Source organism: Muntiacus reevesi, chromosome 1 (genome assembly GCF_963930625.1).
Source record: "Muntiacus reevesi chromosome 1, mMunRee1.1, whole genome shotgun sequence".
NCBI classification, from domain to species: domain Eukaryota; kingdom Metazoa; phylum Chordata; class Mammalia; order Artiodactyla; family Cervidae; genus Muntiacus; species Muntiacus reevesi.
In genome coordinates, this window is record NC_089249.1 from 271508047 (window position 1) to 271580135 (window position 72089).

A 72089-nucleotide genomic window follows, 5' to 3' on the forward strand; every position below is an offset into this window, starting at 1 on the left:
ATTTTCTTGTTGATGTTGTTGAATTTAATATTAAAGGGATACTTAACAGTAAATTTAGTGTTACAGTGCTAAATGTCTTACTGTAATAGAAAAATTAGCCAGGAATACATCTAGAATACATTCAGATTAATTTGGTACAGTATGACTTCAATTCTATAATATCTTATCTGTTATTAAGATATATTATATGTTATTAAGATATACCAACTCAGTATACATGTCTTTTCTTTTACTTTTTCCATCAAATTACCTTTTTATTTACCCACCACACCTCATTTTTTAATGATATAAACATAATCAATGTTTTATTTCATCACTATAGCAAAGTCTACAATGTCCAATATATAATCATTTCATTAAAATATATTTTATATATATGGAAGTTTTGTTTGTCAAGAAATTCATGTTGATCAGCAGGTAGGGCTTTGAGGCAATCACTAGATCAAGTGTTGTAAGAGCAACTTTGAAGACTGAAGGAGCAGATATACCTGCTTTTTTAAAGGGTCTCTGTCATTTGCTTGCTCTTTTCAGATTTCATTTGGCCAGGGCATCAGCAGCTTCTGTTCTTCATGCCATGAAATTTATCATTTTTAAACAATAGTGGCAAGCAGACATGTATGGTTCTTAATGCTTTGTTTTTGGCCTTTAATGTTTGTGTTATGAGTGCCTCAAGAAACAGAAATGTATGTTTCTGCATTTCTGAGACAATAGTATGTGTGCCACCTAGCATTTGCCTGGAAAATCCCATGGACGGAGGAGCCTGGTAGGCTGCAGTCCACGGGGTTGTGAAGAGTCGGACACGACTGAGTGACTTCACTTTCACTTTTCACTTTTATGCATTGGAGAAAGAAATGGCAACCCACTCCAGTGTTCTTGCCTGGAGAATCCCAGGGATGGGGTCGCACAGAGTGGGAAACGACTGAAGTGACTTAGCGGTAGCAGTAGCATTTAAATGACAACATATTCTGTCCTCAGTGAGGACAGAAGGAAAGATTGTTACTGTCTTCTTCTCCTTAGGTGTATGAACTTGATATTTATCTATACTGTTGGCTGGTAATCAGGACATGCATTTTCATAAGGGATGCCTCAGATCTGTGAAGTAGACCAACATCAGATGAATCCAAATGACTTAGGAAGAATAAAAAAGTCATTAGTAACCCAGTGAAGAAATGAAAAATCAAGTTTCAGATCTATTTGAATTATATTCTTTCATCCATTGTAATACAGAATGTAAAAGGTGAATTTTCTTTCACACATTCAAGTAATTAATACTGGTAATAGTCTTATATTTTAAAATAATTATTTTAAAAAAATTGAAAGGGAGGATAAAGGGATGTAACAATACAAGTAATAAAATTACATGCCACTTATACTGTAAAACACACAAGGAACCTACTAAATAGTAAAGAGTTAATGGGAGTCCAAAAATAAAGGGTGGAAGAAGCTCATTCATGTTGCTGTAGAAGAGGGGAGATTATTGAGTTTACTTAAAGCAGTGAAAGTAAAACTATAAATATGTTGGAAGTTTTCTGGAAAAATGTTGCTTACAAACTATTACTACCTCCTTAAGAATGTAGATAGCTATTTATCTCTCTTGGGTGTTTTTTTGTTGTGATTTTTTAATATTTGTAGATCTAACAGAAAGAGTAATAAAGACAAATTATTGCTTAAAGATAAGTGAAGTGAAAGTTAGTTGCAATCATGTCTGACTTGTTGTGATCCCATGGACTATATAACCTTCCCGGCTCCTCTGTTTCTTCCTCCATGGAATTCTCCAAGCAAGAGTACTGGACTGGGTGCCATGTCCTTCTCCAGGGGATCTTCCTGACCCAAGGATCAAAGCTGGGTCTCCTTCATTGCAGGCAGATTCTTCACCAACTGAGCCACTATGAGTGATAAATATTATTAATGGAAGTAAGTTGGCTAAATCAGGAACTTTATACTTAGAACTGTTCTATAACATGAATCTATTGAGGAAGAAAAACCAATTTACTTATTAATAACTCTCCTTCATCCTCCCATCTCTTCCCCTTTCTATGTTTTTGAATGTCTACAGCTCTTCAATTACTAAACTACCTAACTTAGCATCCCTCTGAGTAAGGTCAAGCTCCTAATATGGCATTAACTATAACTATAGTTATACCATGACTATGTCATTTCCTGAACAGCCTCTATCTTTACCTGTCTTCACCTTGTACTTCTCAGATAGGGCGAGAATAAGAACTAGTACAAGCATGGGCCTTTCTGAACCTGCAGAAATTCTTACCAAAAGACCTCAACTTCCCATTGGCTGTAGCAGCTGGGAAATAAGGACAAGAAGGACTCATTTCTCGTCTCTGTACAAACTGGATGTCTTTCTTTAGTCATTCATCAACCAGGCAATTGATCCAAAGGTGACGGCAGATTTTATAACCATTTGGGACAAAGAGCAGTAGGGACTCTTAAAGCATAAACAACCTTCTGGGTGATGACAATTAGAGGGAAACAAAATCAACTTTATTTTGGATTATAAGAATTATTTTATTGCAAAAAGTAGGTAGTGTTTTCACCTTTTCCAGTTTCTTGTTGTCTAAGTTTAACTCCCCCTGCCCCCCACGCCCCCGATTCTGCTCAACAGCCATCTTGGCAACTACGCCAGGAATCATTTCCTGTCATGACATTTTTAGAAACCAAAATAACAGCATTTACAATGTAACAGCTAAATATTCTCATAGGGTACCTGGGTAAAACAAGCATTTTTGCACGGTAGTTTTGAGTACACCATTGGGTGTGTATTTAGGCGGAATCTCTCTGGGTGCCCACAGTTTCTAACTAACCAACAGGCTGATTGGAGCGTTGCTTGCTGTCACTTTAAATCATACACAGCTGGCGATATTCTAGCTTCCAAGGTTTTCCCATTTAGTTCCTTGTTTTAATTTTAGTGTGAACATATATTTGGTATTGGGATGCTTTTAATAAGAAAAGGCCGATGTGTAATTTTCAGTTAAAAAAAAAAAAAATGAAGTAGTGGTACATTGTAATATTTCATGGGTGTATGAGATACCATAAATGGAATGTCAGTTGGACAAATTCAATACATTTTGAATTCTTCGGATTTTTTTTAAAGAAAAAGATTACTTGTGTTTTTCCAATAGAATTATTTACTCAACCTTTTACATCATCAATTTTCCATTTCAAATTTAGTGCAGGGTAAACTCAGAGAGGTGCTGGGAAAATCATCTGAAGTATCTGTAGACAGTCAGTGCTCTTAAACCATGATGGCAAGACCTCAAAAATAGATGTAGCCCCATCAAAGTTAAATTGAATGACTCAGTGTCTGGACCACTCAGAAGCTTTTTTTTTTTTTTTTTTTTCCCCTGGTTAGGAAAGGGGAAACACTTTTCGCTTTGGAACCTCAGATTCATGGATGGAGGAAGTTTGTTTGGTTTTGTTTTTAGATGGAGGAAAAGTTCCATCACAGGAAGCTTGAAATAAAAACTGAAGTCTCTTAAAAACATATAGAGTAAAAGTCAGATCACTTGTTTTTCATTCATTAGTCTAGAGCTATGCTTGAGAGATCAGTTGATCCAACTCCCACATTTTTCAGACAGAGCCATGAGGCCCCCCTCTTCCTCGTCTGTCACCTTCTTTAAGAGACTGGATAAGCCAGATCCTCACTTTGCCAGACTCTCTTGTATATAGAGGTGGCCATGTGACCAATTTTTGGCTAACAGTATAAAAGGAACAATCTGCTGGATTGTTTCGGGGAAAAAACAATCTTTTCATTGTTAAGAGGAAGTAGCTAGATGGAAGATAAAAATCTTTCTCAGCCTCCCTGGCTTTATGTTTTCGAATAGGAGTGTAATACTCAGAGGTCGGCAGCCATCTGGGGACTGTGAGGTGGCAAGACTAGGGCGGGGTGACCACGGAGCAGAAGGGTGGAAAGCTTGCATCTTTGGTGACTGGAGCAAGCCCCTGCATCACATCTGGAACGTCTTATCTCTGGGTCTTCTTTGTGAGACGATTAAATGTCTTTCCTTCTTAAGCCACTTTTCATCAGTTTTTCTATTACTCATATGTCTGCACATTTCTAGTGAATACATCTTCAGAAATTAATCTGCTCAAGTTCATAAGAGAACATGGTAACATAGTCTTGATTGGACTATTTGATTAGCCTTCTAATTTCTTGTTTCATATGCTTTCCTCACTTCTTCTACCCTGTTACGTTACTAGATTATTCTTTGCATGAATAAATGGATTGTTGTCTTGATTAAACCTGTTTTTAAGTGTGGGACTCCAGCCTTCTAATTTCTTATTTCATATGTTTTCCTCAGTTCTTCTACCCTGTTCCATCACTGGATTATTCTTTGCATGAATGAATGAATTGTTGTCTTGATTAAACCAGTTTTTAAGTGTGGGACTCCAGTAAATTTTATTTGTCCTGTAGATTAGTGTCTGCATTTGCAATCCATTTATCCAAAGAAACTTCTGTAAAGTTTATAATCTATCTCTGTGCAGAAAGCCTTGACAAAGTAAGCTCTGGATTATTGCATGATTCATTTACATATTGAAAGCCTTGATTTGAAAAGAAGATATAACTATTCTGAGTCACAGTAATACTCTGAGAGAATTTAATGTGTCAGCATGCTTGCAAAGTTGATTGTATTTCAAAACCTTGAATTTCTATCCTGGAGATTGTTTTAAGGAACAAGTAGATGACATTATACAAAAATAGAAAACTATGAGCAAATAGTTTATGAAAAATTTGAAAGTAAGAATAAAATATGTAAGAGACAACATCTCAAAATATAGGGAATTTTAGATGAAAATTACCTGAATATTAAGTTCTGTTCCTGTAGCTATCCTTTTTGTGTAAATACAAAAAAAAAAAAAAAAAAAAAAAAACCAAAAAAACCCCTGCCTGGTTGGTTTGCTCTCTCTTTAAAACAACCATTTTGTGACTCCACAGAATCCTAGGGTTGGCAAGACTGAAAAATTCAGGTTATCCACTATGCAACTTTAAGAGAAAACCCATCAAACCATTCCACTTAGGTGAGGATAGATTCTCTTCTAAATGCTATTTCTCTACAGAATAGAAAGTGATCCTGTGTTATGAAGATGTATCAAATCATGTGTTGAGTAGTTCTATATTATTACATGAAGGATGCCAGACAGATGACACTTTGCTCTTTTCCCTGCCAGGTCCTTAGAAGACATTTTGTTTTCCACCAGGCTGGCAAATGACCTTCCACATTTCACCATTGTGTTGTGATTGGGTTTGTTTTCATAAATGATGCCTAGAATGCCTTCAGGGTATAGTGACTTAGTTGTATCAAATAGTTCACAGTGAACCTTATGTTTCTTTTGTGTTTTGAAGGGAAGGAATAAGGTTTCAACACAGTGTGTGCTGTTTTTTACTCCTGTGATCGGTTCACTGAATTAGGAGACATTTACTCTTCACATAGTACTGGGAACGTGAAGGGGAAGCTAGATTCAAAATGCCCATGATACTCATTTCTTTGATGAAGTTATTTTGACAGGCCATCAGTAAATTCTTCTCTTATCCTCACCTGTGTTCCTTCTGTTATAAAATAATAGTATCTTCCTGGTTCTTCTTCCCATATGGACCAAGGAGAACAGTTGACCAGTGACTCATGGTAGTTGGCTGTTAGACCTAAAAGGTATCACCTATGGACAGATGGTGACCCTGGTGTGATCCACAATGACATCCTTGGTGTCACCATCCAGGGATGGTGACAAAGCTGATACTTTCTTGTGCTCATATATACCTTTTAACCAGTTGAAGAAAGAAACCTCTCATTCTCATGGTGACAAATGACTGACCAAGCCTGTATGGTATCAAGCCTGAACTTGGTTGAATAGCCTGGAAGTGAGTCCATTCCCTCTAGCTGATATCCTACAGTGTGAGGGCAGGAGTTAGGGTTCCTGACTTCTTTATGATTGGCAGCCATCAGAACTGCTTTGGAGTGTCCCCCAGAGGTGCCCTGGGCATAGAGACAAGCTCCTCTGATTTCTCACCAATCCAGGTTCCTACCTATTCCTTAAGTGTTTTTAGGTTCACTATGACTTCACAGTTCTCTATTGATACTTCTTCTATCAACTTATCTGTAGTTGGAGTTAATGCCCAGGAACTATCCCATAATCCTAGTAATTATTATCTGTAAAATTAAGTAATTGAAATATTCTCTCTGGATAGTTCTTTGATTATACCACTTTAGATTTCACTTCCCATTCATTCACATCTATAAAAGTAGTCATGGTAATAAAAATCGTGGAAGAAAACACAGAAGTAACTCTTCATCTTGAATTAGGCAATGATTTCTTAAACACAACAGCAAAAGCATAAGCAATAGAAGAGAAGGCTGTTAACTTGGACTTCATTAAATTAAAAACTTTTGTGCTTTAAAGGACATCATCAGGAAGAAAAAAGACAGTCTATAGACCGAGGGATAATATTTGCAAATCATATATTTAAACATATATCCATACTAGATAAAGAACTTTTACAACTCCATAAGAAAATGGCAATATATTTTTTAAATATGTGAAGGATAAGAATAGACATTTCTCCAAAAAATATATATACAAATTACCAACAAGCATATGAAAAGATGCTCAATATCATTAGCCATTAGGGAAATGCAAATCATGGTCACAATGAAATACTACTTCACATTCACTAGCATAGTTTAATAAAAAAAGACAGTGTATAATAGCAAGTACTGTCAAGGATGTGGAGAAATTGCAACTCTCATACCTTGCTGATGAGAATGTAAAATGATACAATCACTCTGCAAAACAGTTTGGCAGCTCATCAAAATATTAAAAACAGAGTTACTGTGATACAGAAATTCTACTACTAGGTGTATACCTATGAGAATTGAAAACAGTGCGTAACAATAACTTGTAACTGAACACATATAACAGTATTATTCATAATAGCCAAGCAGTGGAAACATTCTAAACATCCATCAACAGATGAATGGATAGACAAAATATTATATTGTCATACAATGGAATATTATTTGACCATGAAAAGAAATGAAATAATGATATGTGCTACAACATGGATAAACCACAAAAACATTACTCCAAGTGAAAGAAGCCAGTCATAAAAGACCACATATTGTGTGATTCCGTTTGTATGAAGAACACAGAAGAAGCAAATCTGTAGCAACACAAAGTAGATTAATGGTTGACCGCAGTTAGTGGGAAAGAGAAGGGAAAGGATAAGAAGTGACTGCTAATGTGCATGGGGCTTTTTGGAACAATGACAGTGTTTTAAAATTAGAATATAATAACAGTTTCACAATTCTGTAAATATTTTAAATACCATTGAATTACATACTTACGTGTACTTAAACTGGTGAAATTTATGGTATAAGTTATATCCTAATAAAGCTGTTAAAAATAATTATGGTAAATAACATGAAAACAATGACAATACTTTATGATTTATTATTTTCATTGTGGGGCAAAATGATTGGATTGTAAATAAAAACATTAAAAAAGAAAGGCAAAAACATGCATATTGAATTTTGGCAGTGACCTAGGTATTTCGATGCTATTCGGTAAAGCACTGCATGTCAGAGCAGAAGAGATAGCCAGAAGGTTATGTAAAATAAGAACTTGGTGGTGGTTTAGTCGCTAAGTCATGTCTGACTCTTGGGATCCCATGGTCTGTAGCCCTCCAGGCTCCTCTGTCCGTGGGGTTTTCCAGGCAGGAATACTGGAGTGGTTTGCCATTTCCTTCTCCAGGGGATCTTCTCGGCCCAGGGACTGAAGCCGGGTCTCCTGCACCGCAGGCAGCTTCTTTACTGACTGAGCCACTAGGGAAGCCCCAAGACCTTAGTGCAGGTGCGGACCTCAACTAAGAGATGCTTAACCTATTGTTTTACTAATCGGGATTGAATGGGGAGAGTTGAGATGCCAGTAAGGCCATTGTGCTTTAGAGAATATGGTATATGTTGATGGTAAAAGGACTAGAAATCAGAGATTTGGTATAGACCACAGCTGTGGGTATATACTTTATCTACAGAAGTGTTTCTCTCTGTTTGGGGTCAATTCCCATCAGTATTTTAACAGAGAATACTTATCAAAAATGAAAATGTATCAATCCCACCCTAGACCTATGAGTCAATATCTTTGCAGGGTAGGGTGATAAAAAAATTGAAAGAATTTTAATAATGTTGCTAGTTGATTCTTTTTTACTTCCATCTTTATTGAGTTATTATAACTCAATGGACAAATAAACAGTGTACATATTTAAAGAGAATGACCTGGACTTGATATTTTGGTATACATATACACCGTGGAATAATTGCCACAGCAAGCCAATTAACATATCCATCACCTCACATAGTTAACTAGGTAATTCTTATGCAACTAAGTTTGAGAACACTGATATGAAGCAGGAAGGTCTCGTTGATTGGATTTATGATTTCTGTTCCGTAAAGTCCCAGAATGTAACAAAGCTTGATTTGAAGCATCTGTGGTGGCTCAGATGGTAAAGAATCCATCTGCAATGCAGGAGATCTAGGTTCAATCCCTGTGTCAGAAAGATCCCCTGGAGAAGGGAACGGTAACCCACTCCAGTATTCTTGCCTGGAGAATCCCATGGACAGAGGTACAGTTCATGAGGTTGAAAAGGGTTGGATGCAATTGAGCAAGTAACACTGGGCTAGGTAAGTCTGAGAATCTTAGAGTCTTGAATCAAGGTTTTTATTGTAATTCTAAATGAAAATAGATAGTTTAACAGTTTAAGTTAAAAGATCTGTTTTGAAAGAACAGCATGTATATTATCTATGGTGAAACAGACCACCAGCCCAGGTGGGATGTATGAGTCAAGTGCTCGGGCCTGGTGCACTGGGAGGACCCTGAGGAGTCGGGTGGAGAGGGAGGTGGGAGGGGGGATCGGGATGGGGAATACGTGTAACTCTATGGCTGATTCATGTCAGTGTATGACAAAACCCACTGAAATGTTGTGAAGTGATTGGCCTCCAACTAATAAAATAATATTTAAAAAAAAAAAAAAAAAGATCTGATTTAAGGAAGACAAACTGTTGTCACTCAAGGTCATTCACCTTTCCTTCCCAACAAATGCATAACTCCTTACCCCCATGATGAAGATCTTAAAAGTGACCTTCTTATAAATTGCCATTATAGAAGTATAAGTGATGGCTTGGTGTAGTTGAAAGAGCATAGTTTGTACTTGTTTCTGGTATATCATGGAATAAATAGATTTTTATGAGTCAGTGTGAGAATTTAACTATTTTTAATGTTTCCATTAGAAAATACTTTGCATGTGCATGATAATCTGTTTAACAAATTAATTTTAAGATTATTTGCTCCTCACAAGTAGATTATCTTTTGGGGGAAGAGCAGTCAAGAAGATGCCCCCATTTTTAGCAAAAACAGCCCCAAACAGATTAGACAAGCCAGTAATAACAGTAAAGTAGGATATTACCATGTTTTGCATTTTTATCCTCTATTTTTTTAAAATTGACGTATAGTTGATTTACAATATTGTGCTATACAGAAATTACACACATATTTATATTCTTTTCCATTGTGGTTTATCCTAGGAGATTGAATATAGCTCCTGGTGATATAGAGTAGGACCTTGTTGTTTATTCATTCTAGATGTAATGGTTTGCAGTTGCTAACCCGAAACATCCAGTCCATCCCTCTCCATCCCTTCCGCCCTCCCCATCCTATCGCCCCCTTGTCAGCCACAAGTCTGATCTCCATATCTGTGAGTCTGTTCCTGCTTTCATTTGTGACATATTTTACACTCCACATGTAAGTGATATCATGTGGTATTTACCTTTTTCTTTCTGTCTTTCTTCACTTTTAATATGATAATCTCTAGTTGCATCCATGTTGCTGCAAATGGCATTATTTCATTCTTGTTTATGGCCGAGTGGTATCCCATTGTATACATGCACTACATCTTCATTTTCCATTCATCTGTCAAGAGATGTTTAGGTTGTTTCCGTGTCTTGGCTGTTGTGAACAGTGCTGCTATGAACATAAGGGTGCATGTATCTTTTTGAATTATACTTTTGTCCTGGTATTCCTAAGAGTGGGATTGCTGGATCATATGGTAGTTCTAATTTTAGTTTTCTGAGGAACCTTCATACTGTTTTCCATAGTGGCTTCACCAACTTAATCTTCCTACCAACCTGGACTTTTAAAAAGTTGCTTTAAGTATTTAGAGTTAATTTTGATTATTTGCCTGTGTCCTATCAAAAGAGTTAATTGTATCAGTAGATGGAAGGTATTAATTATGTGTTTCATCAAGTGAGATGACTTTAAAAATTCCTGTTAATATTTGAAATTCATTTTTAAACTATTTAGTTCTCAAAGTTCCCCAGAATTTTTGAAGAAATTTTGGACTGGGGCTTCAAGATATGACCTGATGTATAGAAAAATTATTACCCATGTTTATTTAGAATAATCAGATTTAAAGAAATTTTTCATTATGGTCATCTGTTATCTGTTTATCTAAACACCCTATTTCTCGACATTGATATTGAAACTTGGAAACTGTTATAAAATGACCCACTGATTAATGATAGTAACTGATAACAAACTAGGATCATTAGACCTAGTATCATTAGATGTATTTTTTAAAGGCAAAAAGAAGACAGAGAAAAAAAAAAAGAAGACAAAGATGCATTTTTTTCAAACTTTTATTCTATATGATACTGTAAGTTCTAGCTAACAAATTAAGATAAGAAAGATAATGTGCGATGATTGAAAAGAAGTGACAGCATTCAGTTCAGTTCAATTCAGTCGCTCAGTCGTGTCCCACTCTCTGCATCCACAAATAATGTGTTTCTGAAAGAAAACCCATGGGAATCTGCAGACAAAGCTTTTGGAAAATCCAGAAACATCCCGAGGTAGATAAAAGAATCTTTAGAATTTATAGTGTTCACCAAGTTTGCTGAATACAGAATTAACAACAGAAATTCAATGTAGAAAAAAAAAAGCAACTCAGTAGAGTATGTGTATAACAGCACAACCTTGTAAGAATGCAATATGAAAAATGGTAAAGTGTAACTCAAAAATGCAATAAATTAAAAAAGCATGGGGAACAGTGTGGAAAGAGAAAATATACATTATCTAGGGGAAAAAATCTCACAGAAACTTTTCCTTTCTTTATGCATGAAATTATGAAACTTTATTTACAGACATAAAGTAGATGATCTTAGAATTTTCAGAGACATACCATATTCACAGATAAGTATATTCCTAAAAATATTAAGTATCCTTAAATTTATCTAAAAATTGAATGCCATTCCAATAAAAATTCCTATAGGGCTTTTGGTAAAAATGCACAGAAGTGCACAGCAATTCTACTTTAAAATACAGTCACATATTTTAGTGAAACACTTACATATATGTACACAAATATTCTTTTTTAAAGCATTGCTGGGTATAGTAAAAAATGAGGAACAGCCTAACTCTCCACTAATCAGGGAATGGATTAGCTAACTGTAGATTATTACTAGTTAACAGTTAAAGTACTTGCATCAATCTTCCTATATCAGTATGAATAGATTTACAGAACAAAATACATGCAAGTTAAATTTAAAAACAAAAATAATAATATATATTCCTGCATATGCATGTGGTAAAATTATACATTCTTGCATGGAATTGATTCCCCCTAAATTTAGGATACCTCTGGAGAAAGAAGATAGAGAAAGCCTGGGGTGGGATTAGCGCTTTAGCTATATCTGGAATATTTTATTTAAAGAGCAAATAAATAAAATCAATATACAAAAATTGATTTCTGGAGTTTTCAGTACTGATCAAGTCTTTGAAATGAGCTGACACAAAGCCCTATACTTAGTTAAAATCCTCTCATCAATATTTGCCATACCTGAAGGCTGCACAGATGGCAAATATAATAATATTTCTCTTTGACAGATGGGTGAACTGGGAGGTTTAATTAGTTTCTCCTAGTTACATAATAAGTAGCTCTGGAAACGAAATATTTTGGTCAATAATTTGTGGGTTTGGCCACCACACAGAATGTTAGATCACAGTGCTAAGCCTTTATAGTTTCTACTATGAGACAACATAACATATTTACTTATATGTTCTGTTACATATATAAAACTTTATATCTTTGTGTATAATCAGATATGATAGAATAGGAAAAATATTCTTAAAAGTTTGATTTTTCTCATAACCACTGTTGTAAATGAGCTTTTCCATTCTAACATTCCAAATACATAACTTATTAATCATTTTTTAAAGGTGATAGTCTTTCATATTAAAAAAAAAGCCAAGAGTAAATCAGGTCCCTTACCAGAGCATTAGATTTTCCTACTCTAGAAATGGGTATTTAAGGCAAAAGCATCTGGCTTATATTTAGAAGACAAATTTTCTTCTCATCTTCCACTGGCCACTGTGATCGACATAAATTCTTTGAATCTTCCAAGGCCTGTAAATGATTATGGAAGAAAGACATATCAGGTTAGGAAAACAGCATTAATCTTAAAATATGTTGTTTATTTGGAATAAGGGAAAGAGTCTGCTGGGGTTGGAAGGACGTGTTTATGAAAGGCCATAGGAGGAGATAAGACTAGGGAGGCTTGGGTCTTAAAACTGAAGATTTTTTGAGGAATGTGCAGTGTTCTCTTCTTTATGCTTTGCTTGAATACTGTCACTCAGCAATTGCAAGCAGCATCCGAAGAAACCATGCAATGTCAGGTCAACCAAATAGAGGTTTATTTTTCTCCCAAAGCAAGAAATCAGAAAGTAGACAGGCCAAGGCAGGGGCAGCCTCCCCAGATAGTTGCCAGGGACTAGTGATCAGGTTCCTTGTGGCTTCCTGCTTCACTAGCCTCAGCTTGAGGCTTCTGTCCTTATTCTCTCAGGACAGCTGTTTCACCTCTAGACAGGAAGAAAAGGCATACTCAAAGGCAAAAGTTCATCCGTCTGAGCCATCAGGGAGGCAATATGTAGACAGCAGAAGTTCTGCTGTTGTCAGGGGCTGTGGTCAATTCATGATTCCACTTAGTTTTGCAGACACATTTTCTAATCCACACTGAGGATCGCACTGTAGAGCAGAGGAAGGCCCTGTTATTAAAATGATTGAGTGGAGTTTTGTGTTATTAATATTCAAACTGAACAGTATCACGATAGCTTTAATGGAAGCCCCACCTAGTAGACTTATGTACACTGAGGAAATCTTCATGATAGTTAAGCTACCAAACATTTCTCATAGGGGAATGAATAGATCAAAGTTCTTTTAGCAAGGGAAGAATAAGATACTTGAGAGGTCATGAGCAGTATCTGCCACAATGTTTTGCTTCATAGATTCTCCTCAGGGTGCCCTGCCAAGTGGTTTTCCCAGTTGGTAGAAAACCTTGGTGGACCCGAGGAGAGCTTGGGGGCAGACAGCCAGGGCAAAAGCTTGCTTTGCGATAGCTTCTGGCCTGTGTGCCCTGCCTGGCAGTATGGCACAGGGGCGAGTGTGGTTCTGAGCGTCAGACTAGGGTTCAAATCCCAGCTCCTTCCACTAACTTGCTGTGTGGCTTTGAATGATTCAGTTCAATGAATATTTATTAAGTACCAGCTATGTGCCAGGCACGCTGCCATTCCTTGGGCACATGCAGTGAAAAGGGCAGACACAGTCCGTCCCTTCATAGAACGTACTTTCGGGTGGCGACTGAGCCTTTTCTATAAACGGGAGTTGTGGTAAGGGTAAATTTAGTTCTTATAGCATGGAAATGCTAGTTAAAATGGTAATTGTTCAGAAGCTGTCCTAGATTTGGTTTCATCCTACCGAAACTAGTACTTACAATTTGGGAGCTTGGATCTCTCCAGTAGACGTTCTGCTTACTTTTGGATTAATCCCAGGAGTCCTGGGCTTTTTTGGGAGCTAATTAAGGTCAACTATCTTCTCTCTCTCTCTTCACTGTGACCCTAAACCTCATTGGGTTAAGAGCACATGACCTAGTTTCTTCCCTCTGGGGGAAGAACGTTCTCAAATATCTTCTTGGAATCTCAGAAATTCCCTGCTTCTGAAAATTCTTCTATTTTGAAGTCGCTCAGGGACTGGAACGTATTTCCCCACCCCTCCCTGCTCTGTGGGTAACTCTGGTTTCCTCTCCTAACAGCAGGAACCTGAGAACACTCCAAGCACTCTAGAGACAATGGATGCCTAGGGATGCTGGAATGGGTCCTAGATGATGGCCCTTTGACTCTGGACCACATGATTCCTGAGTTCTCTCAGTGGTCTAAGGAAATACCGAGAAGAGCAACAGTGCTCACTTTGTCATTTCTTTTGCCTTTGGTTACATTTAGAACATACTGGAATATTATCGTGATTACCTCTTACTAAGTAACTTCTATGAGCTAGGTGTGTGTGTATGTGTGTGTGTGCTGAATCACTTCAGTCGTGTCTCTTTGCGACCCCATGGACTGTAGCCCACCAGGCTCCTCTGTCCATGGGATTCTCCAGGCAAGAGTGCTGGAATGGGTAGCCAGTCCCTTCTCCAAGGGATCTTCCTGGCCCAGGGATTGAACCCACAAACTTCTGTGTTGCAGGTGGATTCTTTACCCACTGAGCCACTTGGGAAGCCCATGATCTAGGTACCTTTTAAAATATTATCTCATTTAATAACCTTGTGATTTTTCCCATTTTACAGAAAGGAAACTGAGCCTGCAGAGATGACTTACACTCTGTCCAAGGTCACTTGACTCACAGTGGGTGGGGTTGGGATTAACACCCAGCTCTGACTTCAGATCCCATTTTTTAAACCACTATGCTGTAATGTGGTTGTTTTTGGAATTACCTATTCTTGTGAAATATTTATCACAGCCGTCTTTGGACACAATTTTGTGGAAATCCCAAATACCATAATGGTTAGCTCTCTTTCCCTTTTAAAACTCACAATTCAGTGATATGTCCAGGAAAAGCGACTGTCGTTGCCAAGCTCCGGGGTTCTCTGCCTTCAGCCTGGCTCTTTGCTCACTGGCCCGGCCCAGTGGGCAGTTGCCAGTTCTGAGAGCTTGGTGCACAGTGTCCTGGTGGTGACCGGAGCTGGACTCACTACATACGTGCTTCTCCAGGACTGCCTTCTGAAGGTACTCTGGACTCCTTCCCTTTTCTTAGCCCAGAGTTATGTGTTTGGATGATACTTCCAGTGTCTCTCTCCGAATTGTTGTGAGTTGAGGGCTAAGGAATGGAGGAAAGGCAAAACAAAATCATGCTCTGAATGTCCAAAGAGCAAGTCAAAGGCATTCCTGCTGAACTTTCTGGTATTCCATTCCTAGCTCTGTGGTGGTTTCTACCCAAGGTTGCATGTGTTGGACATACTTATACTAAAAACTGGGCTTCCCCAGTGGCTCAGCAGTAAAGAAGCCACCTGTAATGCCAGAGCAGCAAGAGATGTGGGTTTCATCCCTGGGTGCGGAAGACCCCCTGGAGGAGGGCATGGTACCCCACTCCATTATTCTTGCCTAGAGAATCCCATGGACAGAGGAGCCTGGCAGACTACAGTCCATAGGGTCTCAAAGAGTCAGACACAACTGAAACGACTTACCGTGCACATGCTAAAAATTATCCGCTTATCTGAAATTCAAATTTAACTGAGTGGCATCTCATCTGGCGGTCCTACGTTGGATAGTATCTTGTGATTGGCAGGACCTGGGTTCTTGTTCTTCCTTGACTGTTACGTTCCTCCCCATGTGTGATGATGCAAACATGTCCAAACTCTATCTTTGAAATACCAACTCAGATGCCACCATCTCTTTCCTGATTCCTCATCCTTCCAATCAGAAGTAAATCTTCTTCCACTGAATCCTTTAGCCCACCTCTAGTTTTCTTTGTGTGTTTAACATATACTGATGGAAGCATTTCTCAGAGAGAAGCTGAGACCCAGGTGCTTCTGGTCATTAAATTCAGTCCTCTGGCCTTCTAGCAATTCAAATTCATTGATACTCAACAGGAACTAAAACTGTGTGAGGTGTGTCCACACTGAATCCGCACCATGGCCTGTGGTGACTCCTCAAGAGGTTCGTTCTGCAGGGAGGAAAAAATACAGTCCTGAGAAGAGGGCTGGCATAATGAGCCACCTCAGAACCTTCCTACAAGGGGTGAGTATCCTTGATTTGTCTCTGCTAGAATTTTATTGATATGAATCTTTTTCAAATATGTGTTTAAAAATTTTTTGGTATATCTGTTTTCTAATTTTGCATAATGTGGGAGTTAGGGGCAAATTGGTTTCTTAAAATGTTGTCCAGATGTTTTATATTCTTTTTCAGCCTGTGGAAGCAATCACTGGTAGTTTGAAAAATCATCAATTCCTTGGACATTTTCTATAATTTGTACATAAAAATAAAAGGGACCAGGAACCACATTCTGGAAATGATCTTTGACAAAGTCTTAAATTCCTTTCATAATCATTGATCTGTTGAGGTTGCCTCTATCTTCTTGACTGAATTTTGGAAGTTGGTATGCTTTTCTTTAAGCATATCATTTTTATTCACACTTCAAGTTTATTTTTCATAAAATTGCATGTACATATTTTAGCAATGGGAAAAAAAAATCTCCCTGGATCTGTTGATTTGTCTCCTTACTCATTCTTAACTTTTCCAAAAGCTTATTTTTATCCAAAGGATTTGTTCATGGATTTGTTTTTTATTTTATTTTTCCATTTTTGAATTTATTAAGATATATTTTCACCTTTATACTTCTTTTTTGTTCTTTTCAAAAAATATTCTATTTATTTTGGCTGCACTGGATCTTAATGAGACATTCAGGATCGTTAGTTGCAGCATTCAGGTTTCTTAGTTGCAGCATGTAGACTCTTGGTTGCAGCCTGTAGACTCTTAGTTGCAGCATGCAGACTCTTGGTTGCAGCATGCATGCAGAAGGGATCTAGTTTCCCTATTGGGGATGGAACTGTGCCATCTGCATTAGGAGTGTGGAGTCTTACTCACTGGACCACCAGGGAAGTCCCTCTTTTTGTTCTTTAGGTTTGCTTTACCTTCTAACTTATTGAAATTGTATACTTAATTCTTTCATTTTCATTATTTCTTGGTTTAATAATGGAAGATCATCTAAGTATAACCAAAAAGTTTAAACCATCTCCCCTAAGAAAAAATTAAATACAGTGTTACTTTTTTCAAATCACTTTGAGAAAAGTGAAAACAAGAAAAAAATGGGTAATCTGTATAACCTGGTTTAACAAATGTTAAGCTTTGGGGGGCATATCATTTTGGATTGTTTTCTTTCCTCTGCTCTCCTTTTCTCTATACATATTTTTCAATGGCATCATATTATATAAAGCTTTACTTTCTTCAATTTTTAGATAAGTTTTAATGTCATAAAATTAAAACATATCCATGATTTTTGATAGTTGCATAGTTTTCCACAGTTTGGATATAGTATAATTTATTTAAACTATCCACCACTGAAGTTGTTTCCTGTTTCCTATGTTAATAGGGTCACTATTTAATAAGGGCTAAAAAAGTAATAAGGGAGGAACCAATAAAAATACTGCATTGAAACTGATCATACATATCTCTTTGTGCAGCTACCTTGTTATTTCTAATTTTATTTTCTGCAGTGTCAACATAGGTTAAAGTTACGATATTACATCTTTTGTTCTCCTTATGATATTACCTCCCCCTTTTCCTTTTGCTGCTTTCTAACCAAGTAAACTTCCATCTAATTTATAATCTAACCCCATTTCACCTTTTATAGTTCATGTATTCTTAATCTTACTGGGGACATGAAGGTCATGTTTTCTAACGTTTACTTGTATTTCCCTCTATAGTAGGTATTTAAGTTTGATTTTTAAAAAATCTTGAATGTTGTCTTCAATTCATTATGCCATAGAATGTCTTTATAAACCAATCATAGTATTTTTCTCTCCCTGTTTCTCATTTTTCTGTGAGCAGTGGGCTATTCATGTTTGTTGTCTCTCCACAAGCCAGTAGGTTAGATTTTAGCTTTCTTAAGCTTGATATTAGTTATTTTGTTGATTAGCAGATTCCTCTCCTATAGGAGAGGCAGACTGCAGAGAGAAGGAAGGGAGAGGGACACCTGTGTAGTCCACTAGAGGAAGGTTGATTGTGCAGTGCTTTCTCTCCATATTTGGTGAAGGTGCTATGCAGGTGTCAGATTTCTGGGTCCAGGCTTCTTGACTGCCTGTGTCTTAGCCAGCTTGCCTCGTGCTTTATGTAAGCTGCAGCTATGCCCAACTGCAAACTTACAACTTGATATGGCCTCTGTAATAATTTGAGGGCTTCAAATGGTGCTTATTCAAATTTTTGAGATACCAATTGAAAGGATGTGTTTTTACTCTCTGCTGTCTTAGAACACCCAGCTATTAGATCTTGTCCTTACAAATAAGTGACTGGGTGCTGGAGAATTTGAGAGTTATTCCTTGACTGTTCTTATTTGCTTTATATCTTATCTACTTTATATATAGCTGAAACTCCTCTAAGTTTCTTCTTTGTGGATGATTATTGCCATGGTTTCTAATTTGAAAGTGACTTTCTCATCTTTGATAACCCTTTGAACATCAGTGGAAATCTTAGAATAGGGCATGTGAGGCACTTATACTTTGATTCACATATCTAGTTCTTTAGTTCTTTTAACATTATCCTATTGACTTAAATGTCACAGGCTTTCATAGAGCATGTAATGACTAAACAAAGAATGAATATAATCTTGAACTTAAAGGATACTAATTATCATTGTACAACTTTTGTATTATTCTTCATATGTTGAAAACTTTAAGGTTTCTTCATGTTTATAAGATTCTTGAAATGGTAGTAATGATAATCAGGTTCTGATTAGAAACAAATGGGGACGACTCGAAATAAATTCAACTGCTTATTCTTTTCACTTATAACATAACTTTTGATTTTGTTCCTACTCTCCTGCAGGAACCTCACATATAGTTTATGGCAGCAACTGCTTTTTTCCCTCCTTTGTCAGGTCAAACATCAGAACTGATTTTTCAAAATGAAAGTTCTCGGGATAATAGAATGTCTTTTTTTCTCTGGCAATGGGAGTCTCGTTTATTTGAGTAACTTACCAGGGGCTTACAAGAGATTGGGAGAATGTTCATCTCGCTAATCCCGGGGTAATGGAGAGAGAATTTTCTTCTCTCTTCTATGGTTCTTAGACCCAATGAAGTCAGGAATGCTAAATTTGACTGAATCTACAGTTTCTTTTTGTTGTTGTTAAATACATATTTTTAAAAATTTTATTAATCACTGGAATCAGTGTGCAATCATATACTCATTTTGAGTATTTCTGTATTTCTGTCCACATATACAATAGGAGACAAAACATAACTTCCACTTCTGGAAGATAGACATTTTGTTTTTGAACTTTCCAAATGCTTGTCAGTGCATATCACTAATAGAAAATATTTTGCCAACTAGAAATAGAGACACAGAATCTTTCAGAGCCAGGCATATGGGTTCTATCAAATGTAGTAGATATTTGTGGATTTTATCTGCCTGGCCTCACTTAACCCTTCTTTTGCTAAAATTACCATGACGTTGGCTATTCCATGTCACCTTGGTGAGACTATCAGATGAGATACGTCCTTACCCAATGCATGACTCAACTACGTGATGAACACGACTCAAGCTACACTGATGAGACCCTGCTTTTTTTCCTGAGAATTACCCTGTCTCATAAATCCTCATTAAGTGAGGATGGACTTAATGCATGCATAGTACTTAGAAGCATTATTGGCACAGGGTAAGCAGTATACCAGTGTGAACTTTATTATTAAGCAGAGTGACAGAAGATTAGAAAGTGGTTAGAGTTGGAATATTCCGCCTGGCTGCCCTACAGCACACTCCTAATTCCTCTACACTGATCTCCAGTGTGACCTCGTTCTGTCAGTTCCTCCAAGGCCAGATTATAAAGCATTTCCTCCAATTCTGTGAACTACCCTGTATCCTTCTGATAAATTCATTTTGACTTAACTTTCTCTTCTCACAATCCAAAACTCCTGATGGATAAAGAAAAACTCTCAGTACAGTTCCAAACACTGGAATTCAGTAATATTCCAAGATTTAAAAATTATTTATATTTACTTTGGAATATGTTTTCTTATTTCTTCTGAATCTGCTACTCTACTGTTCTGGGAAATTATGTCAAACAAAATAAAATATTAGTAGGATTACCTGGCATAGAAAAAGTTGGGACATGTAAAATGATGGAAATAATGTGCTCCTAGTATTATTTTTTAAAGAAAACTCATTGTCATCGTCATTAAAATGATATATGCAGACACTGTGCTTACAGATTTGCAGATATTATTTCTAATCTTTCTAGAAACTCTGCAAATAGTATTAACTCATTTGACGGATGGGAAAGCTGAATGTTTGAGGCTTGTACATTAGTTAGCCTCTACCGAGGCTTCTAACCCAGTTCTAATCACTGCAAAACCTGCACTCTCTCCTACAATGATACAAGGTGGTTTTCTTAAATTGTAAAAATCCTTCTGTTTCGATACTTGAGATGTGCAGTTGAGTTTTTTAAATGGTGTGTATTCATTCCTTGATTAAATATGTACTGAGTGACTGTGTGGGTAAGGCCTCTATGAATGTAGTAAATATAGCCTCAGAGGATATGTTTTAGGAAGTGGGGATGGCAATATGTAGAAGAAGGAACTTTGTAGATTATTTAGAATAAATGTAAAATATATCTACTAGTCAAGGGAAAGGATAATAGCTGATTTTCATTTTTGTTCAGATAATGCACTCAAGATGTATTTCAGTTGACTCCAGAGAAATATTTTTCATTGTTCCCCTGAGCCCAACCTATCCTACTCATCGAACATACATTCATATAGTAGTGTGTTTAGAAGCCATGCTAAGGTCTAGAGAATTTTAGTTCACTTAATTTCAGGGTATTTCTATGCAGTAATGATGTAAAGAGTGTTATTTAATGAAGAGAGCTGGAAATTTCTAGAAACTGGATAGAATCCCAAATTTACCAATCCTGCTGTTACAGTTTAAAACACATCGGAGATGAAAAGCCACCATCCCAGCCTCCAAGGAGCTAGAATCTAATGATTGTGCAGAAACTTTCATAGCATCTGTGGACAAATCAAGCAAGCACTTTATTCTTGCCTTTTCTAGCACTCATCATGAGGATCTTGCAGAAAGGTACAGAATACTGTAAACTTTAATCTTTTCCTTCCCTTCAGTCTCACTACGTAGTATACCTGTTTAGCAATAGAAGGGAAGAGGTTAAACAAGCTGCCCTCATTGACAGTAGAGTTTACTTAGTTTGTGCAGAAGAAATTTTCTGTGTGCTCAGAGATATCAATGTTTGCTTTCTATGTAATGGAAAAAGACCATAAAGGTAATGAGTATGGCTGAAGCCAAAGAAGCATAGCCAGGCTTTGGTTCTACCCATTCTGGAAGGTTTTGTATGTATATTCAAATTCATTACTACTGATTCATTTTATTTTAAAGACTTCTATGTGTGATTGTATTTGAAAAATCTGTGCAGTTGGGGAGATTGTAATATTTCTGTGGAGAAATTAAGTTGATAAAATAAAATAAAAGAGATTCATTAAAGAATGAAGCCAAATAGAGAGTACAAACACCTGAATAAATGATTGAGGGATAAACAGGCTAAGCAGTACCTAAGTGTAAGCCTTTATTCTTATTAAACAGGCTGCTGGAAGACTAGAAAGTGGTTAGAATTGGAACATTCTGATCACCAGTGTCAGTTTCCTGAAGAAACTTAAAAAAAAAACCCAAAGCTGTATTTTTCTTATAACTGCTTTAGATGCAGTAAAATATTCAATCTCCTTTTAATTTTTTTTCAGATATTTTTCATTGGTGGTGGAGGGTGGGGATCAATTACCTTATAATAATAATGAAAAAAACAAGTTGTGGCTAGTTTTATGTTCCTTATTCTGTCTTAATCTGAGGGTGCTAGCTCGGAGTCTCACTGGGCTCTCCTGGGAGACGGTGGGCTCTGTGTGTTCACATGGGAGGCAGGCTGAACAGAGTGTATGTCCCCGAGGCAGCAGCGCCTGCCTTTTGGGTCAGCGATCCCTCAGGTGAGAGGTGCAGAACTGAGGAGTTCAGGCACTCAGAGCCCCTCCCCAGACCGCAGCATCCCAGGTCAGTGGGACCAAGCTTGGCCAAGGTTTAAAAGATGCAGACTCCAGGGATCCAGACAGACGTTCCAAACTAGCTTATCCAAGAGTGGATCCTGGAAATCTGCCTTCCTAACCTGGAGATCAGCTAGAATTCCATGCTACTATTTCAGCTCTTTGTGTAGAAGGAATGACCCTCCCTCTTTGCTCCACCTGCGTGGTCGGGCCATGTAGGGCACATGAATAACCACCACCATGCTCTGGAAGAGAGACTTGCCTTCAGGGCAAGCTTCTCAGTACACCCGCCTCTTTTAAGCCTCCACTCACCTCTCTCACATGGACAGCTTTGCTACGTGGTAATCTGAATTTGACATTTTCATCCAGTTTTCCCTTTTTCTGGCTTGGCTTTGCCCTGACTGGTTATTAGGTAGCTAATAACTATGTGCCTTAAAGATAAATACTGGTATATAATCATTTCAGTAAAATTACTTGGGAGTTCCAGAAAATGGAACTTTACCTATTGAAGTGCCATAACTTTTTTTAAAAAAAATGTTAAAACTCCTCAGCTTTCACCAAGTATTGAACCTTGGTATGTTTCCTGATGATTGAGAATTGTCATTAAAATATGACTTATTTTACTGTGCTATGCAGTATATTACGGAAGTCACTGGAGCAGATAATTTTCTCCTGCATTTTTGTCTTATGTTGTTACTGGTTATGGTTTGCTTGCGTGCTGCTGTCAGCTCTGCCTTTTCCTTGAAAGCCTGCTGTCTCTGTACCACCGTCAGGACGTTTGCCTGGGCAGTGCACACGCCTTCATTTCTGTTTCTGATCTCTGTAGTACCACATAGCCAAGCTGCTGAGAACTAGGTCTTAATTAGAATGAGCTGGATTCTGGGCAAAGCTCTGGCAGTCTTTCCTGAGAGACACTGTCCAGCTCTGGAAGAGGAATATTGTGACTTGTATTCTGGCTGCCCAGAAGGTTTTGTTTACTTGCTTGCTTTGATTGCATGATTGCATCTTGGAGGACCCTGTGTTGTTGCAGTGGTTAGTTCTGAATCGCCGAGGAGTTATTGTTTATAATGTAGAACTTGGAACAAGCATTTGTCCACGTGTGTCAGCATGTTCCTGTCTCACACGCTCAGGATGGAGAGAAAGGATGCAATGTCCAGCTGGCATGCAGAGCAGACACAGTTCGATCAGTGATTTTTCTTTCCCTCTTGGGATGGCAGCCATGCTGGGTCCTGGGCTGCAGCAGGAAGGAGACCTGACTTCTCTCCTTCCTATTATTTTGCCCCCAGAAAAACTGCTTGGCGACTGTCATAACTTCACAGCCCCTTGCATGCTTGGTAGTTTAGGAAAATGCAACTCCTTTAAATATGCTGATAGTTTAAGCAAAGAACAGCACCTGCAGGGTTATCTTATGAGAGCAAAGGGCCAAGGCGCAATGTGCAGAGAAAACTACCACTACCCTGGCTGTTCTGAGCAAGGCGATTGTGCCCTCAGAGTGGCCAAGTGAGACACACGGCTGGGGGACGGGAGGAAGGACGTTCCTAACTTACAGGCTCAGTCACAGTAGACCCCTTGGTGGTGACAGGTAGGGCCACTGCTTATAGGAGACATAGTTACCAAAGTCAGTAATTGATGCATGTATCTTTGAGTCAGTGAGGACTTCCTCCTGGCTTTCTGCTCTTTGCCATTAACACCATAAATCCACCTGCCAAAAAATGAGAGCCATCACCAAACTTTCTTGGCTTCACCTTGGTTTATTTTTTTTTTATCTTTACAAATCTTACTTCCTCTCTCTCTCTCTCTTTCTTCCTGCCTCTCTCTTCTTTGCTGCTTATTCCTTTTGTACCTAATCCCAAAGTATATTTTATTGAACTACTTGATGCACATTGAATGTACAGAGAGGGAAGATCGTGTTTATGGCCATCGGGGTCTCCGTGTCTGTAATCAGGATGGTACAGGCTGCCCTAAATGGGATGGTCTCCATGGTGAGGCGGGGCAGAATGTGCCAGGCTTTTGTGAGATGAAACGCACAGCATATGTCTGGACATATTTGAAGTCCACTATTTCAGAGTTCTGATCCTGAGCTTATCTTGACTGATCAGCATGCAAGGCAGAATCAGAGTGTATCCGAACAAGTGGCAAAATGGGATAGAGCTTCAAAGCGACTTGAAAATAAAACCAGAAAAAAATAGGTTAGAATAAAATTAATAAAGTGATGTTTAGTTCGTTCAGCTGTAATATCAGTGGCTATTTAAAAAAAAAAAAACAATTACGCAGTTACTTCAGCTTTGAAGGGACAGGTTTTAAGTCCTAACAAGGATTCATGAGGAAATACTGTGCCAGCTCATACACATTCTTATTCTTGTGTTAACGATGCTGTAAGAGAAAAGTTTAGGCCCTTTGCAAAAGAGGTGTTTTGTTTTTCAAATATTGAGTTAATTTCAAATATTGGCTTTTAAATTTTGTTGTCAGATTTGTTGTGAAAAATTACTGTGTTTTGATACTTTCAAGGTTTTTTAATCTGTGGGCTTCCACTCAGTCATTGATGGGAGAAGATTCCGGTTGGAGCTGCTTTGGTTTACAAAGGTAAGTGTAGCTGTTTGCGGAGAAAGGCTGACCTTATAACCCCTCACCAATTTATCCAGAGACTAGGTATTGCCCTTTGTCATATAGCTGCCATGTGCCTTTTTAATGTGCATTATTTCAGATTTGTTTTTTCCAGGTGATATTTAGAGACAAGGATAAAGTGACATTGAATGTAAAAGAAGAAAGTATAGGTAAAGAAATATTCAAGGAGGTGTGTTCAAGTGGAAGGGGACAAGGATAAACCTGTGACTGATTCATGTTGATGTTTGGTAGTTCTATCCCTGGTTTAGTATCCCAACATAGTACTGTAAAGCAATTATCCTTCAACTAAAAATAAATGAATTTACAAAAATAAATACTAAAAAAACAAAGTGTATTTGACTTCATACTTTGATTTTATGGTCCCTGTATTTCACTTTTGGTTTTACTATGATCCTTAGATGTACATACGTCTTTTTGAAGCCAGATATTGAATAGGTGTCAGTAGTATGGGATTCTAGAGTCTGATAGCCAAGTTCTATTCTGGCCTCACCCTTAGTTATGTGATCCTGAAAAATTATTTAAACTCCCTGGGTCTTATTTTTCTCCTTTAAAAATGGAAGCAATGAAACCGTTTTCCTCATAGGATTGTTGTGAAATTATAGATCATGAATCTGAAGCGCATGGCTCAGTGCTTGGCGTGCAGTTAAGATGCAACGAATGTCTGACTTCTGCTTAGTCTGTTCTAGCTGCAAATGAATTTCTTTTCAAATTCTGACAAGCAAAAGACACTTCCAAAATTAGGAGAAAAGGCAGTTGTCCTTGAAAGAGGCCTACAGATGGTATACGTTAGGTGAATTAAACACAATAAACAGAGGAAAGCAATAAAATCACCTTCACAGGCATTCAGAAAATATTTTGTTATATTAGAGAGAATTGATGATTAGGTATTAGGAACTCACAGATTTATAGACTCTCTGGATTGAGTGTGGAAATGTAAGTAAATATCACCCTCCCCAACTACCCCATTTAGTGTTTTCTTCTCCTTACTGTATTCCCATGGAATAGACATTCATCCTAATACTTGAACCCTTCCACTGATGGAACCCCATCCATGATCTTATTATGTGAAAAATCTTTTACTTTGGGCTGAAGTCTGCTCCTCTTGTTCTCACTCATCCTTTCTAATTTGGCTTCTGTGGCTCTTCATACATCAGTGACTCACAACTTTGAATATACTTATTTTCTATATTTTCCACTTCCTTCTTTCCAGATGTAAATCCCCGGTTCCTTCAGTTCAGTTCAGTTCACTCAGTCGTGTCCGACTCTTTGCGACCCCGAGAACCGCAGCATGCCAGGCCTCCCTGTCCATCATCAATTCCCGGAGTCCACCCAAACCCATGTCCATCGAGTCGGTGATGACATCCAACCATCTCATCCTCTGTCGTCCCCTTCTCCTCCTGCCCTCAGTCTTTCCCAGCTTCAGGGTCTTTTCAAATGAGTTAGCTCTTTGCATCAGGTGGCCAAAGTATTGCAGTTTCAGCTTCAACATCAGTCCTTCCAATGAACACCCAGGACTGATCTCCTTTAGGATGGACTGATTGGATCTCCTTGTAGTCCAAGGGACTCTCAAGAGTCTTCTTCAACATCACAGTTCAAAAGCATCAATTCGTTGGTGCTCAGCTTTCTTCATAGTCCAACTGTCACATCCATTCCATGACCACCGGTTCCTTCAACCTTTCTCAAATGACATGATTTCAAGTCCTCTTATGTTATGATTGATAAACTTTGGAACTGGACTTATTTCAGTCAGAAATTATATTTTGCTATGAACCAATAGGAACCACAAAACTAGAGGCTTAAAACAGAAAGGGGTTTATTTTTCTCTCACATAGAAGAGACCCTGCAGTAGACAGCTCGGTGGTGACTCAGCAGATTCATCAGGGACCCAGGACCTTCCAGGTGTCTCCTCTGCCTGAAGGCGTGATCCTCATTCTCAGTTTCTGGAGGTGGCCACCGTGGCTACAGCCACCAATGTTCCCTTTACAGGCAGGAAAAATGGGAAGAGCCAAAAGGAACAAGAGTGCAAGCCTCCTGAGTCTGTCTCCCCTTTAAGGAGCTCTTTAGGACACATTGACAGCAACTTCTATTTCTCACTGGCCAAATGGTATCACGTGCTCAATTCTAATGCAAGAGAGGCAAAGAAATGTAGTTTTTAAGCAAGGTTTTGTTGCTACCCTGGATAAAAGCAGGGCTCTTTTGGTTAAAAAAAAAAAAAAAGAGTAGGTTAAATATAAGATAGGTAGTGGATAGTCTGCATCAGGATGTCCTCTTAAAATGTCCTCTTCTGAATTGTGGCTCCCCTGCTTCAACAACAGTCTAGATATGGGATGACCCTGAGGAGAAGAATGGGACTATGTCTGTCTTTGGAAACCCAACTTCTAGAATATGGCACTGATTAATGGAAGATCAGAGAAAAAGTACAGAGAACTCCTTCCTTACTGGGGCAGATCTTTGTTTATCCAACTGATCTGAGCTCAGAGTCAATAATCTAACTGTTTACTAAGGCTTCCTACCTGTTGAAAGTTGAACACCTGCTCTTTGCTGGACTGTTTTATCCTCTACACTATCATCAGTGCACAAATATAGCAGGACCATAAACCAGTTTCCAGTTGTGCTAATTTCTTCATAAAGGCATAACTTATTAAAAGCTTGTCAATAAATGGCATAATTGTAAAGTCATTTTAGAAAGGTGTGTAAGTTACTTAATAAAGTTCTTTATGGTGTATGTGTTAGTACCAATGATATTTTAATAAATTACTCCATATTACAGTCCTGTTGGGATGGATGGCACCTAGAAAATTCATCCAATCGCATTTTTGATAGTTTTTTTTCTGTCCAAGAATCCCAGGTTCACTGGAAGGGGGATGAGAAGGAGGAAGCATAGTAGTAACCTTTCAGAAACACTCTAAATAAAACCAAAGAAAATGCATACTTACTATACAAGGAGTCTTGAAAACTTATTCCTGGTCTCTGAAAGTAAAAGATGAGATGAGATGAATTGGTGTACCACTGACATCAACCAGTCACCATTCTCTCTAGAGAGAAATCCAAACCTAGCTAGCTCAACTATGGTTCAGAGGCAAGTGGATGTGGTATAATAATCAAGGGTCTTCCTCTTGCCTAAGTCTAATGAATATAAGCATGTGATGAGTAACTTCATTCCAAAAGAACCTGAAAAATGCCTCAGTTGGTTTGTTCTCTGGCTCATTAGACAAAGATTGATTTCAGCACCAAGAACACTGGCATTTAATATCACTTATGAGGCCAAGTTGAAGAGTATACTCTTTTTCGTGTTGTTTTCTACTTCATTTCTGTGTTAGAGATAGGAGTGGAATGTAAGCTTACAGTCCAAGAATAGGTGGATGAATGCAGATTGTGTCTGGTCTCCAAATACTCTTAACTTGATTCTGGGGGAATTTTATCTGACATTCACTGAAAGCTTCTCTTCAGCAGTTTTTCCATTAACTCATAGGAAAAAGTGGCAAAAAAAAAAAAAAAAGGTTAAATATATGGTTACTGATTTCATAAAGGCAATGGTAGCTTTTGTGGTAGAGGGAAAAAAGCCCAAGAGTGCATTTTACTTATAATCATTAGCCTGTGTTTTCTGTGAGTTCCAATACTATCATATATTTTACAGTGCTTCCCAGCAGGCACTCGTGATAAAGAACCTGCTTCCAATGCAGGAGATGTAAGCGATACGAGTCCTACCCCTGCTTCAGGAAGATCTCCTGGAGGAGAGCCTGGCAACCCACTGAAGTGTTCTTGCCTGGAGAATTCCAAGGACAGAGGAGCCTGGTAAGCTACAGTCCATAGGGTCACAAAGAGTCGGATGCCACTGGAGCGAGTCAGAAGGCACACATTCGTTTATTTAATGAATATTACTCATTTACTTTGTACCTACTATGTGCTTGGTATTGTGCTAAGTTTGGAGAATGCAGAAACCTGTGAGAAACTGTTTCTGCCCTCATAAAACGTACGATTAAGTGGCTACTGACAGCTTACCAGAAAGTTAGTAGCAGAGAGTGTTAATTGTTAATTCTTCTAAGTTTCACCTTTTAATGGAAAGGGTTATTTTATATGTGAAATTTTCCTGTAAGAACCTTAGGTGACGTTGGATGTCTGTTTTTAACCTCTTACAGTAATAATAATGTTCTGACCTAGATTCCTGAAATATAGGTATTTCATCCAGGTTGACTCACATATTGCAGATCTGTACAATTGATAAAATGTCATGAAAAGAAATAGCAATTGAATTTGTTGGTTGTTGAGCCTACTTTGTAGTCAAAATTCTAGTGGTCTCAGAATGACTGGAGTCTGCCGGTTAAGGTTTGACTCTTATCGTATGGCAGCTGTGGTAAACTTGATAAAGACACAGAGGCAGTTAAGAAGTATGTAGTTCAAAGTGAATCATATTTAAAGGATTACTTAAGAAAATGGAATCATGTCTCCTGTATCCCAAAGAAATCAGATAGCATGTGGTTTTTTTTTTTTTTTCTTTTTAAATCACCAAAAACAGACTTTCCCCCCTTTAACCTTCTTTCCACACAACTTTAGTTTCTTATTTCAGAGTAGATTTTGTGATGGTTTCTCTCTCCCTTAATGTAGCCTACTGTGAGAAAGTTTAATCTTTCCAGGATGGAAACCACAGAAAATAGGGACATGGTCAGCAAATGTTATTACTTCTTTGTACAGGAGGCAGAGAGTGTCTGAACCAGTGATTCTCAAGCCTGGCACATACCAGGGCCAGCTGGGGTGCTTGAAAAATGTGCTGCTGCCTGGGTCCTAGTTTACCCAGAGTCACACAATCTCTGGGCATGGGGCCCAGGCATTTGTATTATTTTCAGATATTCGTGGATGATTCTAAGCATGCAGCCAGGGTTGAGAATAGCTAGAAGCTCCCATTTCTGTTGAAAAGGAAAGAAATCAAATCAAGCTAATTTATACTAAAGAGCAAACAGCTTTTAGTGTCATTTGAATTTCTGAAATCAGTATCTAGTGGATATTTTGGTCAGTGTGATGAACTATAATGACAATATCCAGGCAAGGGCAGAAAATGTTTCAAGCAGGAGACCCTTTTGTATGTTTTGAATTTCACCAGCGCAATGGTTATCCCATCTTAGCTTAGACAAGTGCTTTCCCTGTGTGACCCTGGCTTTGAATTTAGCTTTCACTTCCTAAAACCAAATGTGTTAAAACACTTATCTGATGCCCAGATTTGAGTAGATTTTTCTTAAAACTGAAATTATAGGAAGAACTCCATGGATAGGGAGTTCATACAGCCACTAACTGTTGGACATGACTGAAGCAACTTAGCAAACACGCACACAATTAGGTTGAATGCCCAGATCCTTGTTGTCCACCTACTTTATCCCTTTATCATTACAGCTCTATCTGTATAGGGAAAGTAAAATGGACACCCTGAAATAGTCAGTGGTATAGCAGCATATTTGAAACCTCATTTACTTTTTTTAAAAAAAAGGTATTTTAGCCAATAAGGATGGGTGTGGGTATCAAATTATCAAAGCATTTCTCATATTTTATAGTCACCTAAAGTGTGTTCACCTATTTATTACATTTTCCTGTGCATTAACCTTAGCTTAGCATTTATACATTCAGATTAGAATGCTTACACTCTTCTTTTATGGGCAGGTGGTAATACCTATTAGTTTTGTAAAATTCTTCAGTATAAGGGTATGGGCAGTGAGGTATGAGAGAGCAGAATTTACATCCTGGTTTAGCTTTCTTGTGGATAAAGCTGTGTGAACTTAGGCAAATTAGCGATCTCTCCAAGCCTCAGTTTCCTTATCTGTAAAATGGGAATGATAAAAGTTCCTATCTCTTGAACTTGTCATGGAGTTTAAAAAAGATAATGCATGTAAAGCACATAGCACTATGCCTAATACATAAGAGCTAAAAATTATCATTATTGCTTCTAGTGTAATTCAATTATTTGGAAAAAAAGGTTGAGGGAAAATGAATTTCTTTGGATTAAGGATTTTTCAAAGACTTCCCTGGTGGCTCAGACGGTAAAGCGTCTGCCTACAATGCGGGAGACCCGGGTTCGATCCCTGGGTGGGGAAGATCTTCTGGAGAAGGAAATGGCAACCCACTTCAGTACTCTTGCCTGGAAAGTCCCATGGGAGAAGATTGGTAGGCTACAGTCCATGGGGTCGCAAAGAATCGGACACGACTGAGCGACTTTACTTACTTTACTTAAGGATTTTTCAATGGAAAAGATTGCATTTATCCCCTTGCAGGTATTTGAACTGTAATAATTTGAGTGTCTAAAGTCTAAAATTGAGCTTTGACAATGTATTTCAAAGGAATGCTGTAAAATTTCATTTTTTTGGTATAAACTTTATCAAAGTCATTTTGCCTACCTCTAACATTTTATGGGAGTGGCTACGTAATATGCACCTGTTAGAAAGAAGGAAAGAAATGCAGTTTACTTCTGGCAAGTCACAGGAATTCCTTGGGATTGGGATGGGATGGGGTGGGGTGGAATGTGATCAAATCAGGAAAGTGCTGCTATAAATTCTAATTTTTTTTAAAAAAACAACACAGCTTCCAGTCTTATTTGAATGCTAGTAGATTGATTTATCTCTGAACTAATTCTGGGTGAGAGACAAAACTTTGGGACCAGAATGTAAAATTAGTCACTGGTCTTCCAGTCACTTTACACAGATGTGTTCACTGACCCTTCTGGTCACCTTCTCCAGAGCACAAAACTACTGTATATTTTCCTCCTCTTTCAGTATGTTTTAAGTGATATTATTTAAGTGACTTTATGTTATCAATCATTTCAGAAACAAAATACAAACAGACACAACAAGGGGCTTAATCTAAAGATGAAAGCAATTCACAAAGAGCCAGATGGAAACTAAATTCCCCACATTTTTTCCGTTGTCTTTGAATTTTCTTTTCCTTGGGGTATCTTTTCTTTCTCTCTTGTCACTGATACTAATAGGTTATTGCAACTTGTGCCTATCTCTACTGTGTTCCTCTCTTAGCAGTTTCCAAATTTGAGAATCATTACTTCTGTAGCTCTTGAGGGTAAAAGCCAACCATGTTTCCATGTATAGATCTGTGGTTGGAATCTTACTCAGTTATTCTGATAGTTACAAAAGTAGGCATTGATTGATGTGTGATAGGAGAAGAGTGTCTAATTTCAGGAATATTTTATTTTGGGAGCAGGTGAGAATTAAGGTTTTTGTTTTGTTTTTGTTTTACTTTTACATCTGGATGAATTCACCATTAAATCACTAGTATATATCTTTATGGGGCTTTCTTGGTGGCTCAGTGGTATAGAATCTGCCTGCAATGCAGGAGCCGCAGGTGATGTGGGTTCAATCCCTGGGTCAGGAAGATCCCCTGCAGGAGGGCATGGCAACCCACTCCAGTATTCTTGCCTGGAGAATCCCATGGACAGAGGAGCCTGGCATGCCACACAGTTCATAGGGTTGTGAAGAATCAGACACAACTGAATTGACTTAGCACATACCTACATATATCTTTACAGACTATGATTTTTCTATTCCTATAACTATTGGAGTTTATTCTAACCTTTCCTCTTCTATATTAGGCATGTTTGGTTTGGGACTTCCCTCGTGGTCCAGGGGTTAAGACCCTGGCGTAGGTTCTATCCCTGGCCAGGGAGTTCCACATGCCTCTAGCGTGGTGCGGTCAAAAAAGAAAAAAAAGGCGGCGGGAAGCGAGTTACTCGCGGGCTTCTAGGCCTCCGCGAAAGCGAATCCGGCGGGAATCCGAGCCATCAGAACCGCCACCATGACCGTGGGCAAGAGCAGCAAGATGCTGCAACACATTGACTACAGGATGAGGTGTGTCCTGCAAGATGGCCGTATCTTCATCGGCACCTTTAAAGCCTTTGACAAGCGTATGAATTTGATCCTCTGTGACTGTGATGAGTTCAGGAAGATCAAACCAAAGAACTCAAAACAAGCAGAGAGAGAAGAGAAGCAAGTCCTTGGTCTCGTGCTACTTCGAGGGGAGAACCTGGTTTCAATGACAGTAGAGGGACCACCTCCAAAAGATACTGGCATTGCCCAAGTGCGACTTGCTGGAGCTGCTGGGGGCCCGGGGATTGGCAGAGTTGCTGGTAGAGGAATCCCAGCTGGGGTTCCTATGCCTCAGGCTCCTGCAGAACTTGCTGGGCCAGTCCGTGGGGTTGGTGGTCCATCCCAACAGGTGATGACCCCACAAGGAAGAGGTACTGTTGCAGCAGCTGCAGCTGCTGCCACAGCCAGTATTGCAGGGGCCCCAACCCAGTACCCACCTGGCCGTGCAGGTCCTCCACCACCTATGGGCCGAGGGGCACCCCCTCCAGGCATGATGGGCCCACCTCCTGGTATGAGGCCTCCCATGGGTCCCCCAGTGGGGATCCCACCTGGACGAGGAACTCCCATGGGCATGCCGCCACCAGGGATGCGGCCTCCTCCCCCAGGGATGCGAGGCCTTCTTTGACCTTGGCCACAGAGTTATGGAAGTAGCTCCACAGAGGCTTGGGCCCGATTCTCCAGGGCCACGTTACCACACCTGTTTGTTTGTTAAGCCTTTTGTTCTCGGAGTCTCACCGGATTGTCTGGTTTCCCTTATAGGGCCCCCTCCCCCGGGAATGCGCCCACCAAGGCCCTAGGCTCATCTTGGCCCTCCTCCGCTCCCTGCCTACTTCCCGTAAGGCTGTACATAGTCCTTTTACTTCCTTGTGGCCTGTGACACTAGTTTATAATAAACTCTTTAAGAGAATATTAAAAAAAAAAAAAGAAAAAAAATGTATATATTAGGTGTGTTTGCTCATTGCTAAACCTTTTCAGTTATTCATGATCCTAATTCAAATTTTTAGGTGAAATAAAATGCATTTCCTTTTAGATTATGTTGCAGACATCAAACGATTTAAAACAACAGCAACAACAACAAAGTATTCTACCATGAGCTTAATGAGTCATGCTCTGGGACAAAGTGGGGATTGGCAGGAGGAAGGAGTGAAGTGAAGAAAAGTATAAACTAAAAGCAGGCATGTATCAGGAAAAACTGCAGCAGGGCTGATGGGCTGAGCCTTATTGATGCTGCTTTATGATATGTGTCAAAATAAATGCAGGAAACAGCTTTTGCTTCAAAGTTTGGAATGCTGTGGTAACTGATATTTAAGTCAAGGAATGTTACAATTGGAAAGACTGACCTAAAACTCTTTCCAAAACCATCAATTTTATTTATTAAACTTACTGACGAAAAGAGAAGTGACAAGAAAAGACATAGATCATTTATTTATTTGACAAGGTACTCAGAGTTCTTTTCCTTGGTAGAGCAGCAATTAAGATGGGTTTTGTTATGCTCAGCATGTGCATTGCCCTGGTTTAAAATTGTTTACATATTTACTGGCAAGGCACTAATGAAAATAAATCAACCCAAAGGACTTTTATCTCCCTGTCTGTGGAACACTGGTGAAAGTTGCATTTCTAATGGATGATGACCGCAGTTGTTTTTAGGATTCCTGAATGAAGTCATGAAGTCTTAAGAATTTTGGAACCCAAAATTTTGACTCATGTTACAATTTGAGTAACTGCTTTATAGAAAAGGGCCTGGTCTAATTTTGATCCTGTGGTTTCATTATCTTAAGTTGGAGGCTCATTTGCTGAGAATGATGATTATAAGTCCCATAATTAAGGCAAATTTTTACTTCAAGTTATTTAAGTTGTGGAAAAGAGACACACAGAGGTCGCTGTTTCTCAAATCAGGTGCCCTGTGCTACACTTTGGAACTTATGTGTGCCTCAAAATAGAGTGTAGGTCCCTCTGCAGAAAAAGCTTCTTCTTCTTTTTTTTTTTTTTTTTGGAGCAAGATTTCTAAGAGACTTTAACATGCAAATGGACATTGTGAATAATCAGGAAAGGACATGGCATTCGGCATTTCCCAGGCTGTTATCAAGAAGTATCTATTCTCATCTCTTAGAACTCTGTTTCTCAGAACATAGGGGAAATCTGCCAGGAGCGATAGGGTTCCTCGTAAGTACATAGCTGGCAATGAGCCACTCCGGGTCGTTGTCTTTCAGATGGTCACTGGCGCGCCTGATTCAAGAGCAGGGCTTGGAAGTCTCTTCTCTGTGCTACTTGTATTTGTCCTTTCTGAGAGAGCACATCCAGCGGAGTCTACTGGCCACTATCCAATATGTGCGTGCTAAGTTGCTTCAGTCCTGTCCGACTCTGTGGGACCCCATGGACTGCAGCCCGCCAGGCTCCTCTGTCCATGGGATTCTCCAGGCAAGAATACTGGAGTGGGTTGCCATGCCCTCCTCCAGGGGATCTTCCCAACCCAGGAATCAAACTCACATCTCTTATATCTCCTGTATTGACAGGCAGATTCTTTACCACTAGCATCACCTGGGAAATCACCATCCTATGTGGTACATTCCTTTTGATCTGTCTTTAACCATGGTGTCCCAGAGTACTTTGGCCTTTATACATAGTCTTTTAGCCTTAGCATGAATTTGTGGACCAGCTAGCAGTGCTCAAGCTAGTAATATAAAAAGACCAAAACCACAGAATTTTGGTGCTGTTTTTCCTTAGATGGAGATGGTTGGATGGCATCACTGACTCAATGGACATGAGTTTGAGTAAACTCCGGGAGTTGGTGATGGACAGGGAGACCTGGCATGCTGCAGTCCATCGGGTTGCAAAGAGTCAGACATGACTGAGCGACTGGACTGAACTGAGGACAGGTAGCATTAAGGTAAAAGCATTAAGGACTGTTCTGTTCAGGTAGCATCCATCTTCATGTAAGATATTCATTCAATCATTCTTTCAGTAGTATAAGATACCTATTATGTATTGGATACCATGTTAGGCTATGGGGAGGCAAATATGAATAAGACACCTTCCTGGTTCTCAAGCAATATATGGGTGATTTAAGCCATTTATATAACGGTTGGTCTTGCTTGCTTCTTAAGATCTTATTTGGATATACAATCGGCCACTTCATTTTTGAAAGTCAGTATAGATGATTGAAATATATATACGTGATTTTCCCATGACTGTTAAATTTGGTCTGAAGAGAAAGAAAGAAAGTGAAGTCGCTCAGTTGTATCTGACTCTTTGCAACCCATGGACTGTAGCCTACTAGGCTCCTCTATCCATGGGATTTTCCAGGCAAGAATACTGGAGTGGATTGCCATTTCCTTCTCCAGGGGATCTTCCCAACCCGGGTCTCCCGCATTGTAGGCAGACACTTTACCGTCTGAGCCACCAGGAACTCCATTGGCAGGTCGGTATAAAACCCCCATAGGATTTCTGCCATAAGTCGTATGAGGTCACTGCTGAACCACAGAGCAGGGCTTCTCACTTGCTTCGCACGGGGCATGTCATTCTTTCACACGAGCACACTGTAGAGTTAGTAAAGTACAGCGGAAAACATGTTCACTAGAAGAGCAAAGAACTAGAGCTCCAAGCATCCTTACCTTGTCCTGAAGAATCCCGGTCCAACACCCAAGATGAAAGGTTGCTGCTGAACCATGAAAGATGCTGGGATTCCTGGCCTTCAGAGGACAAGAATTCAATCCGGGGCCAGAGGCGAGGCTTGATCACTCAGAGCTTTTGTGTAATAAAGTTTTATTAAAGTATAAGACAGACAGAGGAAGCTGCTGACATAGGCATCAGGAGGGGGCAGACTGATGTGGAGTCTGAATTTTCTGCAGCATTCCCCTCACAGAGACCAGCTCCAGGCAGTGCCAGCCCAGGCAAGGGTGACCAGGAATGCACTACTTGGTGGGTGTTTAATTGATAACGAAGGTGGAAAATGTCCTCTTCCCCCTGCAGGAGACGTGGTGAAATCTGTATGATGCCATCTTTTTTCCCCTGTGCATTCTCCGGCCAGGCAGCCCAGACGGCACCTGACTGACTATAGGACCAGAAAGGAAGAGGGCAGTAGCACCCACAGTGCGGCCAGAAGGAACCTTTTGGTAGCAGTTGTGTAGATCTTTGCTGCCTAGGAGCTCTTCATCCCTGTGCCTCAGTGCAGGCCTTGATGAGGAACAGAAGTCCAGGGCAAGAGAAAAGTTAATTTGTTCTCTTATCTGAGTTTAGAAGGATCCCGTGCTCAAGGCTTCTTGGGCTTCAGATTCAAACACTGCAGTGTAGAGGGATCCCTGCACCATTGGATTCTGACTAAATATGTTGTAAATTACATGTCAGAGCATCAGCAGGTTAAAGATCTGTTTGGGTTTAAAAAGGGAAAGATTTCCACCTGAGAAGTTTAGAGAGAGATATATATATATATATATGAATATACTTCACAGTTAAAGAAAAAGTTGGGATATCTTGGGATAGAAAGGTAACAAGGCAAAAATGACTGAATTTACTATTGATGTTGACACCAGTTGCTAAAAAGATTGTTTTGGATTACTTTTCACTCATAGCCTGAGAGATAGTGAATGGGGAAAGGTACTCTTCCTGGGCCTTCTCCTCAGAACCCCATCACTCACCCTTCTTTTTGAATATTCTGTAAAGCAAAGCAGCAATCTCAGGCTTTATTCTTTATGGGTTCATTGGGGCTTCCCCTGTGACTCAACTGGTAAAGAATACAACCACGATGCAGGAGACCTGGGTTCGATCCCTGGGTTGGGAAGATCCCCTGGAGAAGGGAAAGGTTACCCACTCCAGTATTCTGGCCTGGAGAAACCGTCCATGGGGTTGCAAAGAGTTAGACACGACTGAGCGACTTTCACTTTCACCTTCTCACTTAGGTAGCTACTGACCACAGAACTAAGTTTTTTCCTTCAATAGTTCTTTGCACATGTGTTTTTCACAGTCCTCTGAGGTTCTCACCATGCAGGAGACACTTGTGCATGACACTTGGGAAAATACAGCAGTGCAAAGACAAACTCCCTATCTACACACACGCAGGCAGATTCTAGCCACTGCTGGAGGGTGTGGACTAGTGGTGTGAATATGCTGCTCAAACTACTGCACAATTGCACTCATCTCACACACTAAAGTAATACTCAAAATTCTACAAGCCAGGCTTCAGCAATACATGAACCGCACACTTCCAGATGTTCAAGCTGGTTTTAGAAAAGGCAGAGGAACCAGAGATCAAACTGCCAATATCCATTGGATCACAGAAAAAGCAAGAGAGTTCCAGAAAAACATCTATTTCTGCCTTATTGACTATGCCAAAGCCTTTGACTCTGTGAATCACAATAAACTGTGGAAAATTCTGAAAAAGATGGTCATACCAGACCACCTGACCTGCCTCTTGAGAAATCTGTATGCAGGTCAGGAAGCAACAGTTAGAACTGGACATGGACCAACAGACTGGTTCCAAATAGGAAAAGGTGTACGTCAAGGCTGTATATTGTCACCCTGCTTATTTAACTTATATGCAGAGTACATCATGAGAAATTCTGGGCTGGAAGAAGCACAAGCTGGAATCAAGATTGCCAGGAGAAATATCAATAACTTCAAATATGCAGATGACACCACCCTTATGGCAGAAAGTGAAGAAGAACTAAACAGCCTTTTGATGAAAGGGATGGAGGAGAGTGAAAAAGTTGGCTTAAAGCTCAACATTCAGAAGACTAAGATCATGGCATCTGGTCCCATCACTTCATGGCAAATAGATGGGGAAACAGTGGAAACAGTGGCTGATTTTATTTTTGGGGGGCTCCAAAATCATTGCAGATGGTGACTGCAGCCATGAAATTAAAAGACGCTTACTCCTTGGAAGGAAAGTTATGACCAACCTAGACAGCATATTAAAAAACAGAGACATTGCTTTGCCAACAAAGGTCTGTCTAGTCAAGTCTATGGTTTTTCCAGTGGTCATGTATGGATGTGAGAGTTGGGCTATAAAGAAAGCTGAGTGCCAAAGAATTGATGCCTTTGAACTGTGGTGTTGGAGAAGACTCTTGAGAGTCCCTTGGACTGCAAGGAGATCCAACCAGTCCATCCTAAACGGGATCAGTCCTGGGTGTTCATTGGAAGGACTGATGTTGAAGCTGAAACTCCAATACTTTGGCCACCTGATGGGAAGAGCTGACTCATTTGAAAAGACCCTCATGCTGGGAAAGATTGAAGGTGGGAGGAGAAGGGGACGACAGAGGATGAGATGGTTGGATGGCATCACTGACTCAATGGACTTGAGTTTGGGTGGACTCCAGGAGTTGGTGATGGACAGGGAGGCCTGGCGTGCTGCGGTTCCTGGGGTTGCAAAGAGTTAGACACGACTGAGCGACTGACTGAACTGACCTGATTCTGCTTAAGGACTCCAAGCGACAAAACAGCAACCTCCTTTTGTATAAACATGGAACTCATGTTCTTATGTTCTTTCAGAACTACCTTTTGGGACTTCTGTGCACTCTTGAAGCAACAGGACACCATAACTCTTGTTCCTTTTGGACGCATTCACCTTCTGGGAACATAACTGCATACTTGGTATATTGTAGGCTGTCACCAGCCTCCAGCATGGCTGATGGTCTTGTCTGGTGCTCATTGTTTCAGGAGCAAGTCTATGATACATCTTTCTTTAACATAGATTGTTCTCTGATTTGTGATAATATTTATTGAAGGTGCTTTCTAACTTTTATTACATGTTGCTTCATTTAAAAGATCATATTTAATTACCATATATCATTGATATTAAAACCACTTTTTTTGGGTATTTTAACAATTTTTAACAGGATGTGGTTTATAACCAATGGCATGCCATCATCTAGCTACCAGTATTCCTCCCTATTCATTAAAAATCTTCTTTCAAGACACATGTCTCAACTAGGGACACATTGGAGGCCCTTCACCCTGCCTATGTTTCTGGTACCTGCCATACTAAAGGAATTCAGGCATTCATGCTGCTTGGGTCCAACAGTTGTAAGAAAACCAGGGCTCCTTGTCTTATATCCTGACATATTATTGTGTCTCCCTTTTGAGAGAGGGAACAATGACATATTTAGATATGGGATAAAATCGATTCATGAATTTAGACTATCTCACAGGCTTCCCTGGTAGCTCAGTGGTAAGGAACCCACTGCCAATGCAAGTTCAATTTCTGGGTCGGGAAGATACCCTGGTAAAGGAAATGGCAAACCACTCCAGCATTCTTGCCTGGGATATCCCATAGACAGAGGAGCCTGACTATAGGCTACAATCCATGGAGTCACAAAGAGTTGAGCATAGCTCAGCGACTATTGATAAAAACAACAAACAGCATAGAGACTGCATCTAACCTTCAGTGAGAGCTGCAAAGTATATATTTTTCCACTATACACACGGACATATTTGAAAAATATTACAGGTAGAAAAGGCACTCCCATATGATAAGCTAAATGACTATGGAGAGGTGTAGGAATACAGTATATGGATAAAACCAAATGGAGGATCAGTTAATCAATATAAATCCTGAGCAGGAAGAGGCTATTTTGGGGTTGGGAACAGTTAATGAAAGATATGAGAAGTAAACTGGCTTTTGAAAGCAGTAAAGGATTTGGATAAGAAGAAATGGGGGTGAGGGAAAATAAGTTCTTTTCCCTAAATTTTTTTATACATGTATCTCCGGTAGAGGAATTCAAAGTGAATGCATATTTTTAGGCTCTGATCATGCACTTGAAAATATAGCATACATTTATGAAATTGACTGTTTTACTAAGAACCAATTAGAATACTTCTGCTTTTCTGGGAATTTTGAATATTTTTTACTAACTCCGGGTGGCAGAGGAAGACAGCAAAGCACTGACTCATCTCTGAGATAGTGCAGAAAGGATTAGCTGGGCAGACTTAATTCCAGAAAGGTTTCAAGGGGGCCTGGCTATCTTAGACCTGAATGTGAAATGAGTATAACCCATGACTCACAGAAAACTCTTGAAATGGGTAAAATGACTAAGCCATTCTCATCTGAAACAAGATGGACTAGGCCACACTTGGATTATTTAGCAGGAAATCACAAGGTCTTCTCAATAAACAAGCCACAGTTTGGGAAGATAGTGTCGCCTTCCCTTGTGGTTATGCCACTTATCTTTCATTTCATCACCCTGAGCCCCTTCTTCCTGCCCTCAAACTGTGAAATGCCATGTTACCTTCTGGGCTTCGCTGAGGGCTTATTTCTATTATTAAATGGGTCTGACTTCCCCCTTCCCTTTTCAGTCATTTCCTTCCTTCCTTGCTTCTTTTAACACTTTAAAGCTCAGTTTGAGCACTCCAGAACAGTTTTATTGATAAAGTTTGATGTTACGTGTTTATATTTTTAGTATAATTCTATACTTTAAAAACAAATGGTGACGACCCACTCTGCTCTCGTGAATACCAGATCATATTGCTTAACATTCTTGTTTACCTTTGGGTCTAGTGATTAAAAGGCCCACACAACACATTTTAAAAGTTTGCTTCCGTTTTGACAGTTTTTCCCTAGACTTGGGGCATCAGGTTCCTCTTCTATCCATCTGTCCGTTCCATTCTTTCTATCTGCTGGAGGAGCAGTTATCCACCATGCTGGACTCTAGATACTTTTATAAAATACTGGTCTCCAGGCCCTATCCAGAGTGATTTTAATTTATTGGTCCAAGATGTGGTTCAGAATCAGAATTCTTTAAATTGAGGCGTACATAATATATAACGTTATGGTAGTTTCAGATGAATAACATAATGATCTGATATTTATATACATTATGAAGTGCTCACCACAATGAGTCTAGTTAACATCTGTCATCACACATAGTTACACATTTTGTGTGTGTGATGAGATCTTTTAAGATTTACTCTGTGATGCTGTGCTGTCCTTACTCGCTCTGTCGTTTCCGACTCTTTGCGACCCCGTGGACTGTAGCCCGTCAGACTCCTCTGTCCATGGGGTTCCCCAGGCCAGAATACTGGAGTTGGTTGCCATGCCCTCCTCCAGGGGAAATGCCGACCCAGAAATGGAACTGAGGTCTCCTGCATTGTAGGTGGATTCTTTACCAGCTGAGCTAACTGGGAAGCCCAAGATTTACCTTTAGCAGCTTTTAAATATACAATATGGCATTATAAACTATAGTCACCATGCTGTGCATTACACTTTCATGATTTATTTATTTTACAACTGGAAGTTTGTATCTTTTGACCACCTTATCTTTTTTGCCCACTCCTCACCATCTGCCACTGGAAACTACCAATCTACTTCCTTTATCTAAAGGATTTTTTAAAACTCCTCAAGGAATTGTAGAACCAGATTTGCGAAACACTGTGTTAGTCTTGAAACTTGGTCAGAACCAGTGAGAGCCTCTAGATCTGAGGTCAAGGCTGGTCCAGTTTAGTAAGTCATGAGGCAGAATTTCTCTGGCAGCTATTGAAACAAAGAATTGCAGTGGATATCCAGAACATTCTTGGGCCCCAATGCTGAATTATCCCTAAATTAGGGATTCTGAGTTCTTTGTTTCTGGCCGCTAACTATAGAGTGGCCCATGCAGTCACCCTTGCAGCTAACATATACAGTACCTTTAAGAAGACAGAAAAAGTTACTCCTTATTTAGGGCACTTTGCTGTTTTCTGGGAAACTGTTGGAATAAGTATACAAATTTATGATGACTTTGTAAATGGTACCCCATGGAGTTGTGCAGTGCATAGCCTGTACAACCACACCCTTTGACCCATCACATTCTTGTGTTTCTGTTTAAACAAGTCATGACCAGAACTAGTGACTTGGGGATGCAGACAATTGTTGGCATAGCAACTAAGATAAAAGGCAAATTTAAAGTCTGAGATAATGGGTTAAGATGTTCTTGAAAGGCTCCCTGCCTCATGGCTCTGTCACATTGCTTAATTTAGCCCAGGTTGCTAGGGAAATGAATTCAAAATTGACCAAGGCAGTGTCTAGAAGCTGTGTGTGAAAAATAAGTAGAATTCATGGTAAATATACCCTTTGCTTGACAACCTTGGATGGATTTATTTGCTTACCGAGAGTTGAACACTAAGATAACCTGCCCAGCCTTGACAAAATTGCTGAGTAAGGCATACTTCTTTTCAGGTTCCTCAGCATCTTCTTTTTTGCTTAATTTTTTTTAGCATGCTGATAAGTTTAATTAATTAATTTTTATTCAATTTATTTAAATTGAAAAAACAAAACAAAAACAGTTCACCCATTTCTCCCACTCCCCACCACCCCACCCCTGGCAACTACCAATCTAGTCTCTGTATCAGCTATGCTATGAATGGAATAACTTCCCTCTAAGCTCTGTTGGTAAAGAATCTGCCTGCAATGCAGGAGACCCCAATTTGATCCGTGGGTTGGGAAGATCCCCTGGAGAAGGGAAAGACTACCCACTCCAATATTCTGGCCTGGAGAATTCCATGGACTATATAATCCATGGAGTTGCAAAGAGTCAGACACAACTGAGCAACTTTCATAACACACAATGAATAGAATATTTTGACAGAAGGATTTAGCTATGAACCTCACTGCTGGCCAGTGGGTTCCATGGATGGTCCCTGCCTTCACTGTAGTTGCAGTTAGGCAGGCCTGATGGTATAATTGTGCTGTCCACTAGAACTTTCTGTGGTGACAGAGATGATCTGTAATCTGTGCTATCCAGTAAAATATGGATGTGTATGTGTATGTATGTGTGTGTACATCATTAACTGTGTGTGGCTATAGAGCACTTGAAATATGACTAGAGAAACTAGGAATTGAACTTCTAATTTTAAATGCTTTTAATTAATTTCATTTAAAATTTAAATAGCTACAGGTGACTAGTGGCAACCATACTGGACAGTGAAGGTCTGAGAGAGATATCTTCTCTAGACAGTGAGAAAACTCATGCTTACTACGCACCTTCCCATTGTCAGCAATGGTTTTTTTTTTTTTTATGATCTTTAATCCTCAGGAAACATTGCAAGGTAGGTATTGTCTCCATCTCATAGATTGAAAATAACTGCAGCTCAGGGAAGCAATGGTCCATGTTGTAAGACTGATAAATGATCAAATCAGCATTCAAACTTTGGTCTCTTTGATTCTAAAGCCTGTGCTTGAAGTTTACTTGGGGAGGGGGTCTTCCCTGTGAAGAGTTATTATAGAATCTAAGTTTAAAATTAAAGCAATAATGGCCACCATCAAAACACACCCTTCAGTTGCCACTGTGTGATAAAAAGAATTGTCCAGAGAGAGTGAGAAGGGAATGTGTGCCATGGACACAGACACACAGACGCAACAGACACACAGACAGAACACGTGCAGTGCACAGGAGGGTGGTGTTGGAGCTGGGCAGTGCCAGGAAGCGAAGGGGCCAAAGGCACTGTGCCGCTGGAAGTTCTCCTCAGCACGGCCTCCTCGATTTGTCATGCGCAGAATCACATACTCCATCCCTACTCTTTTCTTTTCTCCATCAGATTAAAATCGGGCTTTAGTGCTCCAAACAGAACTGTCAGAGGCTGACTGGTTGGCAGCTGCTTAGGACTGAGTCAAGTGGATCTGGGAGTTGCCAGCTTCTTTTCATTGGAGCCCAAACCCTGCCAAAGGCAGGACCTCAGTTCTCTCCTCACTCCCACTTCCTTTCTGTGTTTCTTAAGATGTCCAGAGTCCCTTATTCACTGTCCTGTGTGTCCTGATTCATTCACAGCTGTTCCCCACATCTAGGGAATATGCATTTATCCTCAAGGCTGTGGTTCTCAAGACCTGGCTACATCAGAAAAAACTGTTGCACTTTAAAAAGTCCAGCTGCCAAGGATCTGCCCAAACAAAGTTTGGATTTCTAGGAGTGGAGTCCCATCATCAGTATGTTCTGCTAGTTTCCTGGGTGGCTCCGATGTGCAGGCAGGGCTGAGAAGCACAGTCTGCCTATGAGCCATCTGCGTGTCTCCCAGAGTTGCACTGCTCTCAAATGTTTTGAACCTAGGGCACTTGGTAGGTAAAGGCTGTGGGTGGAAAGGGTGAGTGTTGCAGGTGGTAAGAAACAAGCAGTTGAAAAGTGCCTCTGAAGGACCCTGCAGGTGAGGAAGACAAAAAAAGAGATGTGGAGGGGTCCTTCAGGGGGCTTCTGTCACAAATCATTAGATGGGTGGAAAGCAGGAATCCCTGATAAAAAAAGAGAGCTTCAGAATGATTTATCAATAGTGACGTTTCTTCCATTTGACATCATTTGTTGAGAATATTTTGTACCAGCCCGTGCTGTAGGGGCACAAAGATAGATCAGAAAGGCCCTTTCATGGAGAAGGTCATCAGGTCTGGAATCAACAAAAAGAAGAGAAAAATTAGGGAAAAACAAAAAAACCCCTCCTTTGACCAAGTAAGAATCACCTTTGTTTAACTCTGTTTGTGTACATTTGCCATGTATTCCCAACACAACCAGCTCCCAGACACATCATGTGTCAGATTCTCTTTGCTGTAGTTGTGTTCAGTTGCAGCAGTATCCTCTTGTTTATATCTTCTTAGCCTTCATGTGGTCTGTTTGTGCATAGTTTAACCAAACTGAAAGGACCCTTAGTGCCTTGTCCACCTGCAGCTTCTCCTAAAAGGATTGTGTGTGAAGTAAGTCTATAATAGGTTTTGGAAACGCATTAAATAAGTCCACTCCTCTTCTTTGACACCCCCTTGCCAACTCATTCCCTCTACCACATCATGATTAACAAGTTTCCACTTCTAACCATAGCCTAAATCAAAGTATTTTCTGTGCTTTGATGGGGCTGTACTTTGGAGAATTAAAGAAAAAGTTCCCTGTTGGTCTCAGGAGTCTGTGTTTGGACGAGCAGCACAATGTCCTCGTCTGCCCTGGAGGCTACATCAAGCGTGTCTCTGTGGTTCCGTGCCTGCTTGCCATGTGCTTCAGTGTCAGTATTCACTTAAAAAGCTGTCTTCATTTTATCATGAGTGTAGTGCTCGGGGTGGGGGCCCTGCACAGGAGAAGGCGGGTTCTTGGAAGCTGATGAGTCCTCCTATCCTCTGGGCACTTGTCTTCCTCCCTCTTTGCACCTTCATAAACACAAACAAGGCATCAGTTAGTTTCATCTGTCTTTGTATTTTATGTAAATGGGATCATGCATTATGTACCCTTTTGTGTCTGGCTTCTTTCGTTTAACTCTGCTTGTGATGTTGGTGTGTGTGGTTGTAGATCATTTACCATCATCGTGGTAGAGTTTTCCACTTTGTGAATATTTATCCACTCACCCGCTAATGTGTATTTGGGATTGTTTTCAATTTGAGGTTATTGCAATTGCTGCTATGAACAATCTGGTAAAAGTAATCCAGTGAATGTGTATACAAATTTCAGTTGGGAGTATACCTAAAATTGGAGTTGTTGGGCAATAGGGAATGTGTATATTCAGTTTAAATAGGTACTGCCAAACAAATTTCCAAAACGGCTGTACTAATTTTCCTGTCCACCAGCAGTGTATGAGAACTCTGATACTTCCACTTGGCCTTTCCTATCTTTTCATTTTAGGCATCCTGGTATGTGTGTAGGATCACACTGTGAATTTAATTTTCAATTTCTTGGTGACTATTGAAGTTGATCATCTCATGTTTATTGGGGGCTTTCCATGTGTCCGCGTGGTAGAAAATCTGCAATGCAAGAGATGCAAGAGACATGAGTTTGATCCCTGGGTTGGAAAGATCTCCTTGAGTAGGAAATGACAACTCACTCCAATACTCTAGCCCAGAAAATTCCATGGATAGAGGAGCCTGGTGGGCTACAGTCCAGGTGGTCACAAAGAGTCAGATACAACTAAGCGACTGAGCATGCGCACACATGTTTATAAATATGTAAATAATTTCTATAATTTCCATCTATAAATAATTTCTGTTGCTTATTTTATTATGGCTATTTTAATAACACAGAGACAGATTTTGTATCCTACTTTTTCACTAGCAGTTTTCATAACATTTTTGCTGCTTAATGTCATGGAAAAATCAAATTCCTTTTTCTTAGGCTAACCTAATACAATCATTTTCTTAAATTGTTCAGTTACCTGGTCATAAAAGAAACAACTCAAAGTAAAGAGGATTTCACTGAAATTGAATGACTTAATATATAATAAATGTGAACAGATTGAAGGAAAATTACGCAGTTATTTTGGAATGTATGATTGATATGTCTTTAGATATTTTGCATCATTTATATCTTCCTCAAAAGATGATCAGTGCTGAGAGAAAGAACAAGCTAGAGAGACCTTATCCTGATGAAGTTTGCTTTCTGAATGAAATTACTGTTCTGGAGTTGATATGCCATTGGTAAAATTTGATTCAAATCAAATGAGCTATTGTTTTAGAAGCCTTTTCTGTTATTGGAAATCAAGGCTGCCAAGCTATTCTGTGAAGTGCAGTGATGGAACTTCAGAGAAGGCTTCCACAGTTAGGTGAGTTGGGTAAACTCGTTAAGCCAACAGATTCGATCATTTGGGGCTTTGCTGAAGACCACATGGGCAGCGTGATGGTTGAGAATAGAAAAGCTGGAGGATAGCAAGAGTCACAGAAATCTACCAAGCAAGATTATCTGGCCCTATCTTCATTTTTCTGTTCTAAGAAAATGCCAGACGAATTTATTGCCTGCCAGTTAGTGACAACAGAATATAGGAAAGACTGGCTCTACTTGTGGGAGAAAAACATTTTAGTTAGTCATATATTGCTGACTGAACCACTTTATCATTTGAAGCATCAATGGGATTTAAAATGATCCTAAATCTTTCCAAATGCCTTGTTGGGGCATTTTTCTAGACAGGGAACATTCTTAAGAAAATGTCTAAATCAAGGACAGCCTTCTCCTAACTTTGATTCCTTTGACCTCTACTCCCTGGGGAAGAGTACACACAGCGCAGATCTCTCTCTTCACATGTTGGTTCTTGCTCCTGTGTGTTCAGGGCTGGATGAGCAGTAAATGAATCAGTGCTGTCCTGAGGCCCGACCATCGACCCTCTCATCCTTGTCCCTGTCATTCTAGAAGTGCTGTCCTCCTGTGAGTTTTGGAGGCTTTGGAGTTTTGGAGAGACCTTTTAAAAATACATGTAAACTTGAGAGAGGACCCACTTAAAATAGTTCTCATTTGACATCTTAGTAAGATTTTGCTAAAATAAATCCTGCAGAGGAAAAAGGAGGAGATGAGAGGGAAGGTATGAGAGAGTAAATGGATGAGAGAGCCAGTTTTAAAGTCCAGTCGTGACTATGTCCACAAAATTTACTAAAAAATAACACTTCTAAAAGTATACATACATACAGTTCTCATCCAAGAAGCCTCACAGATTTGGGGGTAGAATGTATTTTGGGATGGACATCAAGAAATGTGATCAAATACAGTTTCTGCCATTATTAAATTGGCCCTCAGGTCAAACATAGGGTTTTTGTGTGTGTGTGTGTGTGTGTCTCCATTTTTTTCCCCATTTCCCTCCTAGAGATAATGGGTTTGACAACAAATTGGAAGGGAGGCAATTAATTATTTCTCTTTGTTACTGGCCTTTGCTTCTAAAATTTCTTCTGGCTCATCCAACTGGCAAATTCCCTGTGCCTCTAAACACCTCATGTTTAAAAAATATTTTGAGAACATTGTTTCAAGGCTTTTCCCATTCTGTCTTGAAGATCCCTGGTTATATGTTCTAGAAAAATTTGATACAAATAATAAACAGGTAAAAAGAGTCCACCAGAAAGACCACCTTATAGAACTCACCTTGAGCTCCAGATTTGCTCTCTGACACCCCTTTTTCTCCTTCCTTTCTGGAAATGCCTGAATTATACCTTTATGGATGGTAAACTTTGTGTTTCAAGGAAGGAAAGACTAGGATATGCTTGACTTTTGCTGAAGGGTGATAGCAGATGTTATTACCTGGAAGATATATTGCCATTTGGTTTGAAAGAAATCAGGGCTTTCATTTCAGATAATCTTGTCTTAGATAATTCATAGCTGATCCAGGGCCTTTGGCTCTTTCATTGACAGTAAGCCATATTTTAACTCATCCCTAGATGTACAAAGTCTATTTGACTCAGTGAGTCACTAATTGCCTTTAAGGTTTCATTAAAAGCAAAGACATCACTGAAGAGCTTGTATTAGTCACACTTTGATCCAAGTTCACTTAGACATTTGAGGGAAGAATGGACAATGTAACCAGTGTCAAAAAAGAGAGGCTAGTGCAGCTGTTGGATTCTCAACTCTACATGTCCAACAAGCATGGAAAATGTGAAGGACCTGTTGGAATGGCATCTGGTTGGCCAGGGTGACGGCTGCAGGGACGGTTACATTACTGAAGATGATGATTTGTGTAAACTCTCGTGTTGGCCAATTCAGCCTCCTCTCCTTGTCTTCACTTCTACTACAACATTCTTTGCTGTCATTCCATCCAGGTAAACAGCACATCTGCTTAAGTCAGAGTTTCTTTTGAAGGACACAGCTCATTCAAAAGCTATTTGTGTTCAGATATTACTTAAGTATTTTAAATAGCCCAGCCATGATGAAATAACTAGCATAGCAGAATCTAAAGTAGTTTGGGCCAGCTTATTAAGTTGTTATGATGCACATTACAGGCTCATTTGCTGTAATTAATTAGTGGAGCAAGGATAGAGCCTCAGCATTAATTGCTTCTATCTAACAAATATTTTCGAAAAGAGTTAATTTATTAAGAAGAGAACAACTGGAAAGAGTACATATGCAAGATGCTCCTTATATTCTCCCTTCACTTTGCATTCTTTTCCAATGTCATCTAGAACTAACGCCAAAGAAAAGGTGTCCTTTTCGTCATAGGGGACTGGAATACGAAAGTAGGAAATCAAGAGGTACCTGGAGTAACAGGCAAGTTTGCCCTTGGAGTACAAAATGAAGCAGGGAAAAGGCTAACAGAGTTTTGCCAAGAGAATGCACTGGTCATAGCATACCACCTCTTCTAACAACACAAGAGACAATTCTACACATGGACATCACCAGATGGTGAACACCGAAATCAGACCGAGTGTATTCTTTGCAGCCGAAGGTGGAGATGCTTTATACAGTCAGCAAAACAAGTTGGGGAGCTGACTGTAGCTCAGATCATGAACTCCTTATTGCCAAATTCAGACTTAAATTGAAGAAAGTAGGGAAATCCACTAGACCATTCAGTATATGACCTAAATCAAATCTCTTATACAGTGGAAGTGACAAATAGATTCAAGGAATTAAATCTGATAGACAGAGTGCCTGAAGAACTAAGGATGGAGGTTTATGATATGGAATAGGAGGCAGTGATCAAGACCATCCCAAGAAAAAGAAGTGAAAAAAGGCAAAATGGTTGTCTGAAGAGGCCTTACAAGTAGCTGAGAAGAGAAGAGAAGCTAAAGGCAAAGGAGAAAAGGAAAGATAGAGCTATCTGAATACAGAGTTCCAAAGAATAGCAAGGAGAGAATAGAAAGCCTTCCTCAGTAATCAATGCAAAGAAATAGAGGAAAACAACAGAATAGGAAAGACTAGAGATCTCTTCAAGAAAACTAGAGATACCAAGGGAACATTTCATGCAAAGATGGGGACAATAAAGGACAGAAACAGCAACAACCTAACAGAAGAAGAAGATATTAAGAAGAGGTGGCAAGAATACACAAGAACTATACAAAACAGATCTTAATGACCCAGATAGCCACAATGGTGTGATCATCCAACTCGAGCCAGATATCCTGGAGTCTGAAGTCAAGTGGGCCTTAGGAAGCATCATTATGAACAAAGCTAGTAGAGGTGATAGAATTCCAGTTGAGTTATTTCAAGTCTTAAAAGATGATGCTGTTAAAGTACTGCCTTCAATATGCCAGCATATTTGGAAAACTTAGCAGTGGCCACAGGACTGGAAAAGGTTGGTTTTCATTCCAATCCCAAAGAAAGGCAATGCCAAAGAATGTTCAAACTACCGCACAATTGCATTCATCTCACACACTAGCAAAGTAACACTCAAAATTCTCTAAGCAAGGCTTCAACAGTAAGTGATTCGAGAACTTCCAGATGGTCAAGCTGGATTAGGAAAGGCATAGGAACCAGAGACCATATTACCAACACCCACTGGATCATAGAAAGAGAGTTACAGGAAAATATCGACTTCTGCTGTATTGATTATGTCAAAGCCTTTGACTGTGTGGATCACAATAAACTGTGGAAAATTCTACAAGAGATTCGAATACCAGACCACCTGACCTGCTTCTTGAGAAATCTGTATGCAGGTCAAGAAGCAACAGTTAGAGCCGGACATGGAACAATGGACTGCTTCCAAATTGGGAAAGGAGTATGTACAGGTTGTATACTGTCATGCTACTTATTTAACTTCTATGCAGAGTACATGATGCAAAATGCCAGATTGGATGAAGCAGAAGCTGGAATCATGATTGCCAGGAGAAATATCAATAACCTCAGATATGCAGATGACACCACTCTTATGGCAGAAAGTGAAGAGGAACTGAAGAGCCTCTTGATGAAAGTGGGAGAGGAGAGTGAAGCAGTTGGCCTAAAAGTCAACATTCAGGAAACTAAGATCATAGCATCTGGTCCCATCACTTCATGGCAAATAGATACAGAAATAATAGAAACAGTGAGAGTCTTTATTTTTTTGGGCTCCAAAATCACTGCAGATAGTGACAGCAGCCATGAAATTAAAAGATGCTTGCTCCTTGGAAGAAAAGCTATGACCAACCTAGACAGCATGTTAAAAAGCAGAGACATTACTTTGCTGACAAATATCCATCTAGTCAAAGCTATGGTTTTTCTAGTTGTCATGTATGGATGTGAGAGTTGGAGTATAAACAAATCTGAGTGCAGAAAAATTGATGCTTTTTAACTGTGGTGTTGGAGAAGACTCTTGAGAGTCCCTTGGACGGCAAAGAGATCAATCCTAAAAGAAATCAGTTCTGAATAGTCATTGGAAGGACTGATTCTGAAGTTGAAGCTCCAATACTTTGGTTACATGATGCAAAGAATCGACTCATTTGAAAAGACCCTGATGCTGGGAAAGATTGAAGGCAAGAGAAGAAGGTGATGACAGAGGATGAGATGGTTGGATGGCATCACTGACTCGATGGACATGAGTTTGAGTAAATTCCAGGAGTTGGTGATGAAGAGGGAGGCCTGGCGTGCTATAGTCCATGGGGTTGCAAAGAGTCAGACATGACTGAATGACTGAACTGAACTGATTATTTTAAAAAATATTTTTTAAAGTTCCAAATATAAACAAGCATTGTGTTCCTTTGCCAGTAGCCTTTTTGACTAAACTGACATATCCTAAATCACTATCTTTACATGTTTTTTTTTTTTTTTTTTCTCCCAGTGGTTCCTGGCTGACTTTTGTGCTTTAAAATCTTTCAAATCCTTAGAGTGTTTAGCAGACAGAGATGGAAGAAGGATGGGACTCAATTTTCTCCCCCCCTTGTCCAGCCTCCAGAGTAGGATGAGATGACTAGTATAATTTTGCAATCAAAATAGCAGTACAAAATCCATAGTTAAAATATACACAATATGTTGATATTAGTTTCCCAATCTAGTGTTAGTATTTTTTATGGATATCTGTTTTTTTTTACATGTCAACACACAAACAGTAACAATTATTTAATTATTTAGCTCTTAATAGTTTTCAAAGGGGCTATTTTTTTTTTTCATTTAGTCATCTCTCAAACACTGAAACAGACTAGGCAAAATGCTATTTCCTTCCATTTCCAAATAAAGGAACTGAGATGAAAAGATGCTAAGGGATTTGGCTAAAAGCATAAAACTGCCTTCAGAGGAAATCAGAAACAGGACTGGATAGCTGATGGTCATATGGTGCATACTCTTCTACACAACTGTTGCCAAAAATTTTAAGCATACAGAAAACTATTGTTTCAGATGCCCATGTTTCTACTTCCATCGGTTCAACAAATGTTAGCCTTCTGTTTGTTTGCTTCAGGTCATTTTTTGGGGGGGATTTGTAACCTAGATACCATATTAAAAAGCAGAGACATTACTTTGTCAAAAAAGCTCTGTCTAGTCAAGGCTATGGCTTTTCCAGTGGTCATGTATGGATGTGAGAGTTGGTCTATAAAGAAAGCTGAGTGCTGAAGAATTGATGCTTTTGAAATATGGTGTTGGAGAAGACTCTTGAGAGTCCATTGAACTGGAAGGAGATCCAACCAGTCCATCCTAAAGGAGATCAGTCCTGGGTGTTCATTGGAAGGACTGATGTTGAAGCTGAAACTCCAATACTCTGGCCACCTGATGCAAAGAGCTGACTCATTGGAAAAGACCCTGATGCTGGGAGGGATTGGGGGCAGGAGGAGAAGGGGACGACAGAGGATGAGATGGTTGGATGGCATCACTAACTCAATGGACATGGGTTTGGGTGGACTCTGGGAGTTGGTGATGGACAGGGAGGCATGGCGTGCTGCGGTTCATGGGGTCGCAAAGAGTCGGACACGACTGAGAGACTGAACTGCACTGAACTGAACCAAGCATTGCCAATGCACCTAATATCCTTTCTCCATCTTTTTTCCATCCCTCTTACCCTCCCTTGTTGTTGTTGTTCAGTTGCCCAGCCATGTTCAACTCTTTGTGACCACATGGACTGCAGCATGCCAAGCTTCCCTGTCCTTCAGTATCTCTTGGAATTTGCTCAAACTCACGTTCATTGAATCAATGATGCCATCCAACCATCTCATCCTCTGTCATCTCCTTCCCCTGCCTTCAATCTTTTCCAATGAGTAGGCTCTTTGCATCAGGTGGCCAAAGTATTGGAGCTTCAGCTTCAGCATCAGTCCTTCCAATGAATATTAAGGGCTGATATTTCCTTTAGGATTGACTGGTTTGATCTCACTGAGGTCCAAGGGACTCTCAAGAGTCTTCTCCAGCACCACAGTTTGAAAGCATCAGTTCTTTGGCACTCAGCCTTCTTTATGGTCCAACTCTCACATCTGTACATGACTACTGGAAAAACCATAGCTTTGACTCTACAGACCTTTGTTAGCAAAGTGATGTCTCTGCTTTTTCATTCACTGTCTAAGTTTGTCATAGCTTTTCTTCCATGTAGAAAACATCTTTTAATTTCATAGCTGCAGTCGCCATCTGCAGTATTTGGGGCCTAAGAAAATAAAGTCCATCTCTGTTTCCTTCTTTTCCCCATCTATTTGCCACAAAGTGGTGGGACTGGATGCCATGATCTTAGTGTTTTGAATGTTGGGTCTTAAGCCAATGTTTTCACTCTCCTCTTTCACCTTCAAGAGGCTTTTTAGTTCCTCTTTACTTTCTGTCATAACGATGATGTCTTTAGATGCTTTCCTGAAATTCCCTGCTTATCTGAAGATACTGATATTTCTCCCAGCAATCTTAATTCCAGCTTGTGATTCATCCAACTCAGCATTTTTCATGATATATTCTGCATGTAAGTTAAAACAGCAGGGTGACAGTATACAGCCTTGATGTACTCCTTTCTTAATTTTGTACCAGTTTGTTGTTCCATGTCTAGTTCTAATTGTTGCTTCTTGTCCTGCATACAGGTTTCTCAGGAGGCAGGTCAGGTGGTCTAGTATTCCCATCTCTTGAAGAATTTTCCACAGTTTGTTGTGATCCACAGAGTCAAAGGTTTCAGCACAGTCAATGAAGCAGATGTTTTTCTGAAATTCCTTTGCTTTTTCTATGATGCTGGCAGTTTGATCTCTGGTTCCTGTGTCTTTTCTAAATCCAGCTTGTACATTTGGAAGTTCTCCGTTCATGTACTATTGATGCTTAGCTTGAAGGATTTTGCACACTACCTTGCTTACATATGAGATGAGTGCAATTGTGTGGTATTTTGAACATCCTTTGCCATTGCCTTCCTTTGGGTTTGGAATGAAAACTGACATTTTCCAGTCCTTTGGCAACTGCTCAGTTTTCCAAATTTTCTGGCATATTGAGTGCAGCACTTTCACAGCATCATTTCTTAGGATTTGAAATAGCTCAGCAGGAATTCCATCACCTCCACTCGTTTTGTTTGTAGTAATGCTTTCTAAAGCCCACTTGACTTCAGACTCAGGATGTCTGGCTCTAGATGAGTGACCACGCCTTTCCAGTTATCTTGGTCATTAAGACCTTTTTTGCATACTTCTTCTGTGTATTCTTGCCACCTATTAATCTCTTCTGCTTCTGTTAGGTTGTTGCTGTTTCTGTCCTTTATTGAGCACATCTTTACATGGAATGTTCCCTTGGTATCTCTAATTTTCTTGAAGAGATCTCTAGTCTTTCCCATTCTATTGTTTTCCTCTATTTCTTTGCACTGATCACTGAGGAAGGCTTTCTTATCTCTCCTTGCTATTCTTTGGAACTCTGCGTTCAGATCACTCTATCTTTCTTTTTATCCTTTGCCTTTAGCTTCTCTTCTTTTCTCAGCTGTTTCTTATTCCTCCTCAACCAACCATTTTTGCTTTTTGCATTTCTTTTTCTTGGGAATGGTTTTGATCACTGCCTCCTGTGCAATATTACAAACCTTTATCCGTAGTTCTTCAGGCACTCTGTCTATCACATCTAATCCCTTGAATCTCTTTGTTATTTCCACTATATAATCATAAGGAATTTGATTTAGGTCATATCTGAATGGTCTAGTGGTTTTCCGTACTTTCTTCAATTTGAGTCTGAGTTTTGCAATAATAAGCTCATGATCTGAGCCACTCTCAGATCCTGGTCTTGTTTTTGCTGACTATATTGAGCTTCTCCATCTTTGGCTGCAAATAGTGCAATCAGTCTGATTTTGGTATTGACCATCTGGCTATGTCCATGTGTAGAATCATCTTTTGTGTTGTTTGAAGAGGTTGTTTGCTATGACCAGTGCATTCTCTTGGCAAAACTGTTAACCTTTACCCTGCTTCATTTTGAACTCCAAGGTCAAACTTGCCTGTTGCTCCTGGTTGAGAAGTATTCCCATAAATATTTTGAGAGTATTACTCTATATATCTATGTCTATGAACATAAATAGAATTGTTGTGTTTTTAAATTTCACATATGTAGAATTATACGTACCATTTCCAATTTCACATTGGTCCTTTCTCTTTGGTAACATTTCTGAAATTTTCCCATGTACCTCCAATTCATTCTTTTCAGCAGTTGCATAGTATTCCATTCTATGAATAAGCCACTGTCTGTTTCATATAGTTCTTATTTATGGACATTTAGGTTATTGTCCATTTTTCGCTGTTTCAAAAAATGCAAGAAAAAACCTCTTTGTATAGTTCTCCTTGTCCACAAGTATGGTAATTTCTCTAGGTCTGAAGTTTATACCTAGATGTTCAATTAATGTCCTGTGTACATTTTCAGCTTTTCTAGGTATTATCCTAATTTTTCTCCAAGTTAATTGTACCAATTTGTTCTCTCATAAGCAATACATAAATTCTCTTTTTCCACAAACTTTCCAACTATTGGTATTATCAACTTTTGTATTGTTCTTCTCCATATCCTGTACCATTGGTGTGTAATGATTTCTCCTTGTTTTAGTTTAATCCTTGTAAGTTTGCTTATCTTTTCTGGTATTTATTGATCATTGAGGTATCTTCTTCCACAAATTAACTGATTATATTGTTTGCTTGATTTGTTTTTTCTATTAAACTTTTTGCATTTTTCTTATTGTTTATAGGAATTTCATATGTACTATAGATACTTTAGCAATTGTATACCTTGCAAATATCTTCTCCCATAATGTCTCTTGTCTTATCCTTGCTTATGGTGACTTTTTTGATACAGGAGATTTTGATTGTAGTGTTCAAGATGAGTTATCAGTATTTTCCCTTACATTTTATTGTGTTCTGCCTTTTAAGAATTCTTCCCTAGACCGATTTCATAAATATATTCACCCATATATTTTTCTAAAAACTTAAAGCTTTACATTTCACAGACGGATCTTACATTCATTTGAACTTACTTTTGTGGATGATGAGAAATATAGAGATTTATTTTTATCTTTTCCTTATGGAAACCAGTTGTCCCATCTACAGAATAATCCATATTTAAACCTTTGATTTTTAAGAATTTGCTTTTTATTTTCTATCAAATTTGTATGTGTACAAAGTATAGGTATTTAAGAAATCTACAGTCTTTTTAAAAAATGAAAGTTCCTTGCTATTACACTTCTTACCATTTCCCTGCCCTTAGATACAAACACTATTTTACTCTTTATAAAATTAACAAAACCCATTTTATCTCTTAATAATATGCTTGTGTTTTCAATTCCTAATTTTTCATTTTGGGAATTAATTTTTTAATTTTGGAAGATGAGGGTTCTTCCCTGTTGCTATTCTTGTAAAATAGTGTAATTGTAATTGTATTATTGTTCTATTCCAGATTTAAATTATTTTAACATGTAAACTCTGTGTATAAATGAACTATGTACTGCAAGAATTACTTTTCCTTTTCTGCATATTTTTGGTATGTTTTTCCTGGAATCAGTGTCTTATTCATATTTTTTCCTATGTTCTTATCATAATTATATTCAACTTTTCTCTAATTTATATAAATCTCCTCTCATGTTTAAACACTTACATTTTCTGACAGTATCATCTTGAATTTTTTTATTGAGATATAATTTACATTACATTTTATTAGTTTCAAATATAACATGCTAACTTTATATTTGTATATATTACTAAATGGTCACCACAATAAGGCCAGTTAACATCTGTTGCAACACATAGTTGCAATTTTTTTTTCTTGTTTGCTAATGAAGTATTTATTAAACCAAAATTACAATAATACTATTTCAGGAGAGTAGAAACAGAAAGGCACCCTCATCTTCCAAAGCTTGAAGTTAAAGAATAATGCCTGAACACAAGCATTTTATTAAGAGATAAATTGGTTCTTAAGTTTATAGAGAGTGAAAGAGTATTTGGAAGCACCTGATGTGTGTTTGGCATCTTTTTCTTGCCTGGGAGAGCTGGGCTGGAGACACTCAGAAGGCATTAGTGAGGAAAGAGGTCAGTAAGTGGGAGGAGCTGATAATTCGGAAGACCAAGGATACACACATTTCCTGTGAACTGGGTGAAGGTAGCCAGGCTTGCATTGCCTTCCAGGCAGACTTTCTCAGGAGCTTCCTTCCAGGCAAGGAGCCCCCAGTGATAGGAGAGGATGGGTGTGCTTTGAGGGTCAAGATATGGGAGGTATACAAGAGATCAACTGTAAAGTGAATTTTTGCCATGTGGAGGCTCCAAGGTAGCCGGCAGCCCCTCAGATGACTGATGCTTACTTGTGAGTGCCCCCCACCCAGAAGACACCCGTGGTCAGATTTCACCAACACCACGGAGGGGCCGGTGGAGGTGTTCACAGTCATAACGAGTTTGCCACACAAAGAACCACTTTGTAAATACTCCTGGAGGAAATACTCAAATAAGACAAAAAAACAAAAACAAAAAACTCTAGGAGATACAGCCAAAGATATAAGAAATAAAGATGAGTAAAGAGATGTACTAAAGTTTATTTGTCCAAAAATTTATCAGGGGCTGAAAGGGAAGAAAACAAAACAAAAAAGCTTCCTAACATTCTAGAACTAAAATTCTAAATTTTATTAGGATAGAGAAGAGAAATAAAGATGAAAGGGATGTAAATGTGCCTTAATATATCCTCAAAACCTGCAGAGCATCATGACTAAGTAAGGCTTTTTTTGTTTAACCACCAGAAGTATATTTTAATATCAGAAAATTTCAGTGAATTACTGGTAATATTAAAAATAAAAACCATATATTTACATCAAGAGATGTAGGAAAAGTATTTGATAATAGCAGTCAGTGGGTGGAGTGGATAGTGGTGAGCTGCAAGTGTAGTAACAAAGTACCCACTTCTCTGATGGTTGATGGCCTTCCTATAGACAACTCTTGAGTGAGCGGTAGAGAATCATCACTTTACATGGAAGTAGAGATTCTTTGTTTTGTCTTAGATCAAGTTCTCTAGAAGCAGAAACTTGTAGAGTTCAGGGGCAAACAACCTTTCGAGGAATGCTCTTCAGAAGAAGTCAGTAAGTTTAAGGATAAGGATGGTGGAAAAGCAGAACAAGGATGTGATTTCGGGTGAAAGTCTAGCCTTAGTGTGATATATGAGGGAGACGTCTGCCGTGTGACCTGTAATCCTCTCTCAGAGGCTCCTGAGAATATTCTGGGAGCCAGTCATCGACCACCTGCGCAACAGCTGAGAGACAGATGTGCAAGCCCAGTAAATGAGATGGAACAGGGTTGGGGGCAACATCTAGCTTCTGCCACACTGATTTATATCTCAGACTAGAAATTCTAGTTTCTGAATCATGATCCTATTTTACAGCTTCAAGTGATTGCAATATGTTTTTGTATCCTGTGTGCTCAGAAAAGGCGTGAGATTGTCCACGTTTCCATCTGGAGCAGAGGAAGATGTCCCCAGACTCAAAAGGATGGAGGAGCACAGAATACAGAAGCAAAATGACTTTTTATGACTATACCTCATGAGTCCTACATGCTCAATAGGCCACATGTGTGTATACACACATATATCATGCATATATGCATATGTTATGTATTTTATCATATTTCATATCATACATACAACACATATGCACACCTATATATTTCACCTACTATCTCTTGTTTATAGCTCAGAGAAGAATATTACATTCTTTCAATGATCTTGAAAGTAGCCACTGTTAACATCACTATTGTACAACACTAAAATATATGTGGCTTTTATTTCTATAGCAATAGTACAGATGATACTCATATTTTCTTGTCAGCATTCTACTTCTTTGAAACAGAGAAAGTTGAAAAGAGGGCATTTCTTTTTCTGCCAAAGATCTGGAAACACTTTGTCCCTGGAGCGGACTTCCAGCCAAATGAGGATCTCCATTGGAATGGAAGAAATCACACGCTCTGCTCCAGGATCCTGTGTTTGCCAGGTCACATTGCTTTACTTTGGATTTCTACCATCTGAGCGAGGGTCAGTCCAAAGGCCTGGGACCCACCGTGGTGCAGCCAACTGCTATGCGTTGCCAGGGCAGTGTGTCCTCTTGCGTCTTGGCCAGGTAAGGATCTGAAAATGAGATGTTTGCATCCTTGGCGCCTCCCATTTTGTGCCAAACCAGGACTGTGCTGCAAGAGATCTCCTTGCCAATTTTCCTTTATTAAAGATACTCCTTTCCATGCCCAAGAATAACATTATGGAAAAGGATAACCATTTAACTATGTTTGACCATGGTCCTAAGGAATTCGGCAGGATCCCACAGAGTTCCAAAGTATGCATTTTTTCAGTTCACAGGCAAAGGATGAATGATATATCAATGACATGAGAACAGAAAATGTATAATTCTTTAGAAGGCTTAACAATGTCACCATAGTGCCAAGCGTTCATATTATGAGCGTGGTCATTCACCATGGCCGTATACATATGTGTATGTAAGTGTGCTTGCGTTAAGTTTTGAGCAGTGATAGAATATACTTCTTTGGAAGCTGTAAAAGCTGGGCCGCCATTCAGAATTTGGCATTTCATTTTGCTATATGGAAAGACAATTAGCACGTGGTTTGACATCCAGCATTTGGGAGTTCATCCAAGTTCGGTGGTCCTAGACGGTTAACATCGTCTTACAGAGTTTAGATATCCCTGCTAGCATTCAGAATCTCCAGCCACACACTGCACCATTATGTTAAAGCACATCTTTTAGTGCCAGACAACAGGCAAATACTAGTGAAGTTCCAGGTAGAGGCATGTTTATTTGTTTTCTGTGGTTCAGAAACCATTTCCTTTTGCTTGAATAAGACAGTGTCTAAAAGCAATTTCCTTTCTCTTTCCATGGCTCCTTGAAACGGTGAATTATTAAAATGATCAGGCTGCTGGTATGATAGTGAATGAGAGGTGATCTCACATTGGAGGAGGTACTGAGCACAGGGAAAATTTGAAAAAGTAATGTAAATCCCTTTTAAGAGACCCAAAGTTGAGATTTTTTTTGTTGCTGGCGGCTCCTCTGTCATCCGTGATCCACACACACACACTCCTTGGTTCCAATCCTGCAGAGAAAAGATGGTGCATCTCAGGATGACGTTCTGTCTTTAGCCCATGTCACTGTTCATAAGAGGGCATGAATATGAAACCCTTTTGACTTGAGCTGAGACATCCGCGTTTTCCGCTTTTGAAGAAACATTTCTGGTCTGTAGGCCTTTGGACTCAGACTGAATTACACCACTAGCATTCTGAGTTCTCCTGTTTGCAGATGGCAGACTATGGACCTGTTCAGCCTTCACAATCATATGAGACAATTCCTATACTAAATCTCCATGTATACATCCTATTGGCCGTTTCTCTGGAGAATATTGCCTAATACAAGGAGGATGTCTAATATCATAGAAAAGAAGAAGGGGTTCCGGATGGATATGAAGAGCAGATGTTCACCTTAGCTTCTCTGTCTCTAACGTCAGCACCAGAATATTTTATTTTATTCTTTGTCAAGCTGAGAAGCAAAACACATTTTCTAAACTGAGAGAGAAAAATCTCCTGTACTATAATTTCTGTACAAAATAGTCCGGGTAACATTTTGTGATGTATGTCTAAACATGACAGAAGTCTGAATATTAAGCTACACTCCTATTTCCCCAGTGAGATGCAAATGTATGAATGTAACCCCTTGGAGTTGTGCAGTGCATAACTTGAACAGCCTTATCAGGCATCCCCAGATGCTATCAATGGAAATTTTACCCCAAGTATCAATCAGCCATTGGTGTAATACTAGGAAGAGTTTTAATTCTCTGTGACTCTTGTAGGTGAATATTCACAATCACTGCAATCTAACCATACATTGTATTTTTTAAAATTCTTTTTAAATAGTCACCCATCAATGCTTAAGTGAAACCCAACACTTGTCACTGTGAGGTTATCATGACCTTAGGAATATTTGCTAAATCTGTTCTTTTAAAAACCACTGATTTTACCAGATTAGTGTTTTCCAACCTTGGCTATTGCTGCTTAGAATCACCTGAAGGATCTTAAAGAAGAAAAAGGATTCCAAGGTCTCATTGTCTATTGATTTATCAGACTATCTAAGAAGTAGGGCTTGATCTCTGTCCTTTTTTTAAAAAATGTAAGTTTCATCAGATTGACCTCTGCAAGCAATTAAAATTAGCATTGATTAAAGTCTTTGTTGGCTAATTGATCTTCTATTTAAAAAATACTCAAACACAGAGTGTGAGAAATTTCATAAAGACTCAAATATGAAGTGGTGTGTTTTTTTGCGTTATATACACGTACACATAAGACAGGTTTTCTCAGTTATCTTTGTTGTCTGAAAATGCACAACTCTGTGCATCTCCTTAGTCATGGATACTTGGACACACTCCCAAGAGGAGCCCAAGTTCCCTGTCCTTCCCACCTCCCTGACATTTTAACTGGCAGGACTTAGGCTGCTGTTTGAACCCTGAGTTCATCTTTGCTGCTGAACAGTCTTAGTGTCATGTTCATCTTGTCCAGACTTCAGCTTACACTGCTTAACAATTGAATGAAATCTCCTGAGCTCAGCCCTGTCCTCGGACACTCCATGGACGCTGCCAGTCTTAAATGTGCAGAATTAGCCTTCTCCCAAGCAAGTGTATCTTGCTTGTCCAGTGTCATAAACCCACCAGTGAGCCTGTGTCAGTTTAACTCAGTTCCTGTCTCAAATAACTTCACAAATGGTCAGTTGCACAGTTTATTTTCATGGTCAGATCAGCAGTTTCAGGGACAGAAACCTGATTGTCAAAATATGTGTGTCCCCCAGCCCTTCTCTTCAGCCATTGTTTAGGAGGTGCCGTTTTTCCTCTAATGAGATGTGATGCACCAGTTTAGAGATAAAATTTGTACTGCCTGTGGGGAGGGCCATGAGTCGTGAAGGGTCACTTTCTGTAGCTCATCACTACTAGTTCTAGAAGGCATGAACTTAGTGTCTCAATAAGAAGAAAAGGAGAGAACGAGCAGGGGGTGGAAATAAAGGAAAGCACAGTATCCTTACAGAATTGTTTTGGTGTAGTGGATGAAGGGAGGAAAGATAAAGTTAATCCACTCATTACCCCCAGGGACTGTGTCCTCCCAGAGTGATTATTGCCTGGATCATTACCTTCTTTCTCATTCTAATCCTAAATTGAGTCCTCAGGGATATTCAAGCACCCCAAGCCTTTTACAGACTGTAGGGTGCTAATAGCCAGGTCTCTGCGTGCGTGTGTGCTTAGGTGCCTCAGTCGTGTCCGACTCTGTGAGACCCCATGGACTGTAGCCCACCAGGCTCCTCTATCCATGGAAATCTCCAGGCAAGGATACTGGAGTGGGTTGCCATGCCCTCCCTCCTCCAGGGGAACTTCCCGACCCAGGGATCGAACCCTCACCTCTTACATCTCCTGCATTGGCAGGTGGGTTCTTTACCACTAGCGCCACCTGGGAAGCCCATTCAGGTCTCTAGTTGCCCACACTCCTACAACACCACACTCCTACATGTATCCATGCATGCGTTCTAAGTTGTTTCCATCATATCTGACTCTTTGCGACCCTATGGGCTGTAGCCACCAGGGTCCTCTGTCTATGGGATTCTCCAGGCAAGAATACTGGAGTGGGTTGCCATGCCCTCGTCCAGGGGATCTTCCTAACCCAGGGATCAAACCCACATCTCCTCTGTCTCCTGCATTTGGCCGGCAGGTTCTTCACCATGGCGCCACCTGAGTTAATCTTTTGCTGACTTCCCCTGTTGAGGGGGCAGGTAGCTCTGTCCTGGGGCTCCCAAGGATTGCTTCCAAGAAGCCAAGCCTTTCATGGGAGGCAGGGTGGTAGAGTGGAAAGAAGCCAGGCTTGGGAGCCTGATAGTTCTGCAGCTTCCTGGTTGTGAGTGGACAAAGTAGTAGAATTAAAATTAATTTAATACTCATTGCATTAAGCTGGGCTACTTTAAAATGGAACTCTCTATGTTAACATTCAGTAGTAACAGCTCATTGTTTCTTGTTCTAAGATGTTTTAAATACTCTCTAGACAGTTTTTAGTTACCACGGGAAGTTGGCCTACAGAAATATTTTCTAGGCCTTAAGCAATGACAAGATAGTAGCTTTGTCTCAAAGGCCTTAAGCGATGACAAGATAGTAGCTTTGTCTCAAAGGTCAGGAAGGTCAATGGATGGATGCTGTGGATAACTCCTATAGAGTAATCTTCCTTGACTACCACTCTGGACTCAAAGAACAAATATTAAAAGAATCAATAGAGTATTTTATAGAAGAATGAGCCCCTAAAGTTACAGGCAGGATATGGACTGTGTTGTGACTTTGAAAATGCCATGTTTCGCCCTGGTAACCAATATCGTTAGCTTTACAGTCCTCAGAGCGTAAATCCAGGGATTTTTCCTAAGTTTGTTTCTCTGAAAATTTCTGATTTGTCTAAAGTGGGAAAGGCTCTTTCATTTTTAAATAATATTTATTTCTTTGGATGTGCCGGGTCTTAGCTGTGGCACGTGGTGTCTTTTAGTCGCTATGTGGGATATTTTAGTTGTTGTGTGTGAGCTCTTAGTTGCAGCGTATGGCTCTAGTTCCCTGCTGCTGCTAAGTCGCTTTAGTCATGCCCAACTCTGTGCGACCCTGTAGACGGCAGCCCCCCAGGCTCCTCTGGCCATGGGATTTTCCAGGCAAGGGTACTGGAGTAGGTTGCCATTTCCTTCTCCAGGGGATCTTCCCGACCCAGGGATCGAACCCGGGTCTCCCGCATTGCAGGCAAATGCTTTACCGTCTGAGCCACTAGAGAAGTCCCAGAAGTGGGAGCTTGCTGGCAGAAGTGTGGGGCATTCTCTCAGACACACTCTTTTTCTATTTCCCACCATCTTGACCAGATCTTCTCTCTGTCCATATTCCAATCTCATAATTTGAAAAGAAAAAAGAGAATGTTGTTCCAGTTCATTCTGGCTTGGAATAGGCCCAGTATTTACAAAGAGTCATTTCTATGGCAGTATCAAAGTCCTCAATTTCCATTCCTTATTATAAACAGGAAAATCTCTCCTTCGAGTGACCTTTTAGACCTGTATTTTTCCGAGGTGTGAGATCGATGTGAAATGAACCCATAAAGAAAGTGGTTGGGAAGAACCAAAAAGCAGGCCCTGGAGTTCTTTCCTGGGTGTTAAGGGATTCCATGTAACCTAAGCTATATTTGTTGAATATAGGAATTATAGAAAGCAATTTAGATAAGGAAATTGAAACTTTATATACTTCTGTTCTGGATTCTAATGAAAGCTCAGACACATCTAATAAAATAAAAACACATTTTTTGTATAGACAATGGCACTTTTCTAAGAAATTTTAAAAATTCAAATTACTAGGTAATTTGCTAGATTAGTATTTAAAGGGCAATAATTTCTGTTGTCTCTTTAAAATTCATTCTATTTCTGCATTGTTTTATAATCTTAAAATATTTTTTAAAATATAATCTATAGTGCTAGAAGCAGAAGACCTTTTTTATGGTGGGGTTTTTGAGTAGTAATTCTGGTTTTAATGCTTTTCAAAATACTGAAGATAGTAAAATGAAAAATAGATATATTAAACTTAAAATTTTTTCTCTTTTTATAAAACTGTTTTGAGTTTCAGATGGGATTTCAGTCTTTCCTATTTTGTGGGAAAGATTTTGGCTTTTAAATTGCACAGCAAATCTGTCAAGGGCAAGCAAATCTTGGAAGCATGTTGTCCTAATGCTATAAATTTTCTTATATATCTTCAAATATTTTGGAGAAATCTACAGGAGACAAAGGATTGTTTTTTTTTTTTTTTTTTTCTCTTCCCTTTTTGGGAAGTAAAAAGTACTGTTGAACACAGAATTTCATAATAATTGCATAATTATTTTTGTTTTCTTACCAATGCCAGCATGCTACTGGTAAAGTACAACAGTACTTAAAAGAATTCATCTGAGAACTGAATTCTAACCACTTAAAAAATATTTCCTGCAGCCTTCTCCCTGCTTTGCAAAAAGCTATTTCAAAATTTTCTGAGTAGTGACACAGCTGCACAGAATGATCTGGTAAAATAGTAATTATATATTTATAACTCCAAAGTCAATGTAATAAAATAATAAACTTCTGCATTGTTTTGGAACCTTAAAATATTTGTGTGTGTGAGAGCTGCCTCATTTTCCAAAAACCTGGGAAACTTTGGGTATATGACTAATTACAAGTACAAGTAAAGTCCTATAAGTACATGGAGTCATGAAGGAAAATTCTTTGGCAAATTCCATCTGTGTGGCTTAGGAAGAGTTGGATTCCCGTGCCTTGGTTTCTCTATTAAAAACACAGATAAAGAGGTGATTGGCTGTTAAGGACCAACATTCAAAGTTCTCAGAGTTGAGCTTTCCTTCTGAATTTGCAGCTAAAGGAGAATGAGGAAGTATGGGAGGAAAGGAGTGCATTATAGAATGAAGGCTGCTGAGGTTTTCTTTTGGGTGACCTGGTTGACGAGCAGACCGTTTCCCTCACATGTGGTCTGAGCGGTTTTGCAGTCCGTACCTGGGACTGCAAAGCCCATGTGTGGTAAGGAATTTTTCGTTTCAAGTGTCATGTTCTTATTCATTTATTTTTATTTATTTGCATGTGTCAAGTCAGATCTTAGTTGCAGCAAGCAGGCTCTTCACAGCAGCCTGAGGGCTTCTCTCTAGTTGTGGCAGGAGTTGCAGCATATGGTCAAGTGTCACGTTCTAGTCTTGCTGCCGCCACGCCTCGTTGCTTAATTTTGGAGATCTATAGTATTTCATGTATTTATATTTATATACAAATGCATATGAATAAATACATAAATAATATCTTAATCTTAGAGTATGTCAGGCCTAGTGGGTACTAGTTAGGATTGATAATGATTTTTTTCCCCCTTCTGTGTTGTACATATGATATTTTCATGGTGTTTCTGTGGTAAATATTTTCCTCAATGTATTTGAAATTTGCTTCTGTTCAGAGAAGGAGGCCACTGTACCAGAGACAGTATGCTTAGTGGAATGAAAATAGGTTTTAGAGTCAGGAATTCCAACCTGGCTTTAATAAATATCCTTGGATAAGTTATTTAAACTTCCTGACTCTCAGATTTCTCATCTGATGATTGGAAATAAAAATGCAAAATTCTCAGTTTTGTCGGGAGACAAATGAGATGAAAAAAGATGCCCAATGTGGTTCTTGGCATACAAATGATTTATTTTATAATTTCTGTTTTTAATAGAGGCAAAACTCTGCTATCTACTTTCATTTAAAACTTTCTTTGAAGATTCTTTGAAAAATTGAGTTGACTAAATGGCATGATCAAAATGGGTTAAGCTACACATTTTTTTTTTTTTAATGTGGATAGCATTAGGGATTTTTTTCACCTCTCAAGCATTGGTTTCATTTTTATCAGAATATTTGGTATTTTAGACATGTGTGAAAGAAATATAACCTACATTTTTTCCTGCAACTTAATTTTAGCTATGCCTTCATTGTGGTGTTTGAGCTTCAGCCCACCTTTCCAGGGTTACATGCAGGTCTGGGGGGCTTATACACTACCAGGGCACAGGGGTGGGGGTGGACAGATTCTCCCTTAGTTTTTAGTACACACCAGTCACTGCTGGAAATTCTTGGACAAAGATCGGGAAAAACGCCCTTCTCCTTGCCAAGTCCTAAGTTAGTTGGATGTTTTCATAGAGCAATAAGTGAAAGTTTCAGGGTTTTAAGAAACAGACATTAATCTGAAGTGTTTTTATAGCAATGCCCCTTTTATTTTCCATTCAAAATAATATTAAATAAAAACCAGATATTATCCATGCCGGTTTCTCATTGCTTTACTCATGTAGTTTCATTTTTATTTCTTTGGTCTCAGCCACAAAGGTGAAGCTTCCCATATGCACCTGATGCCTTCTATTTGGAAGACAGACCAGAAGAAGTTTATTCAGAGTCAAGTTCGAAGAGTGCAACATAACTCATTGTTTGCTTTTGAAAATGAAGTGAACTGCCTACCTTTTTTTATATCTGAGCTGACTGACAGGGATGACATTTAATTAGAATGTTTTCTTTTTCATTTGAGGCAAGCCTCTTTTATTCCCTAGTGGAAATATTACAAAGTAGCAAGCTGTGGTAGCCAGCCTCCAAAATGGTTCCTAATGAGCCATGTCTTAGTATTTTTCAGCTTGGATAATCCTCTGCTGCAATCAGTAGGCTTGACCTGTGTAACTGATGGAATCCCAGAGTAAATGACAAGTGTGCAACTTCTGAAACTTGGTCGAAAAGCCACATGTGGTTTCTACCTTGCCTTCTCTCAGGTCTCTCTCTTGAAGGAAGCCAGTTTCCTCACTTTGGAAGAATCCTCAAGCAACTCTGTGGGGACTAGTTAGGCCCTCCTGCTAGGAGCCAAGGTGACCTTGCTAGTCTTGTGAGTGAGCCTTTTGGAAGTAGATCTTTCAGACTCAGTTCAGCTGTCAGATGAGTATAGTTGCAGCTGACATTTTGATTCAGGAGAGAGCCTGAGCCAAAAATGACACAGTTGAGTCACTCTCAAATTTGTGACCAACAGAAGCTGTATGAGATAACACAGAGTCATTGTAATTTAAGCCATTAAGTTTCGGGGAAATTTGTTACTCAGCAATCGCAACTCATACACACAGCGTGTTGGTATATGAACATGTTTGGTGTCTGAATGGATACGAAGCCTTTGTTCACAGTCCCTGAATTCCTTCCTGTCCCTTTATAAAATACATACATTATCTTTTGCAAATGAAAGGCTCAAGTTTTGTGGTCCTGCACTCTCCAAACAGTAGTCCATATTTATCAAGTCCTTTTTTTTTTTCTCCCAGAAGAGAGCGCATGGCAAATGTCTAAAAGTTTTAGTCAGCTGAAGCAAGATAGTCCAAAATTATCGTGTTGGTATCCATGTCTCTCTCAATCCCCCCAAGTACCACTTTTGGTGGAAGTGGGGAAGTGGGACTCAGGAGAATTTTAACTGTTTCTGTGTGGGGGAGATTCTGAACTTTCTATGTTCTTCTCTACTTAGGTCCACCAAGAGTCATGTGATAGTGTCATCCTTATAGGACCTTCCAAAATCTCTACTATTATCATCACCTAGGGGACTCATTTCTGTTTTTATCTGTGTGTGTATTTATGTGTGTGTGTGTGGTGGGGGTGAATGGAGGTGATAAGTGTTACATCTTCCTGTTTCTTTCAAAGTTTTTTCTCTATCCCAGATGTTTTCTATTTAAATTTTTAAACATTTGAAAAGTCAGAAAGACTCTTAGATTTTTTTCTGCTTTTTGCCTTTATTTCAGTACCCCTCTTAAACATCCTCTTTCTTTGAATGAAGTGAAGGAAAGAAGGGAACACTGGGAGAAAAAAAAAATCTTAACATTTCAAAAATATCCCAACATACTTAAAATAAAGCAGGAGTTTCAAGTTTGCTCTGGATATTACCCTAAAATTATATGTGAATAAAAGTTATCTGAAGGTGGGAATAGACATTAAGAGTAAAATTTAAGGAAAGCTTAGAGAGTTCTGTGGGTCCTAGGTGTTTTTGAAAACTTGAAATATCTATTCTAAGGACTCTTCAAATAAAAATTTTAAAATAGTATAATTTAGATACATTTTTAATATCACAGTAACTATTGAATTCTTTTAAACATTCCACAACTTCAGGCAAGCTAGTTCTCAGTGCTATTTGTTGACTATACAGGCTAGTGATCTTACTCAGAAGTATCATCTAGAGAGCTGCTAAAAATGCTCAAGCTCCACCCCAGTGATTCTGATTCAGACTAAATTGCCTCCATTTCATTTAAGGGTGTGGTCATTTTTATTCTTCAAGGTACTTATTTACATATTGACTAATAGGTTAATGTTCTCGCAAGATGATTGTGTTGAGTTTATAATTAATAACAAAGGTAGGAGAAAATGATGACTATTAATTGGGAGAATTTTACCTTTTAGTAGTTTGTCTTAGTTCACTTTAGTTCAGTCACTCAGCCGTGTCTGACTCTTTGTGACCCCATGAACCGCAGCACCCCAGGCCTCCCTGTCCATCACCAACTCCTGGAGTCCACCCAAATCCATGTCCATTGAGTCAGTGATGCCATTCAAACATCTCATCTTCTGTTGTCCCCTTCTCTTCTTGCCCTCAACCTTTCTCAGAATCAGGTTCTTTTCAAATGAGTCAGCTCTTCCCATCAGGTGGCCAAAGTATTGGAGTTTCAGCTTCAGCATCAGTCTTTCCAAAGAACTCTCAGGACTAATCTCCTTTAGGATGGACTGGCTGGATCTCCTTGCAGTCCAAGGGACTCTGAAGAGTCTGCTCCAACACCACAGTTCAAAAGCATCAATTCTTCAGCACTCAGCTTTCTTTATAGTCCAACTCTCACATCCATACATGACCACTGGAAAAACCATAGCCTTGACTAGACAGACATTTGTTGACAAAGTAATGTCTCTGCTTTTTAATATGGTGTCTAGGTTGGTCATAATTTTCCTTCCAAGGAGTAAGCATCTTTTAATTTCATGGCTGCAATCACCATCTGCAGTGATTTTGGAGCCCAGAAAAATAAAGTCAGTCACTGTTTCCACTGTTTCTACTGTTTCCCCATCTATTTGCCATGTAGTGATGGGACCAGATAGCATGATCTTAGTTTTCTGAATGTTGAGCTTTAAGCCAACGTTTTCACTCTCCTCTTTCCCTTTCATCAAGAGGCTCTTTAGTTCTTCTTCACTTTCTGCCATAAGGTTGGTGTCATCTGCTTATCTGAGGTTATTGATATTTCTCCCAGCAATCTTGATTCCAGCTTGTGCATCTTCCAGCCCAGCGTTTCTCATGATGTAGTCTGCATATAAGTTAAATAAGCAGGGTGACAATATACAGCCTTGACGTACTCCTTTTCCTATTTGGAACCAGTCTGTTGTTCCATGTCCAGTTCTAACTGTTGCTTCCTGACCTGCATATAGGTTTCTCAAGAGGCAGATCAGGTGGTCTGATATTCCCATCTCTTTCAGAATTTTCCACAGTTTATTGTGATCCACAGTTAAAGGCTTTTGTATAGTCAATAAAGCAGAAATAGATGTTTTTCTGGAACTCTCTTGCTTTTTTGATGATCCAGTGAATGTTGGCAATTTGATCTCTGGTTCTTTTGCCTTTTCTAAAACCAGCTTGAACATCTGGAAGTTCACAGTTCACGTACTGATGAAGTTTGGCTTGGAGAACTTTGAGCATTACTTTACTAGCATGTGAGATGAGTGCAATTGAGCGGTAGTTTGAGCATTCCTTGGCATTGCCTTTCTTTGGGATTGGAATGAAAACTGACCTTTTCCAGTCCTGTGGCCACTGCTGTTTTCCAAATTTGCTGGCATATTGAGTGCAGCAGTTTCACAGCATCATCTTTTAGGATTTGAAATAGCTCAACTGGAATTCCATCACCTCCACTAGCTTTGTTCATAGTGATGCTTTCTGAGGCCCACTTGACTTCACATTCCAGGATGTCTGACTCTAGGTGAGTGATCACACCATTGTGATTATCTGGGTCATGGAGATCTTTCTTGTACAGTCCTTCTGTGTATTCTTGTCACCTCTTCTTAATATCTTCTGCTTCTGTTAGGTCCCTACCATTTCTGTCCTTTATTGAGCCCATCTTTGCATAGCACTAAACAATTCACAAAGTACTGTCATAAGTCAGCACAGAGAAAGTGGCGTCAGGGGGTGGGAGGCACACAGGATTCTGAGGACACAAGCAGTTCACCCAAAGCCAGTGTATTCCTGGACTGTCCATCACAGGAAAAGGTGAGTTTCTTTTTTTGACTAAGCCAGTTTGAGTCAGGTTGTCTGACATCTCTTACTGAGAATTGATGGATACAATTCTGTACAAATGGTTGTTGAATTAATGCTGGAGTGAAGGATTCAAGTGTGCGTGGAGGGAGGCAATCAAAGAGTAGCCAACTCCTCCTGACTTTTTTCTTTGTCTGGGAGACATCGCTGTCATGCTGCCCAGTTCCAGTGGCCACTGACCTCGTGGACTGTATAGGCATACCATCTCAATTTATTGTTCTTCCCTTTAATGCACTTCACAGATACCATGCTTCTTGCAAACTCAAGGTTTGTGGCAAGCCTGCATTGTCAGTTGATGGTTAGCAATTTTTTTTTTTTTTTAAGCAATAAAGGTGTAGTGCCAGTGCAAGAGACACAAGAGATGTGGATTCAATCCCTAGGTTGGGAAGATCCTCTGGAGGAGGAAATGGCAATCTATTTCAAAATTCTTGCTTGGAAAATCTCATAGAGGAGCTTGGCAGGTTATAGTTCATGGGGTCGCCAGGAGTCAGACAACTGAGCTCACACACACGTTTTTTAAATTAAGGTGTGCGTGTTTTTTAAAAGATATAATGCTGTTCAACACTTAATAGACTGAAGTACAGTGTAAACATAACTTTTGTAGGCATGGGGACACCCCAGAATATTCATGTGACTTGCTTTATGGCAATATTCATTTTACTGCAG

The 72089-nt window shown here is 39.3% G+C and overlaps 1 protein-coding gene, 1 long non-coding RNA gene and 1 other non-coding gene across 3 annotated transcripts; all 3 read left to right on the top strand.

Annotated features, from left to right (window-relative positions):
- The first annotated feature begins 16057 nt into the window (after nt 1-16057).
- Nucleotides 16058-28543, top strand: LOC136169090 (uncharacterized). Its single transcript, XR_010663380.1, has 3 exons — nt 16058-16119; nt 24639-24713; nt 28393-28543. It is a non-coding gene; the product is annotated as an uncharacterized lncRNA (long non-coding RNA).
- A 2220-nt stretch (nt 28544-30763) lies between these two features.
- TRNAC-ACA (transfer RNA cysteine (anticodon ACA)) lies at nt 30764-30835 on the top strand. The gene has a single exon. It is a non-coding gene; the product is annotated as a tRNA-Cys (tRNA).
- Nucleotides 30836-32461: 1626 nt separating this feature from the next.
- On the top strand, nt 32462-33544 carry LOC136169077 (small nuclear ribonucleoprotein-associated protein B'-like). Its single transcript, XM_065936842.1, has 2 exons — nt 32462-33225; nt 33371-33544. The coding sequence occupies exons 1-2, from the start codon at nt 32541-32543 to the stop codon at nt 33406-33408; spliced, it is 723 nt and encodes a 240-aa protein (XP_065792914.1). The 5' UTR covers nt 32462-32540; the 3' UTR covers nt 33409-33544.
- Nucleotides 33545-72089: the final 38545 nt, after the last annotated feature.

Coding starts and splice junctions, on each gene's coding strand:
- LOC136169077 (XM_065936842.1), top strand. CDS start 32,541: ATGACCGTGGGCAAGAGCAGCAAGATGCTGCAACACATTGACTACAGG. Junction 33,226..33,370: donor TCCTCCCCCAGGGATGCGAG/GCCTTCTTTGAC, acceptor TTTCCCTTATAG/GGCCCCCTCCCCCGGGAATG.